This window comes from Topomyia yanbarensis, chromosome 3 (genome assembly GCF_030247195.1).
Source record: "Topomyia yanbarensis strain Yona2022 chromosome 3, ASM3024719v1, whole genome shotgun sequence".
Classification (NCBI taxonomy): domain Eukaryota; kingdom Metazoa; phylum Arthropoda; class Insecta; order Diptera; family Culicidae; genus Topomyia; species Topomyia yanbarensis.
This window is the reverse complement of record NC_080672.1, coordinates 323,168,056-323,240,144: the sequence shown is the minus strand read 5'-3', so window position 1 is coordinate 323,240,144 and position 72,089 is coordinate 323,168,056. Positions and strand designations below refer to the sequence as shown.

Here is a 72,089-nt window from a genome sequence, read left to right as displayed (position 1 = left end):
TTTTATTGGACGCTTATGCATTTCATAAGTTCGCCCTATGGAATTTATAGACGTATGTAATGATGTTCATAATCGTATTATTGTGAAAATGTCATAATTTTACCATATGAAATCAGTGAAAATAGGAAACTAGGCATTTTTGGAAGTGGATTTAATTTAATGTTCTTTTTTCAAATTTGAGGACATGAAATGTAAGTAAATATTCTTCGTAACTCATTGCTTCATATTTTACATTACTTTCATAAGAAATGTATTGAATTTTCTTAAACTTTCAAGACTTCTTTTTCATTCATTTACAGCTTATTGGAAATATTGTGAGACTTCACAAAGTCATCAAAACATCAAACTAGAGATAAGTGCTCTTTATTCATGTGAATTAATTCGTTTGAATAAAAAAAATATATATTATGAAATGAAAAATATGATGCTGAGTTTATATTTTCTCGAACTAGCGCCATATGATATATCTATGGATTTCATAACATCTCATTTATTAAATTTATATTCAAGCATAATGATTTACATAAGCACAGTCGCATGAAAGGTATAAAGATGGCTTAAAAATTTCATTAGCATGACTTATGAAAATTCTAAGTGACTCGATGGCCATTTTTTCCTCCGAGTCATAAGTCAAACTTATGATTTTCATATGGGATACTTGTGGCGCCGAATCATAAGTGATTCTTATGGAATTCATTAACTAATCTATGTGGAGTTGTGTTAGTGCGAGATTGAGGTTAAATCGGGTAGTTTTTTTTGCCAAATGAGGTTAAATCAGATGGCGAATTGAAAACATAGCTTTATATGTATGTTGTCTATACACATTGCAACTGTGTTGGTGTCCTAGACGTCAAATAAGTCAATTAGTTATTAAATAAAATAAAATTTTTATCTCGGTGTAGAAAAAATATTTTTTTTTGCCGGTAGTGCTGCCAACTATGCGATTTTTTCAGTTAAATATTAAAAGTTAATTTTTCTCTCATTACATATATTTTAATTTTGAAAATTTTAATACCATCGCGTTCCTCAGCCATTTTTACATAAAAAACACTTATCATCCCAATATAATATGAGCGCATCCTGAGATATACCATTTTGAAGGGAAAAACTCGCATTTCGTTGCTATTTTAGAAGTTTTCCATAATAAAAACCAGTTTCATAAGTAGTGTTGATTCGCGAAAAAAGTGGAAGTGTCTTTCGGGAAGAACTGTAGAACAATTCGGCAGACGATCAGCTTCAGAAACGGAAGATCCCAGGATGGTGGGGTGAATCCCAGTATGAAACTGTCTAATTTGAAGAATTTCGAACCCCACATTTGTTGCCGGAACAATATTGTCTCAAGCGACGGATCATGAAGATTCGACAACGTTCATCCCTAAGAAGTGACATCAAAAACCTTTAAGCAAGGACGAATTTCACAAACTCCTTTTTTTCGCCTTTTTATATCTCCGTTATCTATGAAAACTGTTTCGGTTCCGAGCGTTTTCCATAAGTAGATGATAGGACTATTATGAAATAAAAACGCTTGTGAGGACGTGGCCAGGTGTGGGGAGTTGAGCGTGTCTACGTCATTGTAGATCGTTGCGAAGTCTGATATGACAATGGATATGCTCAATTCTGCAACTCCATTCCATCTACGATTTGTGCAGGTGTTCGTGCTATGCTATGCTATGTAACTATAATTATAGTTATAATACGATTATAGTCGTATCGTCTATCGTGTGAATCTTACTTTTATTGTAAGAACCGTATATCTGTCAAATCAAAGCAACGAACTGTTTTATTTTCATTTTCTGATACTACCCAGGTAACCAACAAGCATTAGTGTATGCAGTAAAGTAGCGTAAAATTTGCATTTCGGATGCCTCTTGCCGTACGCTAGCATTCATTATGCATAACTGTTGTTAATCAGCATTCGAAAAACTGTTTAAAAACTTCTTGCCACTAAGCAGCATTCTGAATGCACAACAGCAGTAAAAAAAGCATTTTTATGGCACAGCAGTAATTTAGCCGTATATTTTGCCAAAAGCGACTTTTAAATAGCACTTAATATGATTTAAGTGCTTATCAAGTAGCCGTTAAGATGCATTTAGCATGCTTATTGGTTACCTGGGTAATGTATCTGGACGTAGTGTCATAAGGTTGAGTGTTTAGTTCTCGACCAACATATGATTACGGCTTAAAAGCCAAATGTCAAAATTCTCTTTGAACGGAAATTGCGGACAAACCGTTACTGACTAAGCACCGTTCATAACAGTCAATGAAAAAGAAAACTTTTCTCTTTTGTTTACTACCAACATCTGTGATTGGCGAGTAACGGTTTGTCCGGAATTTCCTTTCAAAGGGATTTTGATAGTTGGCTTTTAAGCCGTAATCATATGTTTGTCGAGAGTTTATCTAAATTGGAAAAAACTTCAAATTCCATAGAAAAAAACACAAAAATTGCACTTTAAATTTGCCCCTGACAAAATGTTAAAAATACTCACATTCTGTATCAATATAAATACTAAGACATATCCATTTGAAATGTAGGAGTTCTGCTTAAACACCTTTTGCTCCATATGTCCATCTTTTATATGCATGAGTTATTTTGATATTTGTAAACAAAGGTTAAAGCATTTAAATTCAATAGATATGAACAGTAATGCTAATGCATCAGATAAATGTTTTAGTTTGAAGGTAATTTCTATTGAATTATTTTAAAAATACAGATTGCTTTCGTGCGAATCGTAAATAACTAGAAAATCAATACTAAATCACTTCAATTCGTAGTGAGGCTCGCATGGCCAACTGATTCAAGTGCAGAAACATTTGGATTAGACGGGACAATTTTTTGCCGTGTAGCCAAAGGAGGGGTCTGGGTCAATTCGTATAAAGTCATTTGGCATAATGGTCATTTGGCATAATTTTGAGAAGTGATCACACTGAAGGTCATATGGCATAAGACGAATTTCGCGCCAACTCGAACAAATGTTGGCAGCACCCTCTCAGATTTTAATGAAACTTTCTGTACATGAAGACTTTGTCACAGGAAGCCACTTTGCATACTTTGTTTTTCCAAAAATGATCTAGACTGTCTTTTGAAAAGGGTTGAACTTTCTTCACCAATTTTTTTTTTCAAGTGGCTATAGTCTAAAATGACAAATCCTATAAAAAAATGTTGTGGGAGTGATTTTTACAAAATTAGTCAAACTTTTGAATAAAAATATTGAAAAAATTCATGATCGAATCCTACATTGAAAAAAATCGATTTTAAAAATTTAAAGTTGATTTACTAAAAAATCCCATATTTAATTTGGATGAAGTTATTTGAAAATAACTTTTCCTTGCCCAAGTTGATTTTTTTGCGGTGTATTTGTATCGAAAACTAAACCAATGAAAGTCATAATCGTCTCAGAATCCAATTTCCCAGCAGCTAGTTGCCTGATACATGCAAAAAGTATCAGTAACGAATTTGGTATATATTCATAAAAAAACTTGAATGTAAACTTTCAAATGAGCACAAAAATTAATTAACAACAAAAGGGGTTCTACTTTTACAATTTTTTAAATAATTTGCACGATGACGAAGTCGACCGATAATTCGACACTTAATGACCTCCACTGCGAGCCATGTCCAACAACACAGACCAATGGTCCATTGTTTGAGCAGGTGCGAAGTATGAAAAAACTGCAAAGTTAAAAAAGGCCCATAAGCTCTCGGTCTCCTCGATGCATTACTATTGAGGCGTAATGCAATAACCATCTTAAAACAATTATCTGTCAGAGGTTCTTTAGCACTGATGCGCTTGATGATGTTTGCAATACCGTCAAACCTCTCAACCCAGGGGGGAATACAAGGTACAATAACTCAAGAACTGTTCGATACATCAAATAATTCGGTTAAAAAATGGTGTATTTCTATGATGGTAACAATTTAGTGGAACTGAAATGTTTGAAAATCTATTTGTTTCGAGAATTATCCTACTGGAGTTGTAGAGCTAGGTTCTCGGAAGGTCTCCCCGTCAGAATCACGCACTACAATTACAGACGAGACAGGCAACGTTGCCCACTAAAACCCTGCTTAAGGCCAATAGACCTTTCTCGTCCGACCTAACCCCCTTTTTTCTTATTTTTATTCAAAAGACTACACATTTTTAAGAATATTTCCGCTGAAATGAGACTTTTTAGAGCTATCGTGATTTTTTAATGATTTTTTTAAATTTGAAAAATGCAAGAATGTTGAGTATTTTTTCACCTTTGCAAGAATGGTGGGACTCAAAATATGTGTTTGGGCAGCACTGTTTTGTATATTTTTGCTTGGCTTCCTGGCAACGCGGCAAATGAAGCGGTGAGTAGCGGTACAAAGTTCATTGGTTATGTAAACAAACTAAAGTGAACCTCTCGTGGAGAACGTTGCATGGTAATGTTTAACCTCACTTTTTTGACAGTTCAAAGAGATTGTTTACATGATCTTGGAATTTTTGTTGATTCGATCATAGTATGAGAAACTTGGTTTGGTTCGCTGCCAAATGTTAACACTTTCCCAACAAGGTCGCTCAGCTTTATTTTTTAATTGATGTCGGCATCATACATTGTTCCGTTAAATTTAACATTTTTACTTTTCTTGTACATGATTCATTGAAGAAGCAAGGAATTTCTAGCCAAACATTTGAAAAAGGCCTACTGTCAAATGCAAACAAATCGAATTTTGATGTTCTCTATTAAAATTCTGGGACAGAACCTGTGGATCGATGTTTTCTTTTTCTTTTTTCTGTTCATTTTATCTCTTGTCTTGCATAGCCACTCTTTCTTCCTCACATATTTTAAATGGACTGGCTACATTCGACAGTCCCCCCTGACTGCATTTGACGGTTCCCTTTGGCTGCATTTGACAGCTCCCCCTGGCCAGTGTTGCCACAATTAAATCTGTACCGGGAGTTGAAAAATCTTTTCTATCTGTACTCTTCTCTAGAAAAATCTGTACCGGATTCTGTACCCAAACAATAACAAAGTTGTTTTAAAAAAATCATTTTTCTTATACTGATTTTTTATTCGAGGAAACCAGACCAGAACTCGGAATCGGTTGTTTTATTTAAACTGGAGTTTTGCAAGAAAACAGTCAGAAATATGGATCAGATTGACTGGGTAATGTCAATATCAGCTCGCCGCCACTTTGTTTGTAACCTAATACCGCTGATAGAATAGCGGCGAGAAGCTGAGCATTACCATACATGACGATGCGAGAAACCTGCTTGCAGCAAATCAAATGGAGCATGCCAAAGTATACGTAGACACTTCGAGTAGATCCGCTCGGTTTTCACTCTGAAAGGGGGAAAAGGGATGATTTTGCTGGAAGCAGGTTTCTCGCACATCGCTTTCTAATGTCAGCTTCAGTTTATTTATTTATTTATTTATCAGTTCAAGTTCAGTCAGTTCCACTTCATCTTCTCGCCATCACTCTGTCAGCGGCCTAACTCTACGTTTACCTGCTATTTACTGGAATACATCACAGTGTTAAATTACATAACCTTGCTGTCATATAAAAAATCTGTACCAATCTGTACTTTTTCACAAAAATCTGTAATCTGTACCGTACAGAATCTGTACCACAAACACTTCAAAAATCTGTACCATTCTAGATAAATCTGTACTTGTGGCATCACTGCCCCTGGCTACAATTGACATTAGGTTTTTTCGTATCCACACGTTCCGTCCCAGTTAAAAACTATCTATCTGGCCATGTACATAAACATAACGCAACAATGGATAATGAAGAATTTTGATAATGATTTTATAAAAATTATAAAAGAGCCCGGCTGATATAAAAGTCCTAACTAGCAATACACTTATTATAAAATGATTATAAAGGATTATTGTAACTGATTCTAAAAGGATTATGAAGGCAGTGAAATACGTACTCAATGAATTAAGGGGTGTATCTGATGTAAACAATATGCGCAATCAAACTAAATAAAACAGTATTCAATTTTTAAATAGAATTATAATGAATTCGACCAAAACTTCTTTTGCCTTTCTCTCATTTTCAAATGTTTGGGTAGAATTTAGATTATTTTATCGTTGTTGCGATCAATTTCGTTTGGTTTGTTTTGTTCACAATGTTAGTCGCAGAGCATTTTGGTGATCTATGGCAATTGATGACCTTTACACCCCATACTAGGTCCGCTCCTGTTGCAGCTGTTTCGCCCTGTCCGGCACCGAGTCAACCGATGATCCAACCTGCGCCGCACTCGTCTGTCGCTATGTCAATGACAGGGACTTGGATTAAAGGCCAAAATTTCAGGTGGTGCTGCTGCAATCGGTTTGCCTTCGGCTACGTTGGACATTCGGCTAACGGGAATATTCAGCGATTCCGATTCGAAGGAAGCAGCGCCAGTAGCAGACTGCTTCGGTTCGGACGAAGCTAACACTCCGACAGGACGAAGGTTTCAACGAGGGGCTCAGGCATAAGTAGCAGAGTTCTTGCACTTCCTGCTGTCGAGTGAACAATTCCGACGAAACCACTGCCGCTCTCGCCAAGTTTGATCACCGTAATAAGTGCGACGTCAGCGGTATAGTGCCAGGATTAGTCGAGAACAGTGCCAGGACTGACTTGCCAAGAGCTACAAGATTAAATAGCAATGCGTTTTTAAAGTGACCATAGTAAAACGTAGAGGCTTTAGCCAGATGAACTTGAACACGAATAATAAATAATTGTTCCATTCGAAAGCGATAACCTTGTTGTCCTCATGTTTGCAGCTATCATACGCTGGTAGGCATTCTGACCAATGGAAACGTTTTTCGGTATGGTCATTGAACGATCATTTGAACAACTTATCATCGACCGAATTCGTTACCTATAAAGTTCAGGTAAACTTCACCACCTAAAAATGAGTAATAAATCGGATCATCTTATTAGGACTTAACCCACGAGCAAACAAACAAATGTGTACAAATCCTTATCCATCATCCAGAAAGCAATCGTTTTATAGCCCAATGCTTGATCTTACTATTCAGCATATGCCACCGGGTTTTGCATCCAGCGCCGATTGGTCAATGTATGAACCAGGGGTGACCTTACGCATCTCGAAACGAAAGGTTTATTGTATTCAAGCTTGTGTGAAAAGGTCGATTCGAATTGGTTGCATAATGTGGCACCAGGTTCCCATTGTTCCAATCCTCATCCCTCTTGAGTTGATAGTCTTTCAAAGAGCATCGAAAGTATTCAAGTAATGTAAATTTTAAAAGTCCATGTAAACAAGTCTTAGGTAAACAAGCACACTGAACTGTCAGAAAAGTGAGGTTATACATTTTCATGCAATGCTCTATGTTTTTGACAGGTATATGAATGAATCGTTTCAGCATCAGTGATGCCAGGTCTATTTAAACAATAGCCTGCAGTGAAAATATAAAAGTCTGCAGATTGCTACAAAAATCTTCAATAAATTTGACATAGAAATGTAGTATGTATATATTTTAAATGATCAAAAATGTTGAAGGCTTGTGTATAAATTGGCTGGCATAGGCTTTGTTCTGCTAAATATTTGTAACATGCAAAACATGCAGTGAAAATGCAAAATCTGCAGATTTACTAATATATATGCAGATCTGGCATCCTTTTAGTATTCCCCACAGGAAATTCATCCAAATGGTGTAAAAATACGGGGAAACAAGGCAAGATAGGTATTCACAATATGGGGTTAAATGAGCAGCTTGCACTATTTTTGATTTTTCCAATAGTTAGAGGTACCAAATCATCGCGGCAATCGGCAGTAACGAATTGGGGATAAAAAAGGAAGCATCCTATCATATAAAATTTTTTGACGAGAAAGGTCTATTGAAGCGGGCTGTGATTCTGAATGTGATATTCATTGTACGGTTCAGATATGTGCGGGCGTAGAGATTTTGCGATCGCGTGTATCATCGCGAAGGGCTCGAGCATTTGTACGCTAAAGTGTTTAATCGATTGTGCGTGCGTATGTTGCATGTGCTAACGTGTATGCATATTCGCATGTATAAAATCGGTTTTATAACCATATGCCCTTCGCATATTTGCCTATGTTCTTGGATGATCGCGCGCACTGTGAATCTTATACTTAATTTTCGGTGTATGGTTTATATGCTAGAAAGAAAGTAAGATCTTCCATATCACTGATGTTCCAGGTCATGTCGCCATAGAAGGTTTTGTCCAGTGGATATGAGGCTTTCTTTTTTAATTGGTTAATTGGTTGTTAGGTTCACGCTTGAGATCGAGTTTGAAAATTTATAAGCGCTGAGACGTTCACCTGATTATCGGGATGTTATCATGTATAGGAAAATTCGCGCGAGTAGGTGCCGTGGATGGTCGCGAAGGGCTCAAGCATTTGTACGTTAAAGGGTTTGTTAAGGGATTCTTCCTCAGAACTAAACAAGAGAATAAAGAAGTAATAATGGAATATTTGTTTAATGACATAAACTCTTTTCAATGGGATTCTTGACTAATAAAAATATATTTAGTAGCTAAATTAGATAATATCTTCTAATAAACTGAGTTGTATTGGATTCTGAGATGATTATGACATTCATTGGTTTAGTTTTCGATAAAAATACACTGGGAAAATTCAGTTTGGACAAGAAAAATTAGATCAGTAGATGGGGAACATAATCACCTATCTTGGAACAAAATTTCATCCAAATCAAAGATGGGGTTTTTTAGTAAATCGACTTTAAGTTTTTTAAATCGATTTTTTTCCAGTGTAGGAGTCGATGAAGAATATTTTCAATATTTTTATTCAAAAATTTGACTAATTTTGTGAAAATCACTCGCACAATATTTTTTGTACCATTTGACATTTTTGGACTATAGCCATTTGAAATAAAATGGTGAAAAAAGTTTGACCCTTTTCAAAAGACAGACATCATCAGACAGGTCAAAAGACAGGTCATCGAATTCGTCATAACCGACATTTGGCATAGCAGACATTTGGCACAATTTTGAGAAGTGATCACACTGGAGGTCATTTGCTATTTTTTTCAACTACAGGAAAACACATAATTTTAGACTGTGCGAGAAGTTAGGCAATTCGGTATAATATTGAGCAGTGCTACTGCTGAAGTTCTTTCCGTACAAAATTTTTTATGCAAAGGAAAACAATAATTTAGCAAAACGGTCGTTTGGCATAAGTATATGTAGTGATAAAGTTATTTATTACCAGGATGTTTTTGAGTATATCCTTTCCTGTATGTATTATGTATTTTGATTGTATGTTGACAAAAACGTTCCTCGTTCGAGGGAAACTTAGTTATGCAGTTGTAAGCAGCTAGCATCTGGCTCAAATGTTTGAACATAATGGCAACTACCTAAATATTTAGATGATTTTAAATGCGTTTATTTACCAATAGTACTGAAATTGAATTTGAACTAAAATTAATTAGATTATTCTTCATCACCAGTTAATAAAAACTTTTACGACTAATGTGGCTACGAAACTCAAAAGAACTGCTCATATTAGAAAGAAGGCAAAATGAGTTATAAAATGTTAAAAATTCACTCGAAATATAATCAATATTAGGTCATGGATAACAACAAATTGTTGTTATTGCTTAGTGCAGTTTTAACCTTACGGGTCATTCACCTGATAAATTACACATTCGTATGTTATGCCGAATGACTTTCAGTGAGATCACTTAGCAAAATTATGCCAAATGACCGTTATGCCAAATGTCTGTTATGTCAAATGACCTTCAGTGTGATCAATTCTCCAAATTTAAACCAAATGACCATTATGCCAAATAATCGTTATGCCAAATGTCCATGTGACGGAGACAGTAGACGCTACCGAGAGCTGGATGAACGGGGTTAAGGACATTATACAAGCGAGCCCTAACATAGCTCAAACGCCATGCATACCCCGCTCCCCTGCCTAACCATGCATCTGACATGAGCAAATATAAAAATACGTTTTGCAACACACTAACCTTACCGGTGTGCCACGAAACTGCTACTTGAGGAAGCTAGAACATTTTCCTATACAATCAACCCGAGTTTTTGACGAAATGCCATCTGTAGTTCTTATTTTTCACACACCACTGTAAAAATACCCGCGAAACTTCAATCGTTTACTAAAAAAAAATTTCTGCCACTGTGCAGATGACTCAATGAAAATGTGCGAAAACTCTCATTTGTGCGATTGAATTTTCACTTCGAATTCCATTTTTTCTCAATGTAAACAAGTGAGTCGGTGCCTAGCAAGAAGCGTGCGTTACTGGCTTCCACATATCTTCACCTTAAGCTGCAGATAGCTCACAAGACGGATGTGGATGTGCTGACCAACAGCAACCGCAAAGCGGTTTAGCGAATTCAGATCACTGTAGGAGGGCACGTGATTACATCGAAGCATGCACTGAAGCAATTGGGAATGATAATAGACGACCTGTTGAGCTTTAACAACCACCTCGACTAGTCGACTACGCCTGCGAAAAGCAGCAGCAGGAAGAGACATCTGCTATCCAGTGTTTCGTCATTGATACTGCGATATGGTGTTCCTGCCTGGGATGCGGCGCTGAAAACCAAGCGGGATCGTGAAATGCTGAACAAGACGTTCCGGCTGATGGCCGCAGAAGTTGCGAGCGCCTACAGAACAATATTGTCGGATGCAGTATGCGTTATCGCCTGGATGATCCCCATCTGTATCTCCCTGGCGGTTACCATCGAAGACCCACCAGAAACGTGAGGAAGATTGTGAGAATAGATTCGATGGCGACGTGGCAGCAGGAATAGGATATTATAGAGAAAGAAAGGTGGACTTACCAGCTCATCCCAAACTTGTCGACGTGGCGCAATACACAGCGAGCAACGGTTTCTGGAGAGTAATTGCCGCCATAAGTAGGCTAGATCCATCGCCGTGGACTAGTCGAGTAGACTGCGACAAAGCATCGAGTAAGAGTTATTGGGACGCCAGCAAACCGGACGCCACGCTCCATCCGCTCCATCCGACTGACCACGGCACCCTACCGGTTGACCCAATAGAAATATATCAAAAATCAAAAACGAATCGTTAAGGTGAAGCGATGCGAAAATCACAACAAAGGTTCGGCTATGTTCGGGTTACGTTCAGCATCTGTGTGCGGCTAGAAAGTGCTATACCGATATGAGATGGCACGCACACAAGCGTATCGTTCAGCAATCAGCTGACTGATTTTTGTACCACGTGTTTCATTTGTTTTGAAAAATAAAAAGGTACAAATTTCCCAAACGAATTAAAATTCGGTGAAGAGAATCTATTCATCAGCTTGTGCTAACATGTCTAATGTGCTAACATTCAAGTTACTAAATATTTTGTCTTGTGCGCCAATGCAATGTTTTGATTTTGACGATGAAATAAAAAGAAGAAGCAGAAACGACGGCAGCCATTTTAGCTGCCACCTTGTGGCTCTATTCAGCAGAACTTCTTTCGCCGGATAACTTTTTGTCAGCGTAAGCTAGATTCACCTCCAGGGACTAGACTGAGTAGACCGCGACGAGACACTACCAGTTGCGGATCGTCGGGGCACCAGCGAACCGGACGCCCTGCTCCACGGAATCACCAAACCGACCTCGGCACCTGGCTGGTTGGCTCGGTTTCGGGAGAACTTCTCCCACCGGGAAATTTTCTGTCAGAGTAGGCCCATCGTTGGGGGCTAGAGTGAGTAGTTCACGTTCATGTCGGGAGCTCAATGAAGAAGTGGTGCTAAACGGCTTAGTAAATTAAACAGTCTGAAGTTTGCCGCCCAGATTGTCCTCGTAGGGGAAGAGCACTAATTGTCGATTCACATCTAGCTTTTCTACTGCCATACAGAAATTGCCATGTTGTGTGGATGGTCGAAAACTGGTTAGTGTGTCGAGGTTGGGTGCTGTAATCCTACTGAAATAACTAACTACTAAGTAGTTGGGTTGGAGTGTGTGCTGTGCACATAAACAAACCTTTTCTCGAAATATTGCTGTAAGGTAGTGCTCAGGAGGAATCAGGTTCCGTGCAAGAGTAGTTGTGTTAGCGGGTCGGGTGGCTGCCCAAACACGTTCCCTGAGTTGTTGGATTTTGTACATGTTTTCCTTGCTCAGGGTGTTTTTTAACATTTTTTCTGCTCTCAAAATAAAAACATATACATATATACATACATACATACATACATATAGTGCATATATACAAAAAATATTCAAATCGCCCCCCCCCCCTCCCCCCCCCCGAAAAATTTTCTAACTACGCCACTGACTAGTACAAAAATCTACAATTACTACAACCCAACCACTAATAGGTTTCTACTTCTACATTTTGAATTAGCTTGTGAACGATGACGAAGTCGACCGAGAAATCGACACACAATGACCTCCACTGTGAGCCGTGTCTACAAACACTGTCGGTAAGCTGTGGAACAATGTCTGCAAACACGGACCACAGCAAAAGTCAATCTATGCTGCATCGATGAAACCGAGAGGGCTTATGAGTGTTTTTAGGCTTTGTGTTTCTTCATACACTGCACCTGCCCATACTAACGATCAACAGTTAGCCTGTGCATGATGGCGGGGCCGACTAGCGACGCTAACATGCACAGTAGAGTGACAAGAAAAAAATGACCCCTATCGGCCAACTCCTGAGTCGATTCCTAGTTTCACCAGGAGTACTTGCTCCAAATTTGAAGCAAATCGGACAAGTCTAGCAGGGGTGGGCCGATTGAGTTTTCAGAAATTCATTATTTTTCTGGGAAGTCTAATACACAGGCCTAAAAAGACCCATAAGCCCTCTCGGTCTCCTCGGTGCTCCACTCCACTATCGAAGCGTGATGCATTGAGGGATTTTTACTGATAAATTGCTTTTTTTTCATAAACAACTCTCCCATTTTATGAGTAAAAGTAATTGAAAAATTATCTCGAAAACTCAACATAGGGTTTAGGTATTTTTTACATAGAATGTGCTTGTAAAGTTTGAATTAAACCGGTTAAGTAGTTTTTGAATGGCAGTTAACACCGCAAATCATGTTTTTCCAGAGACGTTCTAAAAAAAGCTTCGTAACCGAGTCGCTTGTCGATATTTTTGAATGGAAAAATTACAAAATGTTTTTGAAATGATACGTTATCAATTCGCTTCACCCAAATTTCTAAAAAAAATCGCTAAAAGAGTGTTTTTTCACTTTGAAATCCTTAAGGACATGCTGAATAAAGCACAATGTGGCAGCTAAAATGGCTGCCGTCGTTTCTGCTTCTTCTGTTTATTTCATCGTCAAAATCAAAACGTTGTTTTGGCGCGCAAGACAAAATCGTTTGTAACTTAAATGTCTTATCTCCGATCGCTTAGAAATTGTATCACTGTATGTAAGCAAGTTAGCTCATGCAGATTAACCCATTCATGCCCATGTTGTTTGTGGACAACATCGTTTTTAAACAGCTATAACTTTTGATTGTGGCGAGAATTGCTCACAAAGACAAGTAAGGCTCATTAATATGATTATTGTCTTTAATTTGAGTATTAACAGTTGCAAGGATCAGCTCTAGAACTGAATTTATTGCAATTAGTCTGATTGATTTACGATGAAGCAGTGCTGCCAGGGACAGTTTACGTTGACGACGGAAAAAGATTTTTCCATATATCTTTGTTATGGTGCAATATTATTGAAACCTGATAAAACTTATCAATTTAGACTGTCGTTGGCTACGTTTTCCACGTAATTCGACTATTGTAATTATTCTAGGAGAATTGTATTGAGCATTAGAAGATAAAAATTGACCAGCTTCTACCACTGCTATGGAAGCACCTATCTTTATGAAAATAGGCTTTTCATGTTTCGTGACTACACCGTTTTCAAGGAAGAATAGTTTTGAAACCCTACATGCACTAGAAAAAAGTTGGGCATGAAAGGGTTAATAGATTCTCTTCACGGAATTTTGATTCGTTTGGGAAATTTGTACCTTTTTATTTTTCAAAACAAATGAAACACGTGCTACAAAAATCAGTCAGCTGATTTCTGAACGATAAGTTTGTGTGCGTGCCATCCCCTATCGGTATAGTACGTTCTAGCCGCACACAGATGCTGATCGTAACCCGAATATGACCGAACCTTTGTTGTGATTTTGGCATCGCTTCACTTTAAATGAGCCATTGGTAACGTCAGTTTCTCGATTGCACATAGCCAGAGTGAGGGACCAGCACGAATTCGTCCAACTTTTCCAGCTTCTTGGAATTGGGTATTTAACCTCGGTTGCATTAACATAGAAACGGTAGTCCACTGTATGTCAGACTTTAGCTAGGGGAATTATTAACCACATTTGCCGGTTAGATTATCATTTCTATACGAGAGACAATTCTATAAGGATGAATCAATCAATTTACTGAAGACCCACCAGTATACATATTGTTTGAACGTTTGCACTTATTCACTCATAAATCAACTTACCTGTTATTTTAAACGAAAATATCACTTAAGAATTAAACTTCCGTCACTTGCGCCAGTGCACTGAGTGCACGCCGCTCTGAATATCTGGCGAAATCGTCTGCTCCTTCTGTGAGCCATTTGCGCGACCTCTGGAGGGTTAACGTATCGAAATAAAGGAAAAAATCGTAAATAAACCTTAAAATTAAGGGCTTGAAAATTACATCCGCACGAAGATGCACCACTGGGTATTATCAATGTTTGCCTAAAATGTACACCACGGCTTACATATACTAGGCTAGCTCGTTAGAGTGTAAACATTTGACGAGAGCGCGTCATAGAAATCGTCGGCGAAAACAATTACATGAAATTCAAATATTGTTTGCTGCTAACGAATAATCGGCACCTGGTAAATCACAAGGAAGCTATGCGGATGTCCAAAACCTTTGCTATGATCAGAAAATCACGGTGGGATATGTTTTCTATGGCATGCATCCAAATTCCCGCTAATAATCACATAGATGCACTGATTATCGCCTGTGTCTAGTGTAATTATGGCGTAATTTACGTCAAAAATCCATTGCACACTATTTTTTCCACCGTAAGAGCTCGAATATTGTAAATTAACAACTTTCGAGAAATCCGTTTGTTTATCTCAACGATTTCTCTGACGTCACCGAAAACTGTCAATTCGCGGAATAGCAAGCCTCCTTTCTGTGAGCCGTGAATGTACACGTTAATCATTATTCAAGGCCTACTGAATGTTTCATATTTCAAGGTTAGCCATAAAGATAGGGTACACATGGTCGGTGTTAAGTCAGACCGGACTAAGTCGCAAAACATCAAAAAATGAGATGACTATTGGATAAAGAATTTCGTAAGCTACATTCGACTTTTGCCAGATTTGAAATATGTAACAATAAACAAGAATTATGGAAAAAATTAATTTCCAATTATAATGTAAAGGATGCTGCGATCCAAACTTTAAACTCGTTTCTCTCGAAATCAATATTTTGTCACTTAGTCCGGTCTGACTTAACACCGACCACATAATGCATTTGGATTTTAAAAGTTATATTACTATAATAACCAAGTACCCCATCTAACCCCCCCCCCCTCCCCCCACATCGCCGCTCCCCCTGTCCGTCTTTTCCACAGTGCCCCTACTTTCAATGCCGATTTTCTTGACGAAAGGACTGTTCGTATTATCATTATCAGTCACCTAAACAATTCATCCGAAGTAATTCTCAGACGCAAGACGATTGTAGAAACAATTTTTCAACGGCTGACAGTTCTTATCACTTACAAAACAACTTCAATCGCCCATTTAATTACCGCTGGCCTCTAGATAACTGGGTCATTTCGGACACACTTGCAATGAGTTTTTTTTAATTTCTGCTAAAAATATTTGCGTCACTTTACTGATCATCGATAAATATCAATCTCGTCCGAATTTGTGCGTGTTGATCGGCTTATCCACCCTCACGATTTTCTCACCAACGTTGAAGTACCCCTCGTATTCCACCACATCCGGTGTGGTATCGATATGGTAGTGTCCTCCCTCGCCATGCCTAGAGAAACTATGGAAATGTTGCAGCCGCAGATCCAGGTCGCACTCGTTCGTTACCAAGGTCCCAACAGCGATCAACGTGGCGGACATATCGAAAAAGTTGAGCCATGTGTTCAGTTCCTCTTCCGTGTGGATAGGAGTTTCCGAGAATGGTGACATCACGTGCTGTTTTGCCTTACCCTTCTTCATAAGGAACACCCCACCCAGTCCAACCGTTCGTTCTCCGTAATGCTGTTCCAACGTCGTTCGGATGCTTGCGATGAAATCTTTCTTCCCGATGCGCTTTTTGCAGCTAACTTTTAGTACTTTCCCCGGTTTACCTTCCGAGAGGAAGATGTTGGCCAACAAGGCACATCTCGTTTCGCTGTTTGGAATTTTCTCCAGCACCGTTTTTCTGCGATCCGGGTTCACACGGGCCAGATGGCTCTCGCTTGTCACATGCCCGTTAGCGTGCACCTTCAGGTTGAACATCCCCTCGCAGTTGGACTCTACGAGTGGATACGGACCAGCTCCTGCACCGATCGCAAGGAACTCCTTTTTCGTGTTATTCAGTGCCTGCTGTGAGATCGACACCAAATCGTACAGTTTAGTATAGTCGACAGTTGGAAGCAGGTACGGTGGACCGCCAATTTCTACGAGCGTTGGGCTACCATTCAGACCTAGATGGATGTTAAATGGGAATCGGTAAATTTTGATTGTAAATCGTACTTGGAGGAGTTTAGTTACCTTGACCAGCAAGATGGAATGGATCCTCCGTGAGGTTGGGGCAGTCCACCACTTCCACATTGACGGTAGCGAAATTGGTTGTCAAACCGGCAGCAACCACTGAGAAATGGTGAAGTTATTATTGTTGAGTTTTTTGAAAATAAAATAATTTTTGATCTCTTTGATTTTCTACAACATGCAATCGAAAATCTCGTCTTTTTTGTGAGACTTTTCTAATTTTAAAAAAACTTCATGATAATTTTTGGATTGTATACTCTCAGTCACACATATTGTCGTCGGTCGCTTTTGATATATGGCACCGTAGGCGATAAATCATTTTTTTTTTTGCGGAAATAAGTCTAGAACTTCAGAGCAGTAAGTTCACACATTTGTTTTTTCGAAATAATTTATCAAAAGAAAAGGTAAGCATGGCTTTTCTTTGAGGTGAGTGTCGATAGTACTACAAAATATTGAGTAAAAACAAATATCTTTCTTATTAAGAATATCAGGTAATTAAACCATTTTAAAAAGTCTCAGAAGAATGATTTCATACTAACTTCGCCAAATATTTTGAACTCTTTCATTCCACCTGGAAGCTCAACAAAAACACTATAATATTTGGTATAAGCTGCTTTGCTTCTTATTTTTCTTCACACGAAAATGTTTGTTTTAATTCTTCAGTTTCACGAAAAATTATTATTATTAATAGTGAAAAAAATGCTGGAAAAGGAAACAAAAATTAGAGGTACAAAGAATGGACGTAAATAAGTTTTAATATTAGTTAAACAAGATTTGAAAGGGGTTGTTCGTCTTATCAATGCCACAAACATGATTACCATACAAACAATTTACTTTCCAATAGAGCCATCTCATATCACTTTCTTTCGATGAAATTTAATAGATTGTTATATGCCAAGTAGGGGAATTATGGTTAAAACCGACACCTTAAGCTTAACACTTTTTCTAAGTTGCCACAAAACCAATAAAATTATAATTTTAATGCACAATTCTTCTTCAGAAAATTCTTAACAAGACTTATTTTTTCAGCGCTTCGAAAAATTAATTTCATTAAAAATTATTGGTTGTAAAACTTGGAAAACAAAGTGACTTTTTGTAGGCACTGCGGGTAAAACCGACACCCTATAGGGGTAAGATCGACACCCCCTTTAATTTCTTTTCTCTCCACTTTATTAAAATCTTTATCTTTATTAAAAATTAGATATATGCGTGATTAATAAAGTGTGAGTATGTATGATGCAAAATATGTGCTTTTTATTGCTTGATCATGTAGTGAGGGGAAGAAATTTCGAAAGCGTAGTACTATAAATAAGAGTATTTTATGCTATAGGATTATTTATTGATATGAGTATTTTCAAATAATCCTTGCGCACATCATTGTAACTTCCAGTGTCATTTTATTTCGTAAGAGAAGATTTGCAAGCGTTCTACGTTCTGCTAATTGGATTCATTCACTTATAAGTGACACACACACATTTCTTAGTAAAACTATCTTTTTCAGATTTGATTTTTCGGAATCTGATTATCAACGATCTATTGGGGTATACATAATATCATTGTCTCATTGTGATAAAGTTCGTCTATGACAAACCAAGAAAACACTAGAAATTCGGTTTGATGAGCTTTTTGGAGAAATAGCAAAAGCTTCGATAGAATTAGATAAGCAAAAATTCCAATTTTTGATTTTTAAAGAGACTTATAAGAAATAAACACAATAAAAGTATTTCTGTGTATTTCAGCTATTACTATAGTGTGCTAATAGTGTAATTGAAATGTCACAAAGATCCCCAGCCTTTTGTAATGAATCGCAAGTAAACACAACCATCTTAACAGTGTGTCGGTTTTACCCTAACCAAAGGGTGTCGGTTTTACCCCAACAGCGCACATTTTTTTATAAAAGCAATTAAAAATATTGAATTTCTCAAACTCGTCTTCAATGCATCTAATTAATCATAGGAAAGGCCGATAATAATAGGTACTGAAAAATGGGGTGATTTGAAAAGCTTTTGTTCGGTTAAAACCTTAAAATCTACCAACGAAATTTTACATCCAGACGAGTATGAACGCTGCTGTCGTATGTTTTGTTTATTTTTCTGACATTCGGCGCACTAACGTAAATCCAATTTTTATTCAAATGCTCTACATAAACGTACTAATAATAATGTATCATTATGAAATGAATAAAAATTTGATTTCTAGGCAAAGTTGTGGGGTGTCGGTTTTACCCACAGTGTCGGTTTTTCCCACAATTCCCCTATCAAGTCATTTACTGTGTTGATCAAAAAACCTTATGTATGGTTGGAATTGAAGGTGGGATTCGAAAGGTTGGCTATTTACAAGACGATCGTATTACCAAATACACTCGTGTCTATTCCGCTCGGTGTGATGGCAACACTCACGTCACTTCGCGTGATTTTGATCATCCGATTGTGAGGTGAGATATTTCCCATTGCCGTTTAACGGGCGTCTCACGTCATTCAAAGATACTTTTCAGAATCGGGCGAGAATAGTCGTCTGCAATGAGGTGAAGTTAGTCATCTTGCGCTACACGTCGCTGAGAATAACGTTGACTACGCGGCAGGTGACGTGAGAAGACCAAACTCACCTCACTCTATGCGACCTTTCTCACCAAATTCATAAGAGTCACTTCGGTTGACTGGAGACGCCCATTTAACGGCACCCACCTCATCTCATCCAAGTCGACTCTCAGAATCTGGCAAGAAAAGTAAAGTTACGTCGCGTGAAATGAGTTTAGTTGTTTCACGTCACACGCCGAGCAGAATAAGGACGACTGGTGTGTTCAATTGTTGGGAATAAAATGAATAGTTCTGTCATCCGTGAGTAATGTATAGAAAACTTTGTTTATGAAACATTTTAAAATGTTGACTCGCAATTTTTATTCCTCATGTGACCTTTTCAATAGGTCCACATTTTTCTGCAAGGACTCTCCGCGAAAGTGGAGATTTCCAAGCAAAAATTTCACATGAAAATAGGTGCATTAAGAAAGAGCCCGTTTACCCTTTATCATAAATCACCAATATTTTACTTAAGATTGAGCGGAGAATGGAATGAAAATCGAAAATTTCATTACAGTTCCGCTGCCAACTTTTAATATAGGTGATTCTTTTACAAATGTCCAACAGAACGTAAGTGTCCAGAAGATGCATCACTTTATATTAGTATTACTGACACGAGAGCTGGAGAAAGTGCTAGCCATAGTAAAAACGTCTTTTTGATCCCGAAACCCACGAACTCAAAAGGTAACTTCAATACATTAAATGCCGCCAGACAAACCCGTGGACTTGCGCGGCGAACGCGATCAATGAACCAACAATCGACCAACAGTCAGGACCCTAGCCCACAGAGAACACCCGAAGATTGTCAAAACACCACTAACTTGAATTAATAGACAGAAAAATTTCAAACACCAATAGTAAGCCAGCCAACGTTATCCTGAATGTTAACCACTATCAACACCACACAAGACTCCACTCGATGAAACCCTCGCCAGGCATTGTATGAGCCGGTTTCCGAAGATTGTGGTGTTGATAGCGCATCTATAACAACCTACCCCATCCGCCTCCAAACTTCTCATACATGTCAACCGCAACAAGGAGTCACGAACTTCAGCTGACGAACTTTAAATAACGCGGCTATTTTTTTCGTAGGAGACGAACAACCATATCGCGGCTATGGCAGAAAGCGAACTGCAACCAGGAATCATCCATTTCAGCACGCAATCTTTAAACAACGTGGCTATGGCAGAAGGCCTTTCGCAACGCGTTCACGTTTAACAAACCCTTGACTCCAGCTCGCAAACTTTAGTTAATTCGGGCATTTTTTTGTTAGGAGAAACTTTGCCACTGCGACCACTATTCAGCTTATCTTTTGTGGGTGCCCCTGTTTGCTCTACTTGTTACGAATGTAGTTGGAACTCAATGCGGTATATATAGGTGTGGCAGAACACACGGTTTGCTAGTGTTGGCAACCAAAAATATGTAAACAATCCAGAAGCACAACGGGTCGACGTCATAGCGGTCACACGATTCAATGGGAGCGGAACGACCGCTATGACGAAAGCAAGTCGATTTATACTGTGATCACTCACACCACCCATGTAAGATTCATCTTACGAATACCAAAGTGCCATCTTCGCCAGACCTGTATATACTACATTGGTTGGAACTGGGTTGTTAATCGATAATTCATCGTCATCGTCGATAATTCATCGGCGGTTATCGCGATACATTTTGCGTTACTTTACCGTTTATTGGAGTTGAAGCGGTTAACATTCAATTGTTTAGAAATAGCTACCTATTGAAGCACATGTAATTGGTAGTTGAAAATCAATAGTTTTGGACATTTTCAATGCAAGGGGGGGGGGGGTCCGACGACGTGTCAAAATGGATTTTTTCAACGTTTTTGGAAAATGTTTTATATTGAAGGAAAAGTTGTTGGCAGTTGACATTTTCAATGCACATGGGGTCAAAATGGAATTTTTTCAACTTTTCGGGAAAGTTTTTTTTATTGAAGGGAAAGTTGTTGGCAGTTAAAAATCAAAAGTTTTGGACATTTCAGAAATTGTTTTGACTACGAAAAAACAATTTTTGAACTATAGTGTCTTCAGAAAAGTTTATTTATAAACTGTTTCGCATTTTAAATCAGTTTGGTGATTAATCTCCCTAAAGCTTAGAAGCCAATTTATGTTTGGTCATGCATGAAAATAAAAATATAACTTTAATTAGTAAAGTTGTTAAGAATATCCAAAGCATCAACTTAGTAGAAAAGACTATGTGTCTTTCTGTCGATTTTAATAGACATTTGTAAAGATTTCTATGATATACCCTTGGAAATTATTTTTTTCAAAAAAACTTTTCCTGGTGAATTTGGAGAATTTCAATTTTTTCAAGATTTTGTTCTGCATAAGAAAATACACAATTTTTGTGATGTAATTTTATTTGTATCTCTTACATCTTTGAAGTTATCGAATGTTTTAATGCACAAAAACAATATTTTGGTATGGAAACCGCAAATTTCCACAGACGAAGCTACACCAATATAAATTTGTAAAGCAAATACTATCATATCCAGGGATAACCATTTGTTGCATGCTGTCACAGTGAAAACCCAATTTTATCAGTCACCGATTTACCTTTCCATGATTTTGTCTACCCCCTATTTTGTTAGCTTTTTAACCCGATTTTGTCAGCCTCATGTGAAAAATCGTTTGGTGGGCTCTAGCATGCGAATCAAATCAAATTCGAGTAAATACTTTTTCTAGCATATTTTTCTTATAAATATGCAAAAAATAAATAAATCTTTTTTTTTTTTAATTTTGCACTGTAAGAGCTCCTTAAGGGAAATTTTTACTAAATGATCAGAAAGGGTTATGAGACTATGTCAAGTTTTTTAAAAAGCAAGAAAAAAATATGTATCGATTTTGTCAATGTCCCCGTTTAATCAGCCTTAAATTCATCAAGGGACTGGTAACAACGGATCTTCATTGTATTCAAAAAACGACTAAAACTCTGTTATGAGGCCGTTCATACATTACACTACGTATTTAAAGGTAAAAGAAGGAAGTGTGAAGCATTTTGTTACATAGTGGCTAGAGGATGGTGGGGGGCTGAAACATAGCATACGAAATAAAAATTTGCTTCTCAGCTTTAGGGAGATTAATTACCAAACTAATATTTTCTCTAAAGTGGGAAACATTTTGTAAATAAACTTGATTGAAGACACTATAGCTCAAAATTCGTTTTTTCATGGTCAAAACAATTTTGTTAACTTTTTTGTAACTTTGGAAACTCCGTGCACCTGCTGACTCATCTGTGCAACAACTTTCCCGAAAAGTTGAAAAAAATTCCATTTTGACGCTTCGTCGGACCCTCCTGTGCGTTGAAAATGTCCAAAACTATTGATTTTCAACTCCCAACAACTTTTTCTTCATTATAAAACACTTCCGAAAAGTTGAAAAATACCATTTTGAGACATCCTCAGGCCCCCTTAGCAATGAAAATGTGTAAAACTATTGATTGTCAATTACCAATTATTTTCCCTTCAATGTAAAACACTTTCCCGAAAAGTTGAAAAAATTTCCTTTTGACGCATCGTCGGACCCCCGTGTGCACTGAAAATGTCCAAAACTATTGATTTTCAACTGCCAAGGGATCATCCATAAATGACGTAGCATTATATGGGGGAGGGGGGAGTATTGTATTTTGTGATGATGTGTGACGACAGGGAGGTAGGGGGCCATGTCATGCTACGTAGCTTTTTAAAGGGGAATAACTAACTACGTAATTACCAGGGGGTATTTAGAGGTTTGTGACGAAATGCTATGATTGGGGAGGGGGGCGTTAAAAATCACTCAAAAAATGCTACGTCATTTATGGATCGTCCCCAACAACATTTCCTTCAATAGATATTTATTTCTAAACAATTGAAAGTCAACCGAATCAACTTTAACTCCAATAAATGGGAAAGTAACGCAAAATGTATCGCGATAACCGATGAATTATCGCCGATACCGATTTATACAACGATACAATTATCGACGATGACGATGAATGCGACAATACATTATCATTAACGGAGTTTCCAATGACGATACATTATCGTTAACGAGAAACGCCGATAATTTATCGTGAAAATTGTATCGTTTTAACAACCCTGTATGGAAGCGAGTTGTTTGTTTGTCCACATGTGTCATCCCAACCGGGTAGAACATTAGTAATGTAGCTGAGGATCCGTTTGGGACAGATATGTCATACCTTATGAGGCGTCATAAGATGCCTTCCGAAGTATCGCTCCCATCGAAGAAAATATGTTTCGAGGCTTGTAATTACAGAATCGACAAATGTCATCTTGATTTTTGCCATTTTTTCAGATGACACTTAGCAGAACAGTGTCCCGTAAATAAACCTGTAATTATACGTAAAGCTTTTTGTTTTAGATCCATTAGTTTTTTGGCTCTCGTTGTATCTGGGGTGTGAATATCTTGGCTTGTCGAACGCCTACTATGTTACGCCAGTCGTTTAGTAGTTGGTCTCATTAGTACAGAAAAAAATTCTCCTTGCGGGGAAATATAGCAAAATGTATCTAGCATTGGCTTGCTAAGTCAAACCAAATATTTCGGTTTCACTAGTTCTCAGCAGCATAAACTCTTTTTCTTGCGGGCCGTCACCATTGATTAGGGGTTTGCTCAGAAACCCAAGTTGTGTCTCCGTTTTTGTAAGGTAAGTCAATCCTGCGCTAGCTTAGTCCTGCCATTAAGCTAGTGTTGGATTCTGATGAGACGAAGTCGAAACGCCAATTCCATAACTAATTTCGCTATTATTTAAATGAAAACACTACTGAATTAGTTAACGGACAGTATTTGACGATAAAATGTTACTAGCAAAAATAAAAAAAAACAACAATAAGCGGAGAAAAAATCAGATTCCAATCCACACGTCTTTCAATTGGTTTAACTGAGGTGTCTGCCAGATGGGCATTTTTCCACGTTAATATTTGACGTTGCAAAATTATGTACAACCCAATTCAAAAGCATGGGCTAGGCCCGCAAGGCCCACCCTATGTTTACTACTGTCAAAACCTATACAGCGCCATATCCTTGCCATGGCACTCGTTTAACTTCTAGAGAGGAAACATCGCTTACCCTAATCACAAGTCAAAATTTGTATCATATAAATCTCATTCTTTCAGATGCTGTTGAAGGTGACGAATGGATGCAATCACCAGGATACAAAAAGCACAGAATGTGGCGATCAAGCAGCTTGAGCAAATGCTACCAACTACGGATACTTCTCAGGACAATGGAAACCAGCAGTCGAAATTAATTGAAAAATTCTGGGTGTCGGATTGGCAGTCCAACCTTAATGCTTCGAATAATAGGACAGCTGCCTCTGATTCTTCGGTTCACACCGAAGACCACTTTACACAATCGGGACTTAATGATCTTGTAGTCACTTTTAATCTGGACTTCTCGCAGGAGAAATCCGAATTGTTAGCCTCACGTTTGAAAGAACGGAACTGGAATTTTGAATTCAGTAGATTACAGAATAGAAAATCACGGATTGTTCAACGGATTAGGTAAGCCATATGATCCGACTTGGTGAATGGTGCTTGTACATCGATAGCAGTAAGTTAAGTTTAAAAGCTGTATTACAGCATCTTTGTTTCTAAGGTTTTGCCACGTTGACAGGATTGCAACAAGGATCCACATAGTAGGTGTTTTTAAAATAATCATTTCTTATTGTAGTTAATTTAAAATTCTTATATTTCATTCAGTATAAATGAGAGCATGTTTTAAATGATCCATTTTCTGAGAACATTTGGGTTTTTACTCAAAAATCTTGTGACAAAAGTGATGAGCACAGTGAACATTTTTATCAAGAAATGAAGGCGATAGGAACAGCGTTACTTTTTACATTTCGCATATAGAAAGGCTATGTACTCGCTTAGAATTTTAGTAAAATAGCTCACAAACTCTTGAAATCTTAATAAGTCATGAATTGCGTTTCGACTTCGTCTCATTAAAATCTGGTACTGATTTAGCAACAGATTAATGCAAGATGCAAAACTGAGACACGACTTGCGTTCCAAAGCAATTTGTGATGTCCCGCAAGGAAAAAAAGTACTGATTTGCTGATCAGTACTTCAGTACGGCTAAATTGATTGTTGCGCGCCAAGGGCACAATACCAATAACTTAGTGTCATGGCTTGCGTTTCGACTTCATCTCATCAGAATCTGTCACTGACTTAGTAATTTGATGCAATCTTTCTTGTTCACGTTTCGTTTGGTAGGCGAATTGTTTACTGTAGAAGTTCACATAAGCAGGAATTTGATTTTTTCACTGATGATGATTTTCATGCTCAATATGGCACAGTATTGTGTGTTGGATCTTTTGCACTAGCCCCGTAATTGTTCTATACGCTGATACACTGTCTGCATGACTTTCTCTTACTATTAATATTGTAACATTTTTCCACGGAGGTTGTCAAGCTTACTATAAGATTACCGGGTTTCATTAAATGTTTTAAATCACGTTTCGACCATTTCGCTACGAACATCGCAAAAATTTGAATAAGATAATATAGGGGAATGATGTACACTACATTCTCAAACAAGAATCAATCAACCTCAACTTTATCAGATATGCAAATATTTCACCTGTTGACTAGAAACCATCCCTACAATTATGAATCGAACTGGCACTCTGACCCTTTTGAGACCTGTTTTTCACTAATTCAGCATTGAAATTCTTGTACACTTTTTCAGCACAAAAACACTATTGAAGTCTTAGCTAATTAAGTACGAGATGCGCCAATCTTTACCATCACAAACTTCCTCCAACGGTGGTGTGTGCAGTCGCTTCTCCTCGAACGGTAATATCGTAGTATCGATGCTGGCCATTGTCGTCGAATTTTTGTGCAATCTCTGCGCCAAACCAAGTCAGACTGATTCGAAAGTCACTTTTAACCTGTCTGGGCTGCGCCCGATTGTGACGATAATAATTGCGGTATTGTGGTTGTGATGCATCACAGCTGCTACAGCTAATAGTGTTAGTTGGCAAATTCTGTCCTGTCCGCCGGTTGGTTGAGTGTTGTAAATATTTTCACTTATCATCCGTAAACAGTGCAAACCGCAAACACACTCGACTCTACTATCAGTCTCTTATCAGAGCTGATCGCACGGAAAGGGTTTTCAATGCCTTCGTACCTTTTGCCGTGACATATTGGATTATTTTGCACTCAAAGCTTGCCGGTGAGAGGGTTTTTAGATAAATAAACATTGAATTCATTACCGGATTGTATTTGTACATCAAACCTGTCGTAGTGGTATAGGGGTCACTGCGCATGGGCGATTTCATTCATACAATTTAATATTCGGTCCTTTTGTACCACACTTACATGCTGACAGTTTCGGTTGCCCGTGTGGGGAAACGAAGGTCGTTAAATTGGAATGAATGGCCATGATACTGTTCTCCTTGTTTGTTTCATAATGTAGATGAATTATTCGAAGCAACATCAAGAAAGAACATAGATTCGAAATTATGAATGTTGATGGGGTTGTGTGGTGGTTTTACTTGACCGTCGCGTGGTCCTTGAAGATCAGTTTACACGAGAAAAAAATTGTTACTAAAATCGTGAATAAAGTACCATTAATTCAGGAACGAAATCACGTTTTTACGTTGCGAATACAGAACCAAGACCAAAAATCATATCATACTTGTTCACAACTTTACGAACATTATTCATAAAACCAGAGGTTGACTCGCGCTTTTATTTGAACTCTGAATAATGTTCCCATTTTGAACTTGATTCATAATTCCTAGTATAAAAGTCACGACTGACCATTCGTGCTCGTAAAATAGTTTACAAAATCGAAAAATATTTATTATGTATATGTGACCTGATTCATGATTCCTAGTCACGACCGTCAATTCATGCTCGTGAAATAGGTCATTAAATCATGAAATAGTAGCCAGGAAAAGTGAACTGGTTCATGATTCCTGATGTAAAAATCACGACTGACCATGCGTGCCTGAAAAAAATATGGTTCATGTATTCGTGACTGATTCATGATTTCTAATACATGATTCATGATCTATCTTGAGCGCTTGTGATGCTTAAAATATATATCAACAATTTTAAATTTCATGCAAATCTGCACATGGTCATGAAATTTTCACGAGAGCTTTTTTCACAAAATATTCGGTGAAATATCATAAAGCCTTGTCCAGCTGCTAGCGACTAATAATAGATGCAAGAAAACTATTGAAACATTCATTTGATAAAGTTCAATGTACTGTTCGAATAGAATACGAAAATTCCGTTGAGCACCAAAAATATATTATTGAGTCACAAAACGTGTTCGTGATACAGTTAACAAAATAAGATACCGCGAATAAGTCACACTTTTATGGTCCCATTCATATTGTTACGTTACTCCGAGTAAATAACCCTCTGGAAGTCGCGCTTATGTCTCACTGAGCGAGCAGCCGCTGGTGTCCCAAGACGATTTCGCTAGATTTTCAGAGCAGCGTGCACTCAGTGTACCAGTGCGAATGCCGGAAGAGAAATTTCGAATATCATGATAAAACTGCAAATATCATTTACTTTTGTTACACGTGTTAAATTCGAAGGTGAGCTCAAGAATAAAATATCACGATAACGTGCACATAAATTCACGACTATGATCCTGAAATCAAGAAAATAAATCACACTACTGGTGACTAAAATATCAAAAATCATGACTAAGATCCTACAATCATGAACACAAATCACTCTACTTGTGACAAAGATCCTGATATCATAAACATAAATTTCACTATTCTGCCAGAAAAATTCGATAGTAAACTCATGAATAAATTATCTCGATAACGTTATGAGAAATTACGAAAATCGCGATAAAGCTCCTGAAATCATGAACGTCGTTTAAATGTCGCACAGAGGCGTAACTACTGCTGAATCCTGGCCAAAATTGCAAAAATGATTTTTTGTGTTTTTGCCAATTTTTTCCCAAAAAATTGTTTTTCAAACCATACTTACATAATTTTTGTATGTAAGTATCTGAAAATGGATTTTTGAAATTTGAATTACATTTTTCGGCAATTCTTCATATCGTCCAAAAACTATGTATACAAAGTCAACATGTGGTGCAAAACAGTGATGTTCATAACAAATGCAGTTTGACGAAAGGATACCTATTTTTGTTATATTATTTCCGTTTTTGAGTTGGGTAAAAAAAGTGCCAATTTTATCAATGTTACTGAAAATTCTGTAGTGAAAAAAGTATCTTGTCGGGCAGTTCCGTTTAAAGGACACGATTATTTGGACTCTCTTCAACCAGTTTTTTCGGCATTTAATTAGCAAGGGACTGGAAGGTGAAGTATATTTTTCAATATTTAGAGCCATAGTACTCAAGGGAGAGCAAGGTGTTGAAAGGAGAAAGTTTAGAGTCGGTTCCGACAGCATGAAGTAACAAGTTACTTTACGCTTGTTCGGACATGCCGTAGACTCAGGTGATTCACATTTCTAATGCCAAAAGACCCTGACCCCTACGGTAGCAGACAAAAGGTTAAGTCGCCGGTGAGCTCTAAGCTTGCATATATGATCCTTCCACGTTTTTCTAAACTTTCTCCTTTCAACACCTTGCTCTCCCTTGAGTACTATGGCTCTAAATATTGAAAAATATACTTCACCTTCCAGTCCCTTGCTAATTAAATGCCGAAAAAACTGTTGACAAATTGACTCAATAGGTCGTTAACAAAAATAGTTAACAAAAAAATGGTAAAAATATCTCTTCAACCAGTTCAACGAAAAAAATATTCCCAATTAATCCCATTACCGCTTTTACAGCAGTTTGAATATGGTATGTTTTTTGCTAAAATATAGACAAAATAAAAAAAAGCTAAGGGAATGTTTACTCATAAAAACGTGGAATTTTTCGTGAAGAATAGTAATTTTTATTTAAAATGAGTAAAGAACCCCCTTAATTGAAAATTTATCTCAAAAAGTCAACGTAGGGGTTAAGTATTTTTTACATAGAATGTGTATGCAAAGTTTGAAAGAAATCGGTTCAGTAGTTTTGGAATGGCATGTAATACCGCCAATCATGTTTTTTCCAGAGAGTTCTACAAAAAGCTTCGTCACCGAGTCGTTTGTCAATATTTTTGCATAGAATAATTACAGCATGTTATTGAAATGATGTACTATAATGTACAAAAGTTTTTATCAATTCGTTTCACGCAGTTTCAAAAAAATCGCAAAAAAGTGTGTTTTCACGCTGAAAACCTCCCCCCCACCATTTCGCCAATTCTAATTTTTCATTACAGCATCAATATTCTTGTCAATACAGAACATATTTCCAAATGTATTGGTCGTGTAAGGACCGTGTGTGACACGAAGATGTAGAAAAGTCGTCTGATAAAAGACTCTTAATCTTGAATCTTCAATCCGTCAGTTTTTTTGTGATTCTTATTTTCTTTATGAGTCGCGATATAATCGCTTGTTTACTAATTGCTACTGAATAAAACTAATTTTAAGTGGCTTCTTCTCGCGAGGCTTAAAATTGAGTACTTTTTGGGAATAAATGGTAAAGCATCTACCTAATGGATTCAGAAACTGTCTTTTTATTTTGAGGATACATGTTTTGACTTTTCAATTTTACTTTTGTAGACGAAAAGAAAAATCTCTCGCGACCTTGAAACTTCATTGATGACTTTGATGTTGAAACTGCATGGGTCCCGCTTAAGTAAAGTTGTGGCAAATGAGGTAAACTGTAAACAGAGAACTCATATTTTTATAATCATAGTCACGTTGACTATGTTTAGACGAGAGGAATTTCTTTTATTTTAGAATTTATAAAAGTTATGCAACGATTTGTGAAAATTTCCAATATTAACGTTATTTTTTTGGCCTATTAAGGGCCATAAAATGGAACAAATTGACATTTTGCAAATCCCTCTCGAACAAACATAGCAGCATGTTCTCTGAACAATTGGAGAAAAATTATTGAAATCGGACCAGTACTTCTATGAAAAGTCTTACTTGACCACTTAAAAAACACTACTTTCGGGAAAACGCGTTTAAAGATAAGTACGGTGTATAACTCGATAATAGTAATTAACTAGATTATCTACTATACCGGGTCCGCAGAGCTCACCTTCCTCATCACGAAAATGTTCTTGGCTTTGAACATTTTGCTCTCTCTGTTGAATTCGGGTTTGGTTTGCCGTGACACCCACTTTGCGTTCAGAATGAACGTTCACTGTCGAGTCGAGTAGTACATCTTTTAGCTTTAGTCAAGGTAATTCCCATCATCTCCATAGCTTGTAAGATCGTTGAAAATCCTTGGTTGAAGATACTGACTGCCAAATAAGTCACAACAATGACCACCTGCCTGCCAGAATTTGTGCACGTGTTTTGGCGCTAAGAAACAGATTCCACTATTCAGAGACTCATTGATGTTTTGGGTGTAAGCTCCTAATCATCTTTCTAATAAATCATTGGATGATAGACTTTCATAGATCCTGACATGTTCGAAAGTTTCTAAAGTTCCTTTTAATTAAACCTGACGCCACTTGCACCAACTTTTCTCGCCGGGTGAACACTTTGAGTGTTGGGGATTTTCGTTCGATGAGGAGCAGTGTTCGAGGGAAGCTCAGATTGCATTTCGCATATCTAGCCAAACATGTCAAATGGTCCTAAGTGCAAATGACAGTTTCTCTTTGATTACTTTCTCTTTCTCTAATAATTCGGCAGTTTATACGTTTGTTACTCAACTCTTAGCAGAATAAGATAGTCGAAATCAGAGTTTTTCGATATATGCTGAAACAATATTGAAAAGTTTTAAGATGACACTGTAATAATCGAAAGAGAAAGTAAACAAAGAGAGGCTCTCATTTACACTTAGGACCATTTTACATGTTTGTCGAGATATGTTCTACAGAATTTGAGTTTCTCCGAATCGCAAGACCATCAAATTTTGATAGCTCACCGGTTGATTTGTCCGTCAACTTTCCCTTTCCTTTCCCACCGATACCTTTGTTTTCTTTCTTCAGTTTTCATAATCTCGTTCCCATACGCTTCTCAACATGTCCGATGCATTCTTTCTTCCGTACGATAAACTCGTCCCAAAAAAAAAGAAAAAACAAGAAACCATTCACAGACGCTCACATGTACATAAACCGTCAAGAATGGACCGGTGAATTCTTTAAGCAATGATTTTTTCACAGACAAGCGCCATCGTGGTGCGCCGCGCTTAGTATCTCGGCCAGAGATGGGTACCTGTCGGTTCCCAGAAACATGCCAAGGAATATGATTTTCACCAAATCCTTTTGGTAGCGTACACACCAAAAAAATAATGAAATTTAAACGACATGTAAATGAATACGAATGTAAAAATACAAAGCTTGAATAAAAAATTTGATTGAAAATTAAGTTGAATTAGGATGCACTCAATGGGATCATCAAAAAGCCTACGATTTTAAACTTTCGTTCGTGTGATTTTACATGTCACTTATCTTACAGCAATATTGGATTAAAACTGCATTAAACTGCATTGGTATCCCGTTTAATGAAACTGTTATTTATCAATCAACGTGTAAAATTATAATAAAATTCGTTGGAGAAAGCACGACAAGTTGTGTGTATTTGTGGTGGAACTTAATTTTACATTTATATTCATGCTTCAAATATGTGCATGAAAATAAATTTAAAATTACAAGATATTTTTTTCTGTGTATTCTCAGATACAAAACAAAGAAAAAAAATCGGTTTTTTGAATCCATGAGAGTAGAAAACCCCCTTAAGGTTAGTTTATTAACCTTTTTTTCGAGGATTACCTACCACTTAAAGATCTGCGTAACATCAAAGGATCCAAACATTTAGGAAATTATTTTCGGTTGCGTTTTTTTCGGTCAATCACGGCTACAGAAACGAATTAGCGGCTACCATGCTCGATGAAACGAAGTCCATCTGATTTTCTCAATTATTGTGTGTTTAGTTGTCAGAACGTGACCGCCAAGTGGAAAGGTATGTAATGTTTTGTTAAGGGTACACCGAATACCCGGAATTAACCAAATAAGTAATTCTTGTTCCAGGAACACATGTGGAATGATTAGTGCGCTTCGTTGATTTCAATATCGACTAAAATGCTTCCGCTCTTACTATGCAAGTTGAAGAAATTGCGAATCTATTTGGTCTAAATGTTGACAAGCTGGTGTCTCAAATTTCCTACTGTGTGGCAGTGATATCTGGAGAAAAAGGCTTCAAGCATTAATGAAACGAAGATTCCCAAAACTGAGTATATCCCTGGGTATATCCACTTTGAAGAACATAATTAAAATATTGTGCTGAGTATAGCCACTGCTTTTCGGAGTTGACAAAAAGAGAATCGAGAGTTAAATAAATGTGTTGAGCACAAGATTTAGAATGTATGTTAAACGAAGTTAGCATACACCTCGGGGATGGCAAATGTGGTCTAAGAAAACTTGTTACAGTCGAGGGATTGCCCTTCCTATGATGATTCTCAGGGATAGACCGTTCCAACATCAAATTATGGTCTTGTCAAATTTTGGTTTTGTCAAACTGCAAATTACGTGAAAACCCAAGATGATACCAGCTAAGGTATAGGCATACGTAAATCAAGAGTTTTGGTTTTACAATTGGCAACATCTATATTGCGTAAATACTGCTTTACTTCCAGAAAACAGAAGCTGTTAAAATCGAAATTAATTAAAACAATGTTTTGAATATAGAAACTAGTGCTTTCAGCCTTTTTGAGGTTCTCAAGGCGTTTGCCACCAATAATATTATTGTACACACATGCATGCACCTTATGCAGATTATCTTGAATCTGTTTTGCGCTTGTTAAATCTGCCACTCTTCTTATTCTTATCTGGACACGCTCCTCTTCCCTTTGGGGCAGACCATCGGTTACAGTGGTTTAGTGGCATGCTCGGAAGACATCTATCTCGGAAACATAGATTTGGATGCGAAGACATGTTCCTTATTCCGTAGGTTGCATGCATTCATGTTTGAGTTCAGTAGAGTGTTCCAGATGAAGCTACTATATTTGCAAATACTGATATTCTTTACGGCATTCTGCAAACCATGGAGCTGAACATATTGGAAATGTCGTTCAGCTGTATCGCACAAACATTCTAAAATTGAAAACAAATATATATTTTGAAGATTTCTACGCAGAATTAGGCGAGAAATAAACGAAACATAATTTCAGTAACCTTCTCGATGACATCATTGAACGTTAAACCATGACCGATTCAAATCGCATACAAAATAAGTTATGTTGGCCTTTTTAATGTGGATAAATTTCCCAAATATGAAGGACCATTTGCAAAAGGTCTGTTGCAATCCCTGATGGTACACAGAACACCGATAGGTGAACTGTTTCACCTTATACTAATGACAGTGAAAGATAGGTTAATGAAAGAGGTACAACAGCATTCGAATTTTTAAGATGAAATAGCTGATTTGTTCTTTGCCCATGTTGATCGTGGAAATCCGCTTCTGTATAAATAGTCGTAAATATATAGTTTTCTTCACTGAATTTTACATTTCCTGATATGCACGCATATTCTCCCATGTTCGATTAAAACGTGGAAATAGGTAACCGTCAGCTTTCGTCATATGTTCGATCTCCATCAAGAAAGGATCTATGGCAATCAATAGAATCGTAGCACTAGGCCTGCAATTGTTCTAGGTTAGGCTGTGCCGTGTTTTGATAGTCGCTTATCTGGTTCCAAGACGGATTGTAGTGCCTTGCTTTTTTATGCCTGAAATGCTTAGAAGTGTGGCATTGCAGAGAAATTTGCGAATGTGGTAACCAAGGAGCTTTTACTTTCAGGTGATACGATTATCAAAAAATTATCAATATTCGTTTTAAAAACGACAGCTAACAATATTGTTTACTAGTTTCTAGTGATGAAACTTTCATGTAGATATATGTTTGTTTGAATTTCAGTTTGCACACACAGTTGATTGCTGTCACATTTCTCCCCCGCAGACTGTAAACATTGAAGTAGCGGGCGTCAGCGAAATCGTTAGGTGATATTAATATTTGTTTTGTTCCTAGAGCGTAATCGACAACTGATACTATGCCGCTATGCCGAAAACAAAAACCTCTGCTGGGAAGAGACATTGTTTGATATGTTTTCTATGGTATGCAGCCAAATTCCTTATTTTCGTTAATAATCACCGAGATGTACTGATTAATCACCTTAAAAAATCAACGCACCTTGGCGGCAACACTGTTCATTACTACAGCCGATTAAAGAGATCCTCTCTACCTTCCGTATTCGCATTTCCACTTTAACCATTAAAACATTCCTCCTTCTCCTGACAACCTATAACTGGAGCCTAAGCCCAAAGATAAACCGTTTCTGATTATTTCTGATATGATAGATTCCGGCAACAAAGGTGATGATACCCAGTCAACACTGTGGATACCCTTTGCTCTAGTAGGTCCTCCTACAACAAATTTAACTTAGTGAGATTTTCATATTGGCACATGGTTAACATACAGGAAGAAAAATATGAGCTACATAACTATTTACTCCTCCAACGAAAGCTATTCTGTGCAGTATCAACACCTTTATCCTTTTTTTACTTCGATTCCCATTAGCGTAATTCGTTTAAACATGATTCCTCTATAAGGGAAATTAACCTTTAAACATTGAATTTCTCTATAAGACACTTTCTGGTAAACAGCTGACTGCGTAAACAAACCAATGATGCTTGTCAAATTAGCACTTCAATCATCAGGATGAACACATGCATTCATTCGTGCCGTCATTTGTAAAGTGTGTTGTACATGTATGGTTGCTATGCAACTGAATGAATCAGCCAGTGAACTGAATACTTTACGCTGACGTCACAAATGAACTGAGTGTTCATTTTTGACAGTTCGCTTGTACTGTTTACATGGACTTAGAAAAATTCTTTACGATTTACTACGAGCGAATCTAGTCGGGCCCATATTATTGGCTCGAATCATAACTCGTCGAAATGTCAATTGACGATAGGTTCATCCGGAGTGTTCATTTGTGTTTACATTTTGCTAGCATTGCCAATTTTATTTTGTGTCCACCACCCAATGTGGCTACGCCACAGCGCTTTTGCGCTTGCTGTCCGACTTCGCTACCGCTCAGTCGGACTTAAACTAGGGATAACACCTAGGTTTGAGTAAGCCGGGCGAACGAGTGGATCACAGTTTCGCTTGCTTCCGACGGCGGCTCGGTGGTCACCTCGCCCGTCGGATCCTTAGCGGCTTTGCGCCGCTTCGGTTCCTAGGTCTCGGTTATGCGACTAAGCCGCATCGAAATGGTACCCCTTAAACATTCTAACTTGAATCGGTTGTGTCACCGGAGCCGGAATACGAATTAGAACCAGCCAGCATTCCGGCTTAGTTAAACTGGGAAGTTTAGTAAAATTTAATCTGGAAATAAAATTTTCTGGCAACGCTCCAGCACCCCGTTGAATTCTAACGATTTCACCACCTGGGCGCCAGGTTGACGATATGAAATGAACTTTGTTTACTTTCGACAAGTTTTGATTCGAGCCAACAACATCCAGCCATCTAGTCGTCCACAAATTTTTCTAAGTTCATGTAAACAGTACAAGCGAACTGTCTAGAAAAGTGAGGTTAACCGTGCCAGTAAAGAACCTAACTACACGGTCTCGTTTATTCGAGCATTGAAGTACAAGAACAGTTTGGTTTGACAAACGAAGACGGTTAGTCGCAAATCAGTGTTCAGGTGTTGGTATCATCTGCAATCAGTAGCCGAAATTGTTTTTTTTCATCAAAACAGCCCGGCATCTTTCATTTGATGGATTGAACTTTCGGATAGTGACGATAAAACACATTTGTACTGGATTAGCAGTTAGTATTTTAACATATATTTGACCATGCTTCACGGTACAAGGCTATTCACTAGAAAATTACTACGTCACAGCGAGTTTGGCTTTAGCAATCGATTGGCAAGTATATATGTAACTAATTATCCTATAATCCTAATGTATCAGCTAGCCTATGTTTCAAATTGCGACGAATGCTTGCAGAATGAATAAGTGGATCTCCGTTCTTTGACCTGGTGCTGGAATGTTTTTTTTTCTGGGGTACGGGTTGGACTTTGACTTCTTGATGCTGCGAATGTATGCGTACTTAAACTGGGTAAAAACAAGCTGTGACGATGGCAGTGGGCGATAATTGTACTATTCTGCTCTCATAATGACGAAGCATGTTAATTCTTATGATAAGATTAGGATTTTTAACGTGGCATCTGGATCGAATATAGTAGCATTAGAGACATTGAACGAGAGAGGTTGTCTGCAGGTATCCAAAATTTAAAATGTTTCAAAACATAGAACAATCACTGAAGGCTGGTATATTCAACGTTATTTATAATTGGTTACTGTCATAAATCGAATACTTTGCAGATGAGTGCTTCGAATCGCATCAATGTCAAAGTCCACCAGGGCACCGTTTCTGGTGTGCGGGAGAAGCTACCCAATGGGAATGATTCATTCGCATTTCGAGGTATTCCGTACGCAAAGCCTCCGATCGGGGCGCTACGGCACAAGGCACCAGAGCCGTTGGACAAGTTTCCAACCCCGGTGTTGGACTGCAGCACCGAACGAGACGTGTGCTTTAGTAGAAACGTGTTCACCCAAGAGATCGAAGGTTCGGAAGATTGTCTGTTTCTCAATGTGTACACACCTGAGTTGGGAAGTGACGGAAAATTGCTGCCGGTGATGGTGTTTATTCATGGTGGTGCTTTCATGTTTGGTAGTGGCAACAGTGACTGGTAAGTTGATTATTCAACAGTATGATGGTGTTGGTTGGGTTGAAATGTTTTACAATAATGTGTAATAATGAAGAAAAACAGTGCGCATTGAGATTTTTTGCATAATTTGAACGACTATTTCGGATAATAAGATGAACGACGTATAGATCGAACCGGTTTGTCCTGATTCCTTACTACCAACTTTCTATTATTCAATCTGAATTCGCTGGAGCCTCAAGCTGCTTCGTACCTAGTTAAGGCCTGACTAACATCTACTAGCTACTTCCAAAAAGAGATTCTGACACTGGTTTTCATTTTAGCTACTCGCCCGAGCATCTGCTGCAGGAAGGTGTCGTCACAGTTACACTCAACTATCGGTTAGGTACGCTCGGATTCTTATATCTTCCCAGTCAGGGAATCGAGGGAAATGCAGGCCTTAAAGACCAACTGATGGCTTTGAAATGGGTCAATCAGAATATTGCCAAGTTTGGTGGAGATTCTACCAATGTAACACTTTTCGGTGAGAGTGCTGGTGCAGCGTCGGTGCATTTGCATCTGCTATCGCCTCACTCCAGACAGTATTTCCACAAAGCCATCTGTCAGAGCGGATGTAGTATCATGGAATGGGTTATGCAACTGAATCCGGAAGAGAAGGCGAGAACTCTTGCGAAATTAATCGGTTGTCCGGGGGAGAGAGATGAAGATGTCTTCGAGACTGTAATGACGGCTTCAACTGAGGACGTAGTTGGACGAATGTTAGGAGTTATGACGGAAGACGAAAAGATTCGTGGATTGCCGATGCCGTTTAAGCCGGTTGTAGAGCGTGAGACAGCAAAGGATGCCATTGTGACCAAGGCCCCTGTCGAAGTGATGAAAACTCCTAACAGCCTTTCGAACATTCCGCTGATGTTAGGAGTTAACAACCGAGAGGGTACCATTATGTTGTTGGATGCGATCAAAAAGTTGGAAGTGTATGATAATGATATCGCACGACTCATCCCGCGGACAGTTAACGTAAATTCTAACACGGTAGCTAGTAAAGAGCTTGGCGCCGAAATAAAGAAGTTCTATTTTGGAGATAAGCGAGTTAGCAAGGATACTCTGCTTCAATTAGCTGATCTGATGAGTGACTATCACTTTGGGATTCTCGCCAATGTCTGCGCGGAGTTACATGCAAAGTATCAGCACCAATCATCGTTGTATTATTACAACTTTAGCTTCGATGGCATGTTGAATATGTATAAAAGAATGCTTCAGCTCAACGTTCCTGGTGCATGCCATGCCGACGAACTATCCTATCAGTTTCTGTGAGATTCATATTTTTGTTCATTTCTCATGCATTTTGCTTTATTGCATTTTCCGATTTTAGCTTCCGTATGGCTCCTATTGAGGTGGCGCCAGATTCTGACGAAGCACGCGTTCGTTACTACATGTGCCGTATGTGGACTAACTTCGCAAAGCATGGGAACCCCACTCCGATCGACGATTCGACGTTGCCGTTCCGCTGGAATCCAGTGGTAAACGTCAAACCCAACTCAAAGGAAGAGTTCCAGCTGGATTGTCTCGATATCACTGCTGAGCCGAAGATGATAAAGAATCCGGACAAGCCTAGAATCGACTTCTGGAGAGGAGTTTATAAGCGGTACAATGAGGATATACTGAAAGTAAAACTTTAAACTGTGTTAGAATGCAATGTTATTGTATTTAGGATGATTGCTGTAACATGACGGCGTGTCGGTGTAAGAATTCATTTTGTTTCATTTCGTGAAGATACCAAATCAGTATTTTCGAAACGTAGGCATCAGGTGACCTTCGTTGTACCGGGTAAACAGAGACTTCCAAAAATTGAATCGAGCAGCGAATGGGTTTTTGATTATTTTCGGCTCCTCAATCAACTCCACTGCGATCAGTTCAAAATCCTTCAAACTTGTTTTTGTTTCATTCACAGCCGGCCAGCAAAACCCTAGCGTGTCCTCGTCCGGCGTTGGGTTTCCAAATTTCGCAAAGTTCGTCCAAAGTTGGCACATTGTTTGACGAAACTTGTAGGCTTTTCCCGAAGACTCAATCGTTTCTGTGGAAAAGAATGATGATCTACAAATGTACAAAGCAAAATATGATTTAAAACCATTTCATTGATCCTATTAGAAGAATGATACTCACTCAAACAGATAGCATAAATCATCACCGTGACACGCTCCTGGCAAATTAGCTGGTGTTTTGTTTAATTCTCGTAGTTTGTTTAGCTCGGACATATATGAAAATATATAGAAATAGAGAGGAGTGCTAAGGGGGAAAATTATTAAAGAATGTGTTCGCTTACACGGAAAGCCTCGTACTAGAAATATCAAGAATTTCTTTTGGTTGATTGCCGACATTTAACAGGCACTAAGGCATTTTTTTTTAACATTTAGTTTACAGCTAGAAAGTTATTTTCTCTCAAATGGTATAATTTAATCGAGACCGATTAACCGATTTCGAATGTTGATATTTGGATAGTTATTGCGCACTTCTCATCAACCTGGATTCCGCACTTTCAAAGTATGACTGATGAAACTGCTACTGAAAACTGCGAGCTGTCAAAACACATGTATTTCAAGTGATAGAGATGGTACTTTTATGGACAGACCAATCGAACTAACCAGTCTATGAGAAGAATTCAATAGAAGAATAGCAAATGCCCAGTGCGGTTAGAATCCAGTTTTTAGCGCCACAAGCAATATTCTGAATTGACAGCTGCGAAAACCATGAGTTGTGAACATTTATTGATATTTTAATATTAGTTTTTTGTTTATTGTAATTGATGTATTAAGTATAACAGTCATAGCCTCAAAATGTAAACATCCACCCCATGAAATAACCTAAACAAATCGTATTTTCGTTTCTACCATTTTTACTTCATTTTATATTAAAAAATATTAACAACCTCGACTAAGTGGTTTTGTGCCACCTTTTTATTCTGCATTATGGGCAAAAATGTTTCCACCTTTTTATTCTGCCTCATGGGCAAAGATTTACCGGGGCTACCTAAGCTACCTAAGCAAATCGCGGTTTTGGGTGGATAGATATGGAAAAATTTATCAGTCAAAGGTCCTTATTGTTACTATGTTTTTAATTGCCGCAAGGTTCTACTGTATCGATTTTGTTGGCTATTTTCGGCAAATTTGAGACTAAGAGAAACGAAAGCAATGAAATTGAAAGACGGATAGGTATTCTAGAGCGAATCAGTTATAAACTTAGAACGGAAAACTAGAACTAGACAGGCTCATATGGGCATGATCGAAAGGAAATGTGAAGAATTTTTTGCCTTCTGCATAGTAGGAGTTGGGCGTTCCACCCAAGTCTACCGCATGGTCTATGGTAGAACATAACTCATCATCATGTTTTACCGCCGACGACGTGGAACGCCCAACTCCTACTATGCAGAAGGCAAAAAATTCTTCACATTTCCTTTCGATCATGCCCATATGAGCCTGCCTAGTTCTAGTTTTCCGTTCTAAGTTTATAACTGATTCGCTCTAGAATACCTATCCGTCTTTCAATTTCATTGCTTTCGTTTCTCTTAGTCTCAAATTTGCCGAAAATAGCCAACAAAATCGATACAAAGGTCCTTATTGTTAGTTTGAAACCTCAGCTACATTTTGATACCTTGAAAGCTCATTTGCACTATTGCATGGCTGCGTTAGGTGACGATTTTTAAATCCTTACCGTTTTTCATCTCTTGCAATGAAGGGGTAATTCGGACCTCCCTACGGGGCAATTCAGACGGTCATTAATTTTTTTTTACGATTGAATTATGTTTATCTATGAAATATTCATTGGAAAAACTCCTTAAGAATAAAATAAACACTTACTTTTTTACCCTAGAATGTTGCACCGGGGTACAAACGTACCCCACATGTTTGATCGCAGTTTTCGCATGTAAAAATGCAAACAAAAGAAATGTATAATATATTATTTTCATCGGTTTTTTAATTGCGAAAACTGCTGTGTAGTTCAAAGTACGGGAATTATTGAATCAATGATGCATAAATTGGCTTGTCCCAGGTCGGTAGATGCCGAATTCTCGTTTTCACACGGCTCGAAAGATGGGGTGGGATAAATTTGTACCCCAGTGGAACGTTCTAGAGTTAATAGCTCCGAGTTCCCTATTGTTTTGAAACAAATAACAAATTATTTATTTTATTGATGTTCCCCAGTTTTAGGGTTAAGAAAGTAGTATTAGTTGTGTAAATCAATGGGCCCCTGGTTTGCTAGTTGACTAAATATATTGTCGAGCCCTTCGACTTTCCTTAATTTATGGTTCACAAAAAAAATCATCAAATTGAAATATACACCGTTGGAAATGTGAGAGCCTTTCCCTTAAGATAGGACTATAATCTGTGTACAAGGTCGTTTATTGGAGAAATATCAAATAAATCGCAATTTAATAATTTCTATGTAACTGTATGTGCGCGTAAAAACTGCGGTAATTCAAAAATACGCGTAAATTTTTTTTCTCGTCAATTTAATAGCAAAGCTGAGGGGAACGACACTCCGTGATTTGTTGATGAAATGAACATATAATTTATAATTCTGAATGGATTGGTAAATGGATTGGCATTGGTTAGTTCGGAATGGACTGCCATTTCCAACACTGCTTAAGAATGGTTTGGAATGACCGAAGATGGTTTGAAATGCGTCATGTAAAAAAATGGATCGCTCAAAATTCACGTTTTGACAGTTTCAGCGCTCGATGAAATCAAAACGAAACATTTCCAGCGACATAACTGCAGAAACAAATCAAAACAAAAACGTAATTTTGTTGCCAGAGTTATTGAATGATTCGAACATAGAATATGCAGAGCTGCAAGTTACATCAAATTTGTCGCAATTCGAGCAACATTGGATTGAATGGATTTGTTGTAATGTCTTCAAGTTTTTCAGCATCGATAATTTGTTAGAGAATTGGTTAAATTTTCTAAAATTGCCGGAAAAATATGAATTAATACAAAACTGAACGGAATAACTACTATTCTTAAGGTTCAAATAACTTTCGGTGAGCGTCTACACGAATTGAACGCTTGATAGTATGCGTTGGAAAAAATGCGTTCAGCTTTGTCACCGGTTTATCCATATAAAGCATTTATTAAACGCTAAAAGAAAAAAATCAGTCGATTTATTAGATTATCAAGATTCAAATCATGCAAAATAGGTAGTGGAAAAACAATTGACCGGGTGGAATGGTGCTTTTGAAAAAGTGGCGGTGATTTTTCGTCACACCACAACACTGTCCCGGGGCACGCAACACAACTGCGTAGTGAAAAAACCAAAGCCACTTTTTCAAAAGCACCATCCCGCCCGGTCAATTATTTTTCCACCAACTATTTTGCATGATTTGAATCCTGATAATCTAATAAATCGACTGATTTTCTTCTTTTAGAGTTTAATGAATGCTTTATAGGGATAAATCGGCGGCAAAACTGAACACATTGTTTCCTACACATACTACCAAGCGTTCAATTCGGCAGAAAATCGAGCAATATTTGCGATTTTTTTGCGGAAAAATAAAAAGACATACAAACTTATGCTTTTGATCTTTTACTCGTTATTTATCGATAATAAGAATGATTTTTTTTTCGAAAATTCAAAATGGCGAATCTCATCGGCCTCTGCGCGCGAAACATCGTCCTACTTCGTCAAGTGCAGGGCCTCTTCTAGTTAATCGAAATGAGAAATATATATATTTTTGTAAAATAGATAAAATTTCCTATGACTTATACCTAATTTCAATAAATTTAGATGAAAAAAATTACAATTTTATAGACGTTAAAGAGAAAAAGTGAAATTTGTCTATTTTTTTACTGAAATCTCGTTTACAAATTGTAAATAAATAATTTTTCATGCCAATACATTGTCATGTTAGGTAAGAGTCATACAAAAAGTATATATTTCCAAACATTTTTTTAAATAAAGGAAATCGATCAATAGAACAAGTCCTGATGTTTCCGTTCGAAGAAAAAACATGCTTTGTGAGCGCCATTTGAAGGCGCCATTTCGAATTTTTGAAAAAAAAAAATCATTTTCTAATTATCGATGAATAACGAATAAAAGTTCAAAAGCAGAAGTTTGTATTTCTTTTCATTTTCACACAAAAAATTCTCAAATGTCGCTTTGATTTTCTACCGAATCCAGGAGAAGGTCCCTTTAAACTTTGACCTTTAGTTGTTCAAAAATATCTAAATTTTTCGATCTATCACTTCAAAATATAGCTACAAAGCTTGAAGACTGATCGCATAAACTGCTTTCGGCTTGCAAAAGAAACTTCTTCCGAAGAGAGACATGCGGAGACGCCATCTTGAGCCAGCGAAACTGCCAGATTCTTGAGCCAATTGAACGAATCTATCTGTTAGATTTTAATGAAATTTAATTTTAATGAAAATTGAAGGTTGCCATTTTATCCGCATATCTCTCCCTGGAGAATAACTAGTGCATACCGACTTTGAAAACACAGTTCAAAAAAAGGCTTGAACCATTGACTCGAAATATACACACTGAGATTCTTTCAGTCATTTTTTGTGATTCAAGTATGAGGTCTCAAAATAAAGACGCAATCTGAAGCTAGATAATGAAACTCTTGATATATCTTATCGAAGACATTCCAAGTGTTATTTAATACTACATAACTTAGAAAAAATACATTACCTTTGATGGCGAAAATGCAATTCTGCTGCCAGATATCCAGCAAACTTATTCGCGTTATCGCCCAGAATCTGTATCATGGGCTGCACCGTGTCAACCGATAATTTTTTATCATCAAAAAAGTATTTTTGAATGCTATGTACCGCATCTTCCCTTTCAAGCTCGCTCTTGATATTCAATGTAAAGGGTAACATTTGTTGACTAATATTTGTCTGGTACATATCGATTGAACGTAGCACATGGCTCGCTAACCCAACACCTTCCTCATTGGTGATCCCCATTATAATTGGAATATCCTTGGCAAAGCGCTTTGCGATCAACTTCAACGGATCATCTGTCAGAACTGGATGTTCTGAGTTAAAAGCTGGATCCTCTACGACAGGTGTAAAGGGAAAGTTTACCAACACGAGTCTCTCTTCAGGTGTCATTACTTGGTACTGAAAATCAGCTAGATCTTTCGGAGACGCGTTCATTAATGTTTCTATAAGAAAATGTTGGTAATTTCGATATTGATGCTAGTTTCAGATGTCATACTCACCATGAACAAGTTCGTCATTCTCACTGAATTTACACCCAAGCACTTCCGCTAATTTACGTGCTCGACCCTCTGGATTTTTCTGCATGACCCATTGATTGAATGCTGTTCCGCTTTGTGCAATGGCTTTGTGGAAATATTTGCTGTTGCATAAAGAGATTAATGTGAACTTATCGCAAATAGGTAACTTTTCTTACCGTGACGCCTCTGAGAGGTAGTGCAACTGAACCGATACTGCACCAGCGCTCTGTCCAAATATTGTAACATTGTCCGGATCTCCGCCAAATCGTTGTATGTTCTCGCTTACCCATCGGAAGCTCATCCGTTGATCCTTCAGTCCCATGTTCCCACGAATCCCAACGCTTGGCAGGCACAGGAAACCCAACGGTCCTAGGCGATAGTTTACCGTTACCACTATCACTCCTTCCTGGACCAGATACTTTGGACAGTACATGGTCGATTGGGCACTTCCTTCGACAAAACCTCCGCCATGGATCCAAACCATAACGGGCATAGGATTGCACGCAGCCCCTTCTTCGTGTATGGTTGATGTGTAGACATTAAGATTCAAGCAATCTTCCGACATCCGATCGTTGGGAAGATCGTTGTGCACTGAATAACATCCTGGACCATCATTACTGCAGTCCAAAACTTCCGACGGCAGTTTGTCCAGTGGCTCGGGTGGCTGTTTTAATAAAATTAAATGATCCGTTCAAAACTTTGTATATACTGGCAACATTTTTTTTTTTATTTTTTTTTTTAATAGCCCGCCTCTTACCCCCACACCAAAAAGCTCACAAACGGAGCCCCCTGGTAGTGGACACATCAGTTCTCAGCGTACAAAAAAAAGGTCAGCACAACAAAACAAAGTTACGAATCGCGGAAACGCTGAGAACAAAAAAAACAATACGAGACCGACAAAACACAAAATTTGACAAGAAGCTACGGCGAGTACCCAGCGGAAAAGAATCCTTTTAAGGGTCCCATCGTAGCTTTGCAGGAAGCTCATAATAATTTAAATTTATTTATTACTTATTGCTATAAAAAATGCATTTATCAATTGTTTTTATTTAAAAAATGTTAACCAATTATAGCTAAAGGAATAAGCTCGATTGGTGGTGAACGAAGTTTATATTAAAAATTCTCCTATTTTATTTTTTAAAATTAGTTTCAATTTTGCTTGGAAACGAGTGCGACATGTTATTTGCTTTAAATCCGTAGGAAGCTGGTTGAATAACTTAGGTCCGATGAAAGAAATGCGTCTTTGACCAAGGTTCGTGGATACTCTGGAGTATAATAAATGATTGGCTTGTCTGGTGCTGTGAGCTCGAATTCCTGTCGTAAATTCTAGATTATTATGAGCAATAGTATTATGCAAAGCATTGTGGATGTACTTTATTGTTTGGTAGTTAGTCAACCCAAGCAAAGGTAAAATGTTATGGGCATTATTATTGTATAACAAAATAGTAGGGTACATAAATGGTTTTTTATAAATAATTTTAAGACATCTGTTTTGAAGCGTTTGTAGCTTTTTCAGATTCGAAATACTGGCACGGCCCCACACAGATACAAGGTAGTTCAGCAATGAGTGGATGTGCGCATAATAAAATTTTAGAAGTACATGCTGGGGAACAAAAGAGCATACTTTACGCATAGCCCCACATAACGATGCAACTTTTCTCTCTATAGATGTTATATGCTCAATCCAGGAGAGTGTGGGGTCTAAGTGAAGTCCTAAATATTTGAAGCAGTTAGTTTCCTGAATTACAGACTGTCCCATTCTTGGGTCTGGATGCACGCCTATAGCTCTTCTAGATGAACGAAACAGCATATATTTAGTTTTTGGTAGGTTCAAGGAAAGAAGGTTTTCGTTGAAATACGTCGTTAGTGTTTTTAAATCCGATTCAATGTCGCGTACAATATCCAGGCAGTTGTTGTTCGGGTAGAACAACGCGGTGTCATCCGCGAATAGACGAGGAGTCCCTTTTAACCCGAGTCTACCTAGGTCATTGATATACAATAAAAATAACAGTGGCCCAATATTACTGCCTTGGGGCACTCCTATTTCTATTGGTCTATAAGAGCTACACGAGTCTCCAATAGATGCGAATTGGTTCCTATGCGACAGATAGCTACGAATAATATGATTTGCTAATCACCTGATACCATAGCATTCTAACTTCTTAAGCAGGATTGAGTGATTCAGAGTATCGAATGCTTTTTTTAGGTCCAGAAAAAGGGCACCAACAATTCTTTTGCTATCAATTTGACTAATGATGGAGTCAATTAGTTCGGTCATTGCAATTAAAGTGCTGCAGCCCTGTCTGAACCCATACTGGTAGTTGTAAATTATGTTGTGTTTGTTCAAAAACTCGAGTAGTCGAGTGATGAGCAATTTCTCAAGAATTTTATTGAAAACGCACAATGTTGAAATTGGTCTATAGTTGGAAGGTTGGTTAGGATCACCAGCTTTGAAAATTGGAATTACTCGGGCTATTTTTAAACAGTCTGGGTACCTGCCGGTTTGAATTATTAAATTAAAAGCTTTGGTTAGGATATTTGCAAAAGTGGTACAGTTACTCTTAAGAACACTAGCGGGGATCTTATCAGGACCACAACTGTTATTTTTTTCGAGGCCTTTAATCAAAAGGATCACTTCGTTTATGGTTGCAGGACGCAAGAAGATTGTTTCTTGGACGTGTTGTATATTTGTAGTAGGATTTGAGTTGGGACTCGTGGGAATATTGTCAGACAAATTTTTGCCAATACTAGAGAAATATTCGTTGAAAACATTACATACTTCTTTAGTCTCAGTGACTCTGATATCATTGGAAATTAGGCTGATGGGAACATCCGACTTTGAACGACCAAAAATGGTATTAATATTTTTCCAAAGTTTTGAATGAGTTGTATTGGATAGAAGGTTTTCAAAGTAGGCCTTTTTGCACCGCTTTTTCATTACATTAACTTTTTTAGTTATGTGTTGCAGAAGAGCTTTGAGGTTTTCATCATTGGGGTTATTTTTTACTCGTTTCAGATAATTACTTTTGATTTTAATCAGTGTCCACAAATCGAAATTGATCCAGGGGCAAAAAACGCCTTTACATTTAAAAGTTTTGGAGACCGTTCTAGTGTTTTCCGCAAGTAAAGAATTGTAGGTTGTGATGATATTTGTAAGACATACATCTACATCATCAATCAACTCGATGTTTTCTATGAAATTTTGGAAGTCGTTATTGAGTTTTTCATGATTGATTATTGATTTCGTCAAATTAACGGGTTCTCTTTTTACTGCAAGTTTATATGAAGATATAATTTGAACGTGATCACTAACTATGGTGTAAACCGTGTCGTTTCGTGCTACAGCGCAAATTTAGCACACATTTGTTGTGGACCTATCAGCTAAAAAATAATTGTATTCGGTCAAAAGCTGGGTTAGGACTAAGCTAGTCGTGCCGTGGCAGAGAGCTAATCAATTCAAACGACAGACAAAACCGCAAAACTTATCGCGATTTTTTCGCGAATTCTTCATTAGTGTTGTTCTATGGTGGATCCGAATACTAATATTCCTTTTTACCATTCTTCATTAGTGTTGTTCTATGGTGGATCCGAATACTAATATTCCATTTTACCTTTCTCAAAGAGTTTAAGGAGGGTGTAACGGTAATTTCGAGTGTCCTCTGAGAAGAAATATTTAAACTCGTTGAAGCTACGCGATCTTTCATAAATATCACCTTCTAGTGCCTAAATGTCCACGTTCTCATTATCATACTAATCCAAGTGTCCACCTTCGCATTACCCGGAATGGAGCACTGGTACAGAATTTAAACTAAGGTAATCTGCTATGATTTTTCAGATAAAGTACTCGAGAACTTCCATGTTTTCCCCAAGAAATACAGAGTGCTTTGCATGCTCCATCAAATGGAGAGCCTCCTGTAACTGTAACGGTGTGGGTATGGTCGTTGATAGGTAAATATAAAACAATCAATTTTGTGGGGAGAATGTTGGCAGCACAGCCTCTTTTATGATTACACTCAACACTACTGTCATAATAATTAGCATAAAAGCGATGTATAGCTGTCATCATATGACGAGCGTTCCGTGTATTCCAATCACAGGATGAATCGAATACACAACGTAGGCCCTAGCCACCAGATGAAACATTGTTTCTCTGATGATCTGTCCGATAATCCGTTGACGGACATCATCAAGTTTTTCATTTGAATTTGTAGTGTAGCGTATATTGGGAAAAATTCGGGCGATCCGATGTTAAAAAGTCCCTTTCGCGTATAATTCTAAACAATTTCTGCCCAACACAAAGTAGGAGACTGTTCACGGTTGTTCGTACTCGTTTCGTCTGACCTTTAATCGTAGAGCGAATGCATTGTGTAAAACCTGGGGAAAATGTAGGGACTGAAATATAGGGACACTTGGGGTTTTTGATGTACCATGTAGAAATTCCTGCGATTATCTAAGATTACCTAGACCAGGAAACACTTACTTCGTTTTTATAACACACTCAGGCCTTTACTAGGAAGTTTAGCAGAGAAAACTGATTTTCCTCTTTCGGAAATTTATAGAATGGCGAACCAGAATTTTTACTGACCGAAGCAAAGGGTTCTTGAGCCTACACCATCAATCTCTACTTTCCAGGCGGGTACATAGACTAGATACTTCTTCGTACACGGCCAAGTGGTATTTAGTTAAATCTTGCATACCGTAAAACGGGGTATCTTTGATCACCGGGGTAAGTTTGATCGAATGAGACTATTTTCAGTAACGAACGATAAGATGATTCCCTCTAACAAAATCCTCGAAACAAAATACAAACCATATTCTAAACAAGTTTAGCAACTACTAGCAACGATTATTTTGTAATTTAATGTACCTTTTATGAACACAAATTCAAATTAAAAATGACGTAACTTTCATGCATCGTTTCAATCTGTTCAAACAATTCCTTGTATATTAATGAAATCGACCAACTTCAACTAAAGTGATCACTTTTTTAGAAACCGTAAATATTTTTGTCCAATAATTTATTTAAAAAATCCGAGGTTTTTATTGATAACTATTTTATTTCGACTATTTTCCGAAAAAGTTCGATAAAAGTCGGCCGTATCCTTCCAGGCATTTTTGTTTTCTTACGAGATGACATAATATAGGGCCATAAAATCGCCTCCAGATATGCAATTTACACAACATTTGGAGCGTTATTTCTTATTTCGATACACATATTTTGCTGATCAAAACAACAAATGAAAATTTACATCAAATTGATTTTAATTTTATAGCCAAATGAAATAAATTACCAAACAATGTGGACGTTTTCAATCTATGGGTACCAGTACTTGTTTTAAAAATGCAAACAGTTAAATCTACCTGTTTTGAAGAAATTTATTCGAAAAAATGTAGAAAAATTGACCAGTGTTCACCCGTTTTAGGGTACAGAAAGTTTCATTAAAATCTGAGAGGGTGCTGCCAACTCTGAATACGAGTTAGCGCGAAATTCGTCATGCAAAGTTTAAAATTGGTTCAGTAGTTTTTGAATGGCAGGTAACACCGCAAATCACATCTTTTCCAGAGACGTTCTACAAAAAGCTTCGTCACCGAGTCCTTTGTCGATATTTTTGCATAGAAAAATTACAGAATGTTATTGAAATGATACGCTATAATGTACTAAAGTTTTAATCAATTCGCTTCACGCAAAGTTCTAAAAAAAATGCAAAAACGTGTTTTTTTTTCTCACTCTGAAACCCTTATAACCACCTTAACTTAATATTTCAATATCTTGTCTCGCATGGTGTATTTATTTTCAAAAGAAAAATTTTCAACAGCTCACACGCTTTTTTAAATTATGATGTAAAGTTTAAAATACTTATTCCAGAAGTGCAATAGTTTTCAAGTATCCTATTGATCAGTTTAACCTTCTAGTTCCTAACACCGTCTCCAGGCGGTCTCTATAAAAATCTAAATAAAACTACTAAAACATGATTGTATGTTGTCACCCGCACTAGCATTTCTTTCCAACGCTCACACCTTGCATACACACACACATTGATTGAATATTCGTAGCCTTCTGTCTAAGGCAATTGAAGCTCAAAGTTGAAATTCTTGGAAAACGTGGCAAAAACTATTTTGTGTTTAGAAATTTCAACAAACTAAAAAATATTTTTTAGATATATAACCTGTTACTAGCATTTCACCGTAGATGTGAATTGGTTTCGTGGAATAAATTGGAAGTTTAGCTTGTTTGGTAAATTTCTTTGCCAGCCTAAAGGTGTTGGGCACCTGGGTGAAAAAATATTCAGTCTTTTGTGAAACTAGTATTTTGTGCAATTTTAGATGAAAAGAAGTATGTTTTTGAAACTTTTGGTGAATGCTGCTGTTAGAATATGGATGTCCTTACCATTTAATAATATTTAGGGTAGTTTGGGGCTAGTTAGCGGAATCTTTTTTTCTCTTTTTGTATTTGACATATGGCGTTGTTTCTAGTTCTACACTTCAAGTAGGGGAACATGGGGAGACTTAACCATGCGCAGAATTCTATTATTGGCTATGACTTGTTCTATTGGGTTCTTTAAAAAATTGAAAAAGACGAAAAAGACGAGCATAAGTGATTCTTGAGTTCCAGTTACATTTTTGTGCTTTGGTGTCTTCCGAAAACTTCTGAAAAACTTTTTGAAAAACTTTGTTCGCGTGAAATTTGAGATAGACACCTTAATTCTTAATTAATGTGTTATAATCAGTTTCCAATGTCTTTGTTTGATAAACATAACAATTAAAGGGTTACATACCTTTTTGTGCGAAAAATGTCAAGAAAGTTTGAATTTATGTAAAGCAATCATTTCATTACATCAAACTTATAATATTTTGGTAGTAAATTTTTCAGTGAAAGAAACAAGCATAAGTTTAAAAAAATATATTGATAATTGGTGGAGTTAGGGCTTTTACCCCAAAACCCGTTTTCATTTAAGAGGTTTTCGCTGATCACGATGGAAAACCAATATATCAACTGAAATCCCAAAACATGAAAAAATTCCAATAATATATGAGTATTCTTCGTACCGTACCGATTATTTGGAAAAATAATAATTTTTTCCTACACAGAAAAAAATATTTTGTAATTTTAAGTTTATTTTCATGCACATATTTGGAGCATGAATATAAATGTAAAATGAAGTTCCACCACAAATACACACGACTTGTCGTGCTTTCTTCAACGAATTTTATTATAATTTTACACGTTGATTGAAAATTACAGTTTCTTTAAACGGAAAACCAATGCACTTCAATGTATTTTTACTCGAATACTGCTGTAAAATGAATGACATGTAATATTACACGAATGAGAGTGTAAAATTGTATGCTGTTTGATGCTCCAATTGATTTCAGCGCAATTTTCAATCAAATTTTTGATTCAATCGTTGTATGTTTACATTCGTATTGATTTACATGTCGTTTAAATTTCATTATTTTTTTGTGTGTATGTTCAGCAACGTCTTTCCTAAAAAATCGATGTTTTAAGCTCTAAAAATTGTATTAAAGAAATTCTCATCCACAAAACAAAAATTTAAGCATAAAAAAGGAATGGTTAAGGTACGAGAAAAATTAATTACGATCAATTGAAAAAAAAATTGAAGAAAATCGGTTGAGTAGTTTTCCAGCCTAATAGATCACCTGAAATCTCAGCTTCCCAATGGGTGGCCTAGCGTACGGGATTCCTCTGAAGGCATAGTACTGCTGACCGTTCGGTAACGGTTCTACGACTCCCGATATCAAACCTGACCTTATTTGAACTACGACTCGATCCGGCACGCCATCACGCAACCGCTGTACTTCGTCGCTCTGTCTAGCACCAGACACATCTGGAGTACCACTTAATTGTGTGCTTGTGTCGCACATGTCGATTGAACTTCCGAATGAAACTAATTGAATATGATGTGCTTTCTCTCTTTCAGAACAACGAGCCAACAGTCGGTACACATGCATGCATGGTTGTAGTGGAAGATTGTATAACCAGATAATGTATGGCTTTATCTCACGAACGCTGAAAATTGAAACTACTCTAACTACGATAGTTCGCTCGGATCATTGAGTTTAGATGGATCATTCCTATATGATTTGCATCTGAATTTGATAGTTCGTGGAGGAAAAATGGAAGATAAACCACCGATAGTTCGAACGAAATTGGGATATGTCTCAGGGGTGAAAGCCACTCTTCCAAACGGGACCAGTTGGTATTGGTACAAAGGAATACCTTACGCAGAACCTCCGGTTGGAAGTCTACGATTTAGGCCACCGGTTCCGCTGGAAAAGTTCAATAGTCATCCATTGGATTGTACCAAAGAAAGGAATGTGAGTCTCAGTAGCAATTACATTCCACCAGACAGTGTCGGATCAGAGGATTGCCTGTTTCTGAACGTGTATACGCCAAGTGCACCTAATAATGCGACGGGTGAAAAAATGCTCCCAGTTATGGTATGGATTCATGGTGGTGCCTTTTGTAGTGGAAGCGGTGATTCTTCGATCTACAATCCAGAATACATGGTGCAGGAAGGAGTCGTGGTTGTGACCTTCAACTATCGGTTGGGTCCACTCGGATTTCTGTGCCTACCTTCGGTTGGTATCCATGGGAATATGGGACTCAAGGATCAGCGGCTTGTTTTGAAATGGGTACACGATAACGTTAGAAGCTTTGGTGGTGACCCTCGAAATGTTACACTTTTTGGAGAAAGTGCTGGTAGTTGTTCTACCCACATTCATTGCCTTAGTGAAGCATCCGTGAAATACTTCAGCAAGGCCATTTTGCAGTCGGGTGTTGCTACTAGTTCTATGGTGCTGCAGAAAGACCCGGAAGTAAAGGCTCGTCGACTGGCACAATTCCTCGGTTGTCGGGGGAACACTGACTCGGAGATTCATGGTATGTATTTGGGAATCGTCGAAAATCTAACAATTACAATTTATTTATTTTTTTTCAGAATTTCTGTTGTACATATCAGCGGAGGAGATCGCTAGTAATCCGAAAGGTTCTTTAACTGAGTATGAGCAAACATTAGATTCCTTTTATCCTTTCAAACCAGTGATAGAAGGTACGGAATCTGATCAACCAATATTAACGGAAAATAAACTTGATCTAATGGGAAAGCCGAGCAGAATCTCGATTCCAATAATCGTGGGCGTCTGCAGTGAGGAAGCTGCCTATAAAGTAGATTCATTGGCGAATAATTTCGAGAGGTATAGAAGCGAACCAACACGATTTGTTCCTGATTCTCTTGATGTACCTGAGGATCTCATGAGATCGGTAGCCAGCAAAATTTTAAAGTTTTACTGCGATAGTTGCGTGCCAACTGTGGACAAAATTCATGAACTAACACGAATATTTTCGGATAATTTCTATGTTGTTCCCACGTTATTGGCACTTGAACTATACAAGAGCTACCAATACAAGTATGTTCCATTCTCATTTTTTATAATAATATATCTATATTGATTAATATTGTTTTCGCAGATCATCTACATACTTCTACCAGTTTGCTATTGAAGCTGAGCTGAATAAATATCGCAAGTTATGGAAGGTACCAGATGCGTTTCATGGAGCCTGTCATGCGGATGATTTGTGTTACTTGTTCAGCTCGTCGTTCTTTTTCACGAAAGCAGTCAAACAAGGGTCTCGGGCAGACCGTATGAGGAAAACCATGTGTAAATTATGGACCAATTTTGCTAAAACGGGTAACCCTACTCCGGACGGTTCCGATATTGGATTTTTGTGGCAACCATATAATTCTTGTTCGAACGAAAGTACAAATTGCTTGCTTCTGTCAGATGATATCAAAATGATAGAAAATCCCTTCCGCGAGCGACTACAATTTTGGAAAGGTATTTATAGTCGATACAATGGATCTTTTCTGGAACCAAAGTTTGTATAGGTGTACATAATATTATAATTCCACTTCAGTCCGATACGCTCCACTAAAGAAATCTGACAATTTTAGATATATTACTTGTAATTTATTATGTCTTTATATCAAATATTGTTTATTTACCTAATCTGATAGTAATGTTCATGGTTGACGGTTTCTTCCACATCCGAAAACTCCCCATAAACACTCATTGGCCTTAAATGGCAAACAGGCTGTACAAAATACTGTTTGCATTTTTAGCTCCGATACAACCAGCCTAAAGTCGTTTTGTTCTCTGTATCGGCAATATTGTAGGATTCTTTACCCATAAAGGGTGTTACGCTAAAAAATTGATCAAACAATATGTGTAAATCAGTTAAACTTTTTACTAAAAAATCAAATCAAATCCTCTCCCAGCCGACGTATAATATATTTGTACAGGAAGCTGTTTACGTTGACGTTGATTTTTTTTATTTTGATTATAGAGGTTTTAACCTTAGGGTAATTCGCCTCTTTGTCATGCTTTACTAGCATCTCCATGTAGAGTTTCCGCGATCGGTTACCGTCAATATTTTGAGTTACCACCTTCTTGTATGTAGTCGACAGCGCACTTTGTTTTTTAGCTCGTTGCATGGTTGTAGACGACACTCTTATCTTGCTTGCGACGTCTAGAACGGAGTGGTTGGGGTTAAACTTGAAACAGCTGGTTACTCTTTTCGTCATTTTTGCGGCTTCCTACTTTCGGTTTTCCCCCGGTCTAGTCTTTTTTGGCGGTCGATAAACGTTTTCCAAACACTTTTATTACGTTGGTGAAGGATGATTAACAGTTGGCGACACGCGCACTTCTCTTGCTTCGATGTCATTTTCACGACTGATGTAGCTTCTATCGTTCAAAAGATATAAGCACTTAACATATCAAAAATAGATTATTTTAACTCAATTTTATGAAATTTAAAAAAATATCGTCTTCGCCATTTTTTGCTCAATTATAACTATAATCATGACTTTATTTATAGTTGAAAAACTACAGGAATCAGGAATCAGAATATATTGGCTCAAATGGCACGTTCCCCGTACATAGTCGGGGATTTGTGCCTTGCCGTGTGTTTTCATCATTCCCTGAGCGGAAGGAAAGGACAAGGAGGTGTGGGGAAGTAGAATTGGGAGGGTGGAAAAAATAACAGCACAAAACAAAAATAAACAACAGGCAGGTTAAACTCACAAGTAGTTCAACTTGCCTGCGAATAAGCCTAAAGCTCTTTACCACATTGGATAAGAAACTTTAGTATGTCTCTGAGTTTCAGTCGACCAAACATGGTTTCGTCTATATAAGGACGACTGAAGACTCGAAATCGCAATTGCGCTACCGCTGGACAGTTGCATATCAGATGATATGAGGTTCCGTAGTCGGATTCACAAAGATCACATGAAAAAGCGCGCTGAATAGTTGCCATGTGATAATTGAGTTTGCAGTGGCCGGTTAAAGCCCTGGTCAGCATGCCGCAGTGGAGCTTCGAAAAATGTAAGAGATTTTTCGAAACCACTGGGCATGGTTGTTCTAGAAACGCCTTTGTTTGGCGACACGTTTGTAGATTTCTCCAATAATTGCGGTGCTCGGACGAAGCCCAGGACCGTATTTTTTCCCTTATCCAACTCAGGACTAACGAAGTCAATCGCTGAACCTGTCCTGGCCAATTCGTCAGCCCATTCATTTCCAGTAATACCGCAATGTCCGGGCACCCAGACAAGGTAGATAGTGTTGACAATGCTTAGTTCTTCGATTTGGGTTCGGCACGCGATCACTAGCTTGGACCGGGATTTGTCTGAGCTAAGGGCATTGATTGCAGCCTGACTATCGGAGCAGAAGTTTATAACTCTGCCGGACAAACTCAGTTGAAGGGCCGATTGCACCCCGCACATAATCGCAAAGATTTCTGCTTGGAATACAGTACAGTATCTACCTAGTGAGTGAGATTGTTCCAATCTCATTTCACGACAGTAGACACCAGCACCAGCACGTCCCTCCATCAGAGAACCGTCAGTGTAACAAACCACTTGCGTTTGTTGTTGTCTTTCCATAAAGCCAGGCAACCACTCCTCTCGAGAGGGAATCTTCACATGGAATGTCCTGTAAGGAAAACTACAAGTGAGTGTAATATCGCTGGGAGCAAGAATATCTTCACCCCTTGTAACCATTTGTGACCACAATCGTGTATGACTGGTAGCAAGATCAACATGATTACTGTTCCAAAGCCCAGTAACCTGCAATCTGTATGCACATGATAGTGCTTCTTGTTTGGGGTGTATATGTAATGGTTTGATATTTATAAGTGCCTCAAGAGCAGCAGTCGGAGTCGTGGTGAAAGCACCAGTCAACGTCATGAGCGCCATTCTTTGCAGATGGTATAGCTTTGACTGGACTGTCACCACCTCTCCCCTCTGCCACCACACAAGGCATCCGTATGACAGTATTGGACGTACAATTGTCGTGTAAATCCAATAGATGTATTTAGGTTTGAGACTCCAGGTCTTTCCAAAAGTATCAAAGAACTACAAGGGATGAACCCCGGTTGTTATTCGCTTCTTCGTGAAAAGAACCATTGAAGTTTTGCTTGGGTTAACTGATAGTTTAACTTGTCGACACCACTGTTCGACAGCTCTTAATGCCTGTTGCATTAAGTCAAAGATTGTTCCGATGCAAAATCCAGTAATTAGTATTTGGTAATCGTCAGCAAACCCGTAGGTTGGAAATCCAAGCTCATTGAGTTTCTTCAACAAGCCGTCAGCTACTAAGTTCCATAACAAAGGTGACAGAACGCCGCCCTGAGGACAACCGCAAATACTCAACTTCCGTATCTCAGCCTGTCGCAGTGACGAGCAAAGTATGCGGTTACTAAGCATTGCGTTTATCCAACCTGAGATATATGCAGGTATCCCATGACCGCGCGTCGCTTCCAGAATAGACTGGAAGGACACATTGTCAAAAGCACCCTCAATATCTAGGAATACACCCAAGCTAGATTGCTTGAGCGAGAAGGCTGTCTTAATGTTGAAAACAACATCGTGAAGCAGAGTGATCGCGGATTTCCCACACTGATATGCATGTTGCATTTTGTGCAGTGGATATTCAACTAAACTAACGTTCCTGATGTGATGATCGATTATCCGTTCCAAAGCTTTCAGAAGAAATAAAACTTAAGCTGATAGGCCTAAAACTCTTGGCTTCTTCATAGCTTGAGCGCCCCCCTTTGGGAATAAATCTAACAGTTATTTCTCGCCATGCTTTCGGGATATACCCGGTAGCAAGACTGGAAAGCAAAATCTTTTTCAAGACATGTTTAGGAAATCAAATCCCTTTTGCAGTAGCACGGGAAGTATTCCATCTTTTCCGGGTGATTTGTATGAAACAAAGCTGTCAACTGCCCACTTGACCGATTCAGTGGAAACCAATGTGCGTGCTAACGCCCACGAGTCCGAATCACCAGAATGAGATCTGTGAACATTGTTCAACTGCGGATCGATACAACCTGGAAAGTGTGTGTTGAAGAGACAATTAAGAACATCTTTTTCGTCCGTCACATAAACACCATCTCTGGTTTTTAAGGAGTTCATCTGAAAATCATTCGATTTGGAGAGAATTTTATTTAATCTGCTAGCCTCGTTCAGACTAGAGACATTAGTGCATAGGCTTTGCCAGCCAGCCCGTTCTGCAGATTTAAGACATTTCTTATATGCACTACGAGCTGACCTGAAAGCCCTGGAGTCATCACGCTGACGCCGGTTCCAAGCTCTTCTCTTAACTTTCTTCATTCTTTCAAGCTCAACCCTCCACCAAGGGGTTCCCCTAGTCGATTTAACAGTACGAAGTGGACAAGCTTCTTCGTAGGATGCTAATATGAATGAGTTTGTCGTATCCACGACGTCATCTAAGTCGTCTAGTTGACTAATTGTTGGAAAATATCCAAAATTACGATATGTCACCACATTGAAGGTGACATCAAAATGATCGAAAAATATATATTTATGATCGGATAGAGACGGTTCAGTTTCATTTGGAACCTGCCAATTTCCCAGTTCATGCAAAATTCTATCAGAGCAAAGTGTTATGTCTAACACCTCCTCCCTCCCAGACCTCGCAAAAGTTGGTCGGTTTCCCACATTCAGAATATGGAGATTTGTACTACTTATGTACTCCATCAGTTCAGAGCCTCTCAGATTGATGTCTGAGCTGCCCCAAATGATGTGATGAGCATTCGCATCACTGCCGATAATGAGCGGAAGCCCATTTCTGCTACAATATGACAACGCTTTTGAAATCATCAGAAGGAGATGATTCGTTATGCGGTAGGTATGCTGAACAATATATATATATATATATATATATATATATATATATATATATATATATATATATATATATATATATATATATATATATATATATATATATATATATATATATATATATATATATATATATATATATATATATATATATATATATATATATATATATTTTGTCTACGTTTCCGACAGTTAGTGTAACTGTGACAACACAGATATCGCGAGTTGTGAGCTCCGATATGAGACACGCGTCAATAGCCTTATTTGCAAGAATGCAAGCACGAGGCATTTCACGTGGGTTAGTCATGCCTGTCTTGTTGTAAGCAATGAAGGCAGTGTTAAGTAACTTTCCAAAATAAAAGTTTCCTTTATGGAAATACGGTTCTTGAACCAATGCTATGGAAGCTTTACCTTCCTGCATGAGTCGAGATAAATTCATAGTTGCTGTACGTTTATGTTGGAGATTGATTTGTGCTATTCTAACCATTGTTGATTAGAGAACTGTACATTTCATCTCCAACACAAATTGCACAACTAGAGGACACCAAGCGAGTTGGGATGTTAACGCATATAGCGAGCCATATCAGGTTTAAATGGGACATGATCATTTGATTCCCACGATTTGCGAAGAAAATAATGGTCCACTGTGTCAGAGATTCGCATAACACAGTAAGGGCAAAACCCCAAAATGCTCCGTGCGCGACTGGCTTATTTTAGACCCTCCAGTCATTAAGTCCTCGGCACGGAACTACACCTTGACTTAGGGTCTCCTACTTTCAGTAGCCTCCTACGACATGGGAGCAGGACGCCAGTGGCTCAATTCTAGGCCGGATACCACACGGCCTCTGGGCAGGTTCATCTGTACACATCGAAATTTGATAATCGAAACTCAACAAAACTTCACCGAACTACCATCAGCCGAGAGTCTCTGCAAACCCCCAGCCAACAAAAATTCGGCAAAATTAAGTGGATCATCGGTGAAAACAAATCGGTGTGTAGAGTGAACGTTCCGCTGCGTAATGCAGCATACTGGGGAGTTCGCCCAACTCTTCCCAGTTCGCCATTGAGAAATCCCCTCAACAATTTTACCCATAGCACGGGTCGCATGAAACTATGGAATTGGGGTTCCCTGTTTGGTAGATTTATGCCACTGAAACAGGTAGTCCGTAGTGTAATTCTTAGCCGGTTGAAACAACCACTACCGACACTACACGGCTTATCTAGGCTGTTCGGTGAAAGAAGCTGACATTGAAGAACAGCTTCCATATTTAGATGGGTGAACAGCCGCAGAAGGAAGGAAGGATAACGAGAGGAGAGGGATTTGGGCTAAGCTCGCATGTACAAACTATTTTGTGTACGAATAATTATACATAAAAGTGTGCTGGAAACGAGCACAACACAAAAGATAGCATACGGACAAGCTCATTCGCATTCACTGGATAGCGTACCACCACAGGCAGTGTAACGGACTTTTAACTCAGCTACACTGGCTGTAAAAGCACACAGCGCAGTGATCTGCTTCACCTGCCGCTCAACAGGCAATTGAGCTGGTTCGGCGAAATCCGTCCGTTTAAATAGTCGATGATGACGTCATTCATAGAAGCGTAGCGCGCTAGGTAAACAAATCTGTCGTGCTGGACTAGGGAAGCGCTATCTTCTGTGTGTAAATGCGCGATATTTTGACTAGGTTGTTCATTATCTAAATTTTTAATGCCATGATATCAAAAATCTATGGGTTTATCTATTGGAATCTATTGTTAGAAGTATTTCGGGGCGATATGCGCAAAAAATTTGAAAATTTATCGTGAGATGGCTGAATTATATGCGTTTAAAATTGAACCACTTTTCGTTACATACCATTCTTGTAGAATTTACAACGTGCACCCCTATATCGAAAACAAAGACGTAGTCCTACGTCAAAAGAATTATCTTTTGTTTGTCCCAATGAGTTATACATATTGTTATTCCAAAAAACCTATTTTAATCCACCTAGTGGTGCAATTGTGCTTTTCTCATCTGTCAAAGCTATGATTTAAAAGCTAGTTGCGTTCATTATAATATTGTGGAAATGTCTATTACATTTTTATTACATTATTACACTTGATACAAATAAAAATTTAATATTTAATTAGCTCAATCAGCATGAGTTCAATGTTGTCTTCATGTTAACATATTTGGAAATGCATGGGGGGAGGAGAGGGAGGGGATAATCAGAGAGTGTGGGAGAATGCGTCGGGAACAACGGGTGGATGAAGGGAATGCGGGTGTTAGGTTGGTTTTAGAGGGGGGAGGCAGTGAAAGTTTTGGTGGGGTGTAAGAGGAAGGAGAGAGAAAGGGGTATGGGGGATGCCATACCAAACTTCATATTATACCTTCCATTTGAGACTAGGTTAGTGAAAATTGGTTCAGTCGTCACCGAAGTGGCTTTAGTTCTGGAATATTCCGGAGCCCGAGACTTCCGGAATTATCGATAGTGGACAATAAATTCCAAGAACCTTTGATTCAGTGATCTGGGTCATTAGTGATCTGGGTCAGCGAATCGAAGTAATTTGATGTTCATTTCAATAGATTCTAAACCTATGGAGTATTATGATGGGAGCGGCTACATGAGAAACTCCTATTTGATCGCAATAACCAATCTGTAGTACTGAATGAAATTCAATAGCAGTCAATGGAAGTATCATATCTTTGATTTGAAATCAAGTATTTAAAAATCGGTTTGCTAGAAAATATGTGTGACGTTAGCTAAGGAACTTGGCGAGTTGGTCGGGTGCCTCAAGAACCGTCATATGTGGCCAATGGGGACAAAGCTACTTTGATCTAGACCCGCAAATCCAAGTATTGTTAAACCTATTTGAATATGTATTACATAATTCGGACACTATGGTGTACCAGTTTTTATGGGGATTTGCTGAGTTACCGTACTCTTCAACCCGTAACTCGAGAAGTAGGATCACCTAGAAATTCAATATGGCTTATGGAAGCGTTATACCGTTCATTTGAAAATAAGTTTGCGCAAATCAGTTCAACCATCTCGGAGTAAATTTAGTAAAATTATTTAATACACACATATATACACACAGAGATATTTTGCGATATCGACGAACTGGCCTCGGTTAAAAAATCGGAATTCCGAGTAATTGCATAACCTTTCAATATGAGAAAGGCAAAAAGGTGTCCCAAAAAGTCGATTTTTCTAAAAAAAATTTCAGGGTCATAAAATCTCGACGATTCATGCATTTTAAAGACATTTGGCGTCAAAAATGCGAATTCGATTTCTGAAATTTCATGGGGTTCCCCCTTTTAAAATAAAAATTTGAGTTCCGGCTTATCTGGGAATTTTCTATGTGACCGGATGATTCATTCTACATTTCCGGAACTATATAACCGATCTGTATGATTTTATAGCAGCCTATAGGGATAATATACCTTTCATTAGAAATTAAGTTTGTGAAAATCGGCCCATCCATCTCCGAGAAACTCATGTAAGTTTGTTAATTTTGAGAGATTACCACTTTTCCCGGACACTTCCAGAACCGTTTATGGTGGTCAATGTGCTCAACAATACTTCGATGGGCCGTCAGTAACCTAGAACTGCAAATACAAGATGTTTGGCTCCCATTTTAGCAATAAAATCCTCTTTGCTTTCATCGCGGTATCGGTTTGAATAGGTGTTTTCTATGTACCCACTAGAGTGACAAGAAAAAATGACCCCTATCGGTCCACCCCTGACTCGATTTCTAGTCCCACCAGGAGTACTTGCACCAAATTTGAAGGAAATCGGACAAGTCTAGCTACCGGATCAGCGCTCCTGAAGTTTGTATCGGATTTTTCGACAATTTACATGGAGAAAATCCACTATCTCGCACTTTCACTGCTAGATGGCATTGTATGCGTCGTATTATCACTGTAAGTGAAAATAAGACAAACAATTTAATTGTCTATAACTTTGTCGAAGACTGCTAGACAATCCGGCTTTGTTATAAGAAGTTATTAAGCTTTCAACGAAGTGATGTCTGAGTCAGTTTTGCATGGGGCATAGCAGCGCATGGTTGAAGGTTGTACCTTTCATTTGCGACTAAGTTTGTGCAAATCGGTCCAGCCATCTCTGAGAAAAATCGGTGAGATTGTTTGACACATACATACATACACACAGACTTTTTCCGATCTCGACGAACTGAGTCGAATCCCTACGGGCCTTGGTTAAAAACTCGAAATTCCGACCGATTGCATAACCTTTCTCTATGAGAAAGGCAAAACGAAAATGGTTAGATATGTGGTGCCATGAAACAAATTATTCGCCTTAAAACAATTTTAAAGTTGTCTGAAAACTACTTCTGTTTTAAATCAATACCGCAAAAGTTATTTGAATAAAATTGTTTTTCTAAGAAACATTCGATTTTAAATATGTTGTAAAATGAAAAGTATGACAGCTAGAGATTACATGTCTTCAGCAAACTTTCCAAAAATTGTCGTTCTACAACTTCATTGAATCTAGCTCTAGCTCTGGCTCCAGCTGGAATGACTAAAAAGTTAATTTTTTGATCTTGGTAAAATTAGAACCCTGACTGTTGTTTTAACAGAAAGAAGGGGCTCACAAGCTACGAAAACTTATCCAAAGACTTAATGAGGCTAAGTTGTTTAATTTTAGTAAAATTTCAAAATTCCTGTTACATTTGCATTCTGGACCACTGTGAAATGGCCATTGAGACTTTATCGAAGTTGCATCGTGTAAAGTCAAAGTTGAAGTTGTCGTTTAATTGTATCAATTCACCGTCATCAGAACGCATATCAAATCTTAAAACGAAGGGTTTATGGTAAGAGTCAACTTTCAGTATAGATGTAGGAGGCTCAATCAGCCATTAGGTTATGCCATTAGAAGCCTCAGGAAAGGCTCATGCACGGCACGAGAACAAGCGAGAAAGTGATAGTAGTACATATTAGCGAAAGCGTTATGTACATTTTGAACCTTAATAACTTTCCTTCTACTACAAGGATTGCTAATCTTGTTTCATAAATCGGAAGAAAAACGTTCAACGCTTGCTTCCGATACGTTGTTTGCCATATAAAATTTGTTTAAATAGTTCAAAATCTACTTTAAATGAGAATCAACATTCATGATCAAACCTATAAATAGGGGTGTCGCAGCTTTTCTCAAAGCCAGACTATGTAATACGCAGTGCATAACGGACGTGCGTGCTAGGTGTTAGGTCGTCCATTGAGAAGCTGCATCGGACGACCAATCAGATCGGCTATCACTGGAGAGAAGAAGAAAAACGTTGGTGGAGGTGGTGGCGGTGAGAAGGCCAAAAAGCCAAAGGCTGCTGCTAAGAAACACAGTCACTGAAAAGGCGGTAGCAACTGCCACTAAAAATGCCACCAAAACATCGAAGGCTGCAGCGAACAAGCCGAAAGAAGAAGACCGCCAAACCTGCCAAGAAAGCTGCCCGAAGAAGATAAGTAAATTCACGCGTCTTTAATGTTGCCAATAGTCCTTTGAGGACTAACAGAATAATTGTAAAGAATTAATGGTGCTTATTTTCCGTTAGCGCTGTTAATTGTAGATGGATTTGTGTCATAGTTATATGCAAACCGTCCTTAGGATGAATATATAATGGAAAAAAAATATTAGGAAGTTCCTTTTATAAATTTGTATAATTAAAAATAATTATCATATAAGAAAATATTTTTCAAATTAATCTACAAACCCGAAGGTTTTTGCAAATCCTTCCAAGAAAATCAGTGAATGTGGCAACTCTGCCACTAAGCGAAAGCTACACCAAAACAAATGATGAAAATATTTTCATTTAACGCACAAAAGGATGGCCTTCCATCTGCACCGAAAAGTTAATAAAAGGGTCAAAGGGATCGCCTTGATGCAAAGCGTACTCATTCGGTATGAGCTGCGAAATGGGAATGTTCGTATGTGTGTACGCAGTAGAAACAAATCGTCGGCAAGGTTTGAATCGTTTCAAAAGATTTTCGTCTTGTATCACCATAGTTATCTACAAACCGTCCTTATTAGGACGAATGCATAATGGAAAAAGATGGGTTGATAATGTATATGACATAACAGGGGTACCGTGACCACACTTCGAAGTTATTTCAAATCTTGCAAAGTATAAATTGACATAATTTCAATGATTGTTCCTATATGAATGATATGACAAATTTTCAGGTTAACACGGCAATTTATAGAACAATTTTATATTTTCAATTATCATATAATAACTGTCATCTCTTCCAAACAACTTAACCCTCTGCTGTCAACCCCGTGGTTTTGCGGGGTTAAGGAGAATCATTGTAAAATGTGCAATACACGATTTTATGTTGTTACCTCCAAAACGTTTTATTTATGTTGTTACCTCCAAAACCGCCTCAAGACACTCCCAACCGTCATACAAGTACATTGTCTGCTTGTTGAAATCATTATATGAAATGATATTTGATATTGAAACTTTGAAAGAAATGAGAAAAATTAGGGGTATGTAATGTCCGGAACATGACCGGAGTGTTGACGTAGGACAATTATTTTGTGTGAAAGTTTTCTGTATAACCTTAAAAGATCTTGACTAAAACGTGCATTTCTTAACTTTTATCGACATAAATTTACCGCAACTCTTATTGAGTATCGACAGATACTTATTGACCTGTATTCAATGCGGAGAACTCGGTAATAAAATTGTTTTACTGGATAGATTAACGAACGGGATCCCCAGGAAAATTTCGCTGAGCCCGGTGAATCGAACTTAATGCGTAAAATTTAGCCATTTGAAAGAGATACAAGCAGATTTTAAGAATATGAACATCGCGGTTATGTCCCGGACATTACCCGCCTCTAGTTTTTCGCTAAGCGTGATTCATTTCTGTACGCTAGGAAAAAGATTCCGATGGTTGTTTCGAGAGATTTTAACATTGATATTTCAAAGCAAGAAAATATGAAGTTTGTTCATTTCATGAATGAATGTGTCAGCGAGTTTAGAATCCAGCGCATCCTCTATCAACGCAGACGCCAACAATAAAGGTTCTTTTCAGAACCACCATAATTATTATAAAGAATAACGAGTAGTCACGACACTCCGGTTATGTCCTAGACATTACCCATCCATCTTTTTTATGTATTTTATAACAATAAACGGATTTTAGTTTTCTTTAAATTTTTTAAGTAATTTCGAACTTGTTTAGTATATCAAGGGTTTTGAATGACTGATTTGACCAATTGAGCTCTCAAATGGAGGTAGCGTTGCCGCCTCTGGTGGCACTTTGACCGGGAGAATTTTATGACCAGGTAATTGACCTCAAAAGACACCTGGCCATGCACTGAAATAAATCAGAATTCAGAATCAAAGTGATTACCTGAAGGAATTTTGATACACTTCCATTGCTTTTTATCACAGTAAAGCTTAAAAACTAATAAATATGCTCCGCTTTATTTCTTATGTAGGTCGTAGCACAAGGAGGAAAAATATCGTATTTTCTTATTTATTCGCCGTAGAGTGTAATGTTATGGTAGAGCATGCCACATTAAGGTGTATTTTTCGCATTTGTGAACAGTTTTGTTGATTTAGTTGGGTGTAGTACTTTGCTTCCTCGGATATCCACAAAGAATCAAAAAGCACCAGCCACTCTTGCTGTGTAGGATAACCCGAGCTAGCTTTACTCTGCTCTACAGTAAACAAACACGGGGCATGAAATCACACGTCAGTGGTATGATGGTAAAACTTTTTAAATAGAGGGAGAGACCCTCTTTATCGATTAGGGCCTGCAACTCGAGGATGGTGTTTATGATGACTGTGTGCTGCACGATTTATAAAATTATGCTAAGAGTTCATAGTGAAGAAAAGGGCAACGAAAAATGGCAAAATAATCCACTGGATTCTTCCTGGTGAAATCCGAATTACCTGAACGAAGACTCGCCTTCAAAAACAGGTGTGGCAACCCTAAAGAGAAGGTTGAGAAGTTTTCATTTTCTTTCTAATAATGTGATCCTCAATATTTGAAATATGCAGAAGTTTAGAATTTTAGCTATGCTAATTACATCATAGGGTAATTTGGGGAGAGATGCCGCATATTTCTAAAAATCGATCCCCCATCGAACAACGACTAGCCATTCACAACTGCAGGCCACTCGCCACACCCGGGAGGGGTGATGGGAGGGACCACCGCGGCCCACCTAAACCTACCTTCAAGACCAAGCTGGATACCAGCCCCGAAACCGGGGAACTTTTTCAACCACCGACAGCACTATCACATACTAGACTTTAAAAACTGACATGTAAAAATTTTATATATCACGGGTGAATGACCTATAAGGTTAAACGCCTTCAATAAGATCAATCAATAAAAATCGATCCTGCATCAAAGGAAACCATTCAATAATTGATGAAAACATTTTTATCAATTGCGATAAGTATCTAAAATACTGTGAAATGGTTTTTGTCATGAAGAAAAAAATCATCAAATTTCCACGAACATTTTACAAAAAAAGTCATTGCAAGAGAGATGCCGTTTTAGTTGATGTTTTTGAGATTAAGTATCTTCAGCTCAGTTTCATTAGGTTTGATTACACCTATAAATCGGTTAGCACCTTCACTTGTCTTAAGGGGGTACTACCATTCCTCGAAAAAAAAAATTTATTCAGCGTTTTAAAAATATTTTTCTTTCGTAACCTTGAGCAACGGTTAAGTTAGAGTAACTTAATTAAGCGTACTATTCATTTATTTATATGCGATATATATCTATGTGTTAGTAGGGGTTCCTTAAAAGCAGTTTAAGGCTTTTTCTCCCAACAATGAATTTATATAACTTAGGTTTGTTCTTGAAAGATTCATTTTGAAAAAAAAACAACAATTCCTTGAAATTTTCGTTTTTATTCCAATATTTACATCACTACAAATCAATGCGTTAACGAAAATTAGTGCCTCAAACTTTAAAGAATAAATCGAAGTAACTAATACTTAGATGCATATCGCCCGTTTAAATATATGGGTAAATAGACTCTTAATCCTATATGCCACTGTGTTAGTTAGTTTATGGATATACCTTATTAAGAACCTATACCTGACGCAAATGATCATTTAATGACATTCCGATGTGCAAAAAATACTTTTTAGCTATGGATCCACCGCCATCATGTGCGGCATCTCACCCGCAATTTTGATGCGGCATCTATCCCAATTGTAGGGGAGAGATGCCGCACGACGACATTTTCCTCTTAAATTATGGATGACTGTACTTATGATCAGAATGTCTTCTAAAAGGTCCCAGCTATTCAACCGATACATGATTTACCAAAAAGACAATCGAATAATTTAAAAAAAAAAAACAAATTTCGATGTGGTACTGAAATTTTTTTGACGCTTCGTAATGGAACTGGACGCCCATAATCATTAATAAAATTTTCGTGAGTTGATAATAAGGATTATTTTTCATCTCCAGTGTTGTAATTCTTCTAAAGACAATCTCACAATATCATATAACCGTATAAAAGTGACCCCATATACAAGATATAGAGTGTGCGGCATCTCTCCCGAAATTACCCTGCATAAGATATTGAATTTTTAATTGCATTCTGAAATAAATTTTTGTCGGAAAAATATTTGTCAAAATTTCAGTTTCTGTTAAATATCCGGGTCCCCTTCAGAACTCCGGGCCCGGGGGGAAACACCCCGTCCCTCCAATCCTCTCGGCGGCCCTGTTCAAGGTAATTGTAGAACTACTCGAATGAGAATTCTTTCCGGTCGCGGCTCGAATATATGACGCAAAATTTATGTACCTACATCTCTGGCATTGCCGAAAGATTAAATGAAAAGATGTATGCGTCTTCCCAACTGAAGACAAACAGCGTTCGATTTGCGATTAGCTCGCCCAGTTGGATTCCAATGCTAAAGCACGATTAGAACTTCTGATAAGCGGCTAAGAAGTTACGTCTGCATTAAATGAACTGCAGTATTAACTGTTCAGATGCTATTTATTCATTCAAATCCAAGCTTTATCTAGTGACATTCGGACCGCCGGTTTCATCTTATCGGTGCCATTGTTTCTATTTAGTGACTTCTTATCTGCTTATCAGCAATTCGTTGTTTGCGATTCCAGTCGGCCGGCCAGCAGTAGACACGAAAGAATTTTTTGGGTTTTGCAACAGTCAAAAATTTACCGGCAAAATGGTCATTCGTAAGTTGTACGTTCCTCCCACGGTTGTCAAAAATGGTTTACCTCGTCTGGACGTTCAGGTAGGTTGAATTTTTCACGGTTGTTTCGCGATATACAACGAAACATTTTTTCAGATGCAGCGCCCGGTGTTTCAAGAGGAGCCTGCCGCTGTTGCTTTCAGCACTATTGTGGAAGAAAGTGCAGCAGCTGAAGATTCCACCGAAAATGATGATGTAATATTGCAGATAAAACCAGGCAAGATTGTAGGATGCAAGGAGGTTCTTCCCAACGGAGGAAGCTTATACCGTTTTAGTGGCATCCCCTATGCCAAACCTCCAGTTGGTGAGCTAAGATTCAAACCTCCGGTACCTCTGGAACGCTTTGACGTAGATATGTTGGACTGTAAGCGTGAGCGTAGCATTTGTTTCAGCATACAATACATTCCACCGGATGCTGGTGAATCAGCTTCCGAGGATTGCCTGTTTCTAAATGTCTACACGCCAACTCTACGAGAGGACGAATCGGCTGGGGGCCTTCCCGTGATGGTGTGGCTTCACGGCGGAGGCTTTAACATGGGTAGTGGAGATGCGTCATTATACTGTCCGAATTACTTGGTGCAGGAAGGGGTAGTGGTCGTCACTTGCAACTACAGATTGGGACCGCTTGGGTTTATGTTCTTGCCATCGATGGGAATTTATGGTAATATGGGCCTGAAAGATCAGCGGCTGGTGCTGAAATGGGTTCAGGAGAACATTCAAGCATTTGGAGGTAACTCAAACAATGTAACCCTGTTCGGTGAAAGCGCTGGCGGTGCTTTGGTTCATTTGAATTATATTTCGGAAAGTTCAAGACAGTATTTCCATAAGGCAATTTGCATGTCGGGCGTTTCATACAACCCTTGGGTTTTGCAAGGTGATGCTGAAGGAAAAGCTCGTCGTCTTGCAGTATTGTTGGGAGCAGAAACAACTAATGACGATGTTGTTTACGGTAGTCTTGTCCTTAAATCATTTTGCATTCAACACCTTAATCATTTGTCCCTTCCAGAAACACTTCTCAAAGCACCAGCGAAAGATCTTATTTCGAGATCCCCTGCAGTTATGACGGATGACGAGAAAAGAACTGACATGTTCTATCCTTTTACCCCTGTGGTCGAACCTAGCAACGCTGTTGAACCATTTCTGACGGAAAACTTCATCAGCCTAATGATGAATCCAAACATGACGAATATACCGATAATAAGTGGAGTAACCAGTAGCGAGGGTTTGTTGATTTCTGCTCAGTTAATGAGTGGAATAGAGGAATATGCTGCTAATCCTACAAAACTGGTACCTCTGGATTTGCATCTTCCCAGAGAGGAACTGACCGAAGCTGCAGGTGAAATAAAACGATTTTTCTTCGGCGATGCTGATATCGCAACAGACGGACTGCAAACCTTGGTTGACATCGTATCGGATAATATGTTTATCATGGCGGCTTACGTAGCTAGTGAATTACACGCGCGTTATCAGCATGAGTAGGTCATTTTTGGTGAGCTCTATGGGCGTTATTTGCTTAATTCGGGTTTTGTTTTCAGGGCGCCGCAATACTTCTACGTGGTGTCTTTCGAGGATGAGTTGAATAAATTCAGGACATTGTTCCAAGCACCGGATAATTTGTCGGGGGTGTGCCACGCGGATGAACTTCTGTATCTGTTTAGTTCATCGCTGATGGGAACTGAGGTGGAGGTTGGTTCTAGGGCGGATCAATTCCGGAGTACCATGTGCAAACTGTGGACCAATTTTGCAAAATGTGGTAATCCAACACCGGAAGGTGGGGGTCTGGACTTTGTCTGGGAACTGGTGAAACCTGTGAACGATTCGGAATTTACACTGGTTGCAGCTGACTTGAACGAAGAATGTAAAATGGTGGAAAATCCATTTATGGAACGTGTTCAGTTTTGGAGAGAGTTGTACGCACGTTATGTTGGTAGCCATCTAGTGAGAAGAGCTGATAACTGATTACTAAATTTCCGTTAAGCAATTGCACGTACTCGAATAAAACGTTTGATCAAAACTGAAAGACAGCAGATAATTTGATTACATGAGCTTCATTCAAACAGTAGTCAAATAATATAAGAAGGGGCGAATTCAGGGGGATTGTCTTGGGGTCCAGATCTCCCTGTAAATATTCAACTAGTAGAGAAATTTTGACTTAGTTACAATCCTAAATTAGTCTCTGATTTTCATTAATTGAGATTATTAAATTTTACAATGTTCATTGCAAAATCGAAATTTCAGGACAAATTTTCTGGATCCACCTCTGCATTTACACCTTGTATAACATTATTTTACCAAACAGTTTTTATCCCAAATATCACGCTAACTAAGAAATAAATTGATAATGCATATTTTGAAAGCGTGTCTTTGGAAAGGTTTTCATATTTTGTGAGCCCTTTCTTTTTATTAAAACAACAGTAAGGGTAGTTCTAATTTAACGAAGATTAAAAAATTACTTTTAAATCGTTCTTGATAGAGCCATACTACCTTCAGTGAAGATATTATTTACTGTTATTTATTTATGAGGGCTTTAATAATATTTCTATCGACTATCCTTGCCGCACTAATCCCCGCTTCTTGTGTTAATTTTTTTTCTCTTGGTAGTGAGCAATGGTTGTGTCTACCCTCTGTCGCTTGCTGATCATTCCGTCTGCCTTCTCCCTTGCTTGTGTTTGTGTCCATATCGTCGTCGCTAGAGCTTTAATTTTTGCTGTTACATGTTTGGTGCTTTTTATGTTTTTGAATGACTTTGGCATTCTTGCTTGTTCATTTCTTCCCTAGGTATGTTAATTATTGGCTTGGGGATACCGTGAAATATTCTTCGTCCGGCATTTATTTTTCAGGTGGGCTGTCTGTGGTGTATCATGTCGAACGCTGTTTGATGGTATTGGTTGTAGTAGATGAATTTCCTTCAGTTGTTTTGGCGCTTAACTTACCGTAGTGTCCCGTCTTGTTACAAAACTGGCATGTCGGCGTCTGCCTAGGGTTCTTTGTATGGAGTTAACACTTACAGATAATCTGCCCTCTAAAGTCAAGTTGGGCGATACATATTGGTTCAGCCGCATTCGCACCACCCGAACATTGTTAAGAGTGCTAAGGAAAAAGTTTCTCTAAGTGTCGTTAGAACGACAAATTTTAGAAAAGTTTGTTGAAGACATGTAAGCTCTATGTCATACTTTACATTTTAGAAGACATTTGAAATCAAGGGTGTTTCTTAGAAAAACTATTTTGATTTCAAACTAAAGTAGTCTTCAAACAAATTTAAGATTGTTTTAGGGCGAATAATTTGTTTCGTGGTTCCACATATGTAACTATTATCGTTGAAAAGTTATGAAGCTTTTTTCGATACAAAATGGTGTTTTTTGGAATACCAATATCACTGATTGGGGCAAACGAAAGATAATTCTTTTTCAGCTACATATAAGATCATGATTCTAGGTATAATTATAAGATATTCATGGCGATTACGATATT

At 38.0% G+C, this 72,089-nt stretch overlaps 4 protein-coding genes across 6 annotated transcripts; 2 read left to right on the top strand and 2 right to left on the bottom strand.

Annotated features, from left to right (window-relative positions):
* Nucleotides 1–15,737: 15,737 nt before the first annotated feature.
* Nucleotides 15,738–34,898, bottom strand: LOC131689458 (ester hydrolase C11orf54 homolog). 2 transcript variants are annotated; one of them, XM_058974554.1, is made up of 4 exons: nucleotides 34,708–34,898; nucleotides 34,422–34,654; nucleotides 16,658–16,756; nucleotides 15,738–16,590 (listed from the first exon to the last, which is right to left on the bottom strand). In XM_058974554.1, the coding sequence occupies exons 2-4, from the start codon at nucleotides 34,501–34,503 to the stop codon at nucleotides 15,800–15,802; spliced, it is 972 nt and encodes a 323-aa protein (XP_058830537.1). In that variant the 5' UTR covers nucleotides 34,504–34,654; nucleotides 34,708–34,898; the 3' UTR covers nucleotides 15,738–15,799. The 2 variants fall into 2 exon arrangements, with proteins under 2 accessions (XP_058830537.1, XP_058830538.1); XM_058974555.1 differs by lacking the exons at nucleotides 34,422–34,654; nucleotides 34,708–34,898 and adding an exon at nucleotides 25,994–26,367.
* Nucleotides 34,899–36,193: 1,295 nt separating this feature from the next.
* On the top strand, nucleotides 36,194–54,232 carry LOC131688090 (uncharacterized). Its single transcript, XM_058972242.1, has 8 exons — nucleotides 36,194–36,518; nucleotides 36,623–36,990; nucleotides 37,290–38,276; nucleotides 38,339–38,642; nucleotides 52,144–52,162; nucleotides 52,242–53,105; nucleotides 53,164–53,632; nucleotides 53,694–54,232. Exons 1-8 carry the CDS (start codon nucleotides 36,414–36,416, stop codon nucleotides 54,109–54,111), a joined length of 3,534 nt encoding a protein of 1,177 aa, XP_058828225.1. The 5' UTR covers nucleotides 36,194–36,413; the 3' UTR covers nucleotides 54,112–54,232.
* On the bottom strand, nucleotides 38,604–52,127 carry LOC131688656 (venom carboxylesterase-6-like). Its single transcript, XM_058973070.1, has 6 exons — nucleotides 51,863–52,127; nucleotides 44,380–44,867; nucleotides 44,186–44,325; nucleotides 43,651–44,128; nucleotides 39,130–39,252; nucleotides 38,604–39,060 (listed from the first exon to the last, which is right to left on the bottom strand). The coding sequence occupies exons 1-6, from the start codon at nucleotides 52,085–52,087 to the stop codon at nucleotides 38,748–38,750; spliced, it is 1,767 nt and encodes a 588-aa protein (XP_058829053.1). The 5' UTR covers nucleotides 52,088–52,127; the 3' UTR covers nucleotides 38,604–38,747.
* Nucleotides 54,233–68,406: 14,174 nt separating the features above from the next.
* LOC131692395 (carboxylic ester hydrolase-like) lies at nucleotides 68,407–70,716 on the top strand. 2 transcript variants are annotated; one of them, XM_058979414.1, is made up of 4 exons: nucleotides 68,407–68,660; nucleotides 68,721–69,567; nucleotides 69,625–70,093; nucleotides 70,154–70,716. In XM_058979414.1, exons 1-4 carry the CDS (start codon nucleotides 68,592–68,594, stop codon nucleotides 70,575–70,577), a joined length of 1,809 nt encoding a protein of 602 aa, XP_058835397.1. In that variant the 5' UTR covers nucleotides 68,407–68,591; the 3' UTR covers nucleotides 70,578–70,716. The 2 variants fall into 2 exon arrangements, with proteins under 2 accessions (XP_058835397.1, XP_058835396.1); XM_058979413.1 differs by having other exon boundaries at nucleotides 68,409–68,660; nucleotides 68,715–69,567; nucleotides 70,154–70,714.
* Nucleotides 70,717–72,089: the final 1,373 nt, after the last annotated feature.

Coding starts and splice junctions, on each gene's coding strand:
- LOC131689458 (XM_058974554.1), bottom strand. CDS start 34,503: ATGGTTAAAGTGGAAATGCGAATACGGAAGGTAGAGAGGATCTCTTTA. Junction 16,757..34,421: donor TGAACAGTGTTGCCGCCAAG/GTGCGTTGATTT, acceptor ACCATTTCTCAG/TGGTTGCTGCCGGTTTGACA. Junction 16,591..16,657: donor ATTCCATCTTGCTGGTCAAG/GTAACTAAACTC, acceptor ACATCCATCTAG/GTCTGAATGGTAGCCCAACG.
- LOC131688090 (XM_058972242.1), top strand. CDS start 36,414: ATGACGAAGCATGTTAATTCTTATGATAAGATTAGGATTTTTAACGTG. Junction 36,519..36,622: donor ACGAGAGAGGTTGTCTGCAG/GTATCCAAAATT, acceptor AATACTTTGCAG/ATGAGTGCTTCGAATCGCAT. Junction 53,633..53,693: donor TACAAGAGCTACCAATACAA/GTATGTTCCATT, acceptor TTGTTTTCGCAG/ATCATCTACATACTTCTACC.
- LOC131688656 (XM_058973070.1), bottom strand. CDS start 52,087: ATGTGCGACACAAGCACACAATTAAGTGGTACTCCAGATGTGTCTGGT. Junction 44,868..51,862: donor TTGGGAAGCTGAGATTTCAG/GTGATCTATTAG, acceptor TTATTAAAACAG/CCACCCGAGCCACTGGACAA. Junction 39,253..43,650: donor TTGCATTTTCGCCATCAAAG/GTAATGTATTTT, acceptor TTTCCCCCTTAG/CACTCCTCTCTATTTCTATA.
- LOC131692395 (XM_058979413.1), top strand. CDS start 68,592: ATGGTCATTCGTAAGTTGTACGTTCCTCCCACGGTTGTCAAAAATGGT. Junction 68,661..68,714: donor TACCTCGTCTGGACGTTCAG/GTAGGTTGAATT, acceptor ACATTTTTTCAG/ATGCAGCGCCCGGTGTTTCA. Junction 70,094..70,153: donor CACGCGCGTTATCAGCATGA/GTAGGTCATTTT, acceptor TTTTGTTTTCAG/GGCGCCGCAATACTTCTACG.